Here is a 60,948-nt window from a genome sequence, read left to right as displayed (position 1 = left end):
AATCTATGCTTTGGAAGCAGTTGTAGCCACGAAGGACTTTGACATGGAGGTCAGTTTGCTGACAAACATTAAGCAAAAATTTAGGGAGAGCCTCAAAGCTTATATCCAGCGGATTATGGAAGCAACAACAAGGATGAAAGTCAATGATGACATGAAGCTAGTGGTCCTGCAGTCAGGAATTTTAGCAGGATCCCTATTTTGGAATGAAATGCAAAGAGTAAGTTCTGACACTTTGTCAGACTTTTTGACAAGGGCCCAAGGTTTTATTAATCTTGAAGAGGCTTACACTCAACAATTTGGAGTGGCTCTAGCACTTTTAATGAACGTCAGTAGTTCTACACTGTAGCTCTCGATTCCGTCTATTCTACCTAGCAGAACCTAGTACACAACACCAACCGTCTATAAACCTGCTACCTCTGGGTATGCACCCCAATAGAAAAGTTTCTATGGTTTTAGAGTAACACAGACGGAATGCAGTGTCGCTCCCGAGCAGCTTCAGATGAACCAACAAGTGGAAGTTCCAGAATTAGGTGTAAGCCAGTCCCAAAACAAGAGAAGCGGAAAAACTCAAAGTCGAAGTGAAGCTCTAAAAAAAATGATATGAGGCCCAGTATTGAGTATACTAATTTGATCGACACTCGAGAGAATGTCTACAGGGCAACATGCAACATAGTTCATTAAAAAAAAGCCCCCTCTGATGTAAAAGGGAGGTAGGCATAAAAGAGATCCTAGTAAGAGGTGCGAGTACCATGGTGATTTCGGGCACATTACGAATGAGTGGAATTACTTGAAGAATGAGATCAAGAATCTCATAAAGAATGGCCATCTCCACGAGTGGGTTAGAATCCCAATCATATATTCATGACAAAGGGTAGCCTAAGGAAAATTGGTCATTCCTAGACAGCATAAAGCCATAAACCCTCCTCAGGGAGAGCTTTACCAACAAGCTCTAGGAATCCAGGCCCCTCAGGGGGTCATAAATGTCAAGGCACTAGGAAATGTCCAAGCTCCTGGACCAGGGAACCACTACCCTCCAAGTGCTGCTCCACCCCCGGTGGACGGTCATGTCGCAATGATTTTCGGAGGCCCATCCATCAAAAGAAGTATCAAAATTTCTTGTAAGATGTATCTTAATGAACTCAAATAGGACAGGCAAGTGTGTGCTCTAGTGCAAACACTAGCACAGAGGCCGCGAATATTGAGTATGCTAATCACAGAAGAAGATGTCATGCATGTTCATTTCTCCCTCAATGACCCATTGGTGATCGAGGCTCCGATCACCAAAAAAAAGTGTGTCCAAGATCCTGGTGGATAATGGAAATTTGATTAACATCCTATCTAAAGTCACTTTCCAAGTCATTGTGTTGACTAAAGAAAACCTCGTGCCTTCCCCGATCTAACTTCAAGGTTTCAATGGAGACTCTCTATTGCCTGTAGGGAAGACTTAGCTCCCAATTATGATAAATGAGATTATAGTCTAAAGAAATACTTTCTCTACTTTTAAGTACTACACGTTTGTTGTGGAGGACTGTCCAACTGCCTATAATACCATTCTGGGACAACCTGTCCTGGTGGATTTTGGTGCTGTAACCTCCATCTGACACATATGGATGAAGTTCCCCTGTGACAACGAAAGTATGGGAACGATGAAAGGTTACCAAAACAGCACATGAAAGTGCCATAATGTCTCACCCAAATCAGTCTTCGTGGTCCATGAAGAGACCAAGGAACAAATTCCTAGAGCACATACCCAGCTAGCATAGGGGGTACCCTGAGAAGAAGATGAGCGAGGGTAGAAATAATGGTTGAACCGCTAGAGGATGTAGAAAAAGTCTGCATAAGCAAAACAGATCCCACAAAAGCCATTAAAGTGGGACAGACCCTGCCTCCAACAATAAAAGAACAAATTGTGTCTAAAGTAAATCAAAACTAAGACATTCTTGCATGTAGCCACAAAGATATGATGGGGATTAGTCCCTATGCAATTTTCCACACCTTGAACATAAACCAAGATGTCGACCCATTTAGGTAGAAGCGGAGATCGCTTGATCTGCTACCCTTAGAGGTTGTGAAGGTGGAAGTCAAAAAGTTAACCTCAATAGAGTTCCTCAGGGAAGCTTTATATCCAGTTTGTCTTGTCAATTTGGTTCTAGTCCATAACCCAAATGGGACCTTGAGAATGTGCATCAAATTTACAAACCTAAACAAGTCATGTATGAAGGATTGCTTCCCGTTTCTTCGAATAGTCTAGATAGTACATTCGAGTACGAACTTTTGAGCTTTTTGGATGCGTACTTTGGCTACAATTAGATCAAAATGCATGTCGCATATCAAGAATACACTAGCTTCTAAACTAATAAGGTACTACTACTACTACCTCGTAATGCCTTTTGGGCTTAAGAATGTCGGAACTGCCTATCAGCGCTTGGTGAACAGAATGTTCAAAGATATCCTAGGAAAATATACGGAAATTTATGTGGATGACATTCTATTGAAGTCCAAGACTATTGGGGAGCACAATAATAATTTGGAAGAAGCCTTCTTGATAATTCGAAAATACAGTGTGAAGTTGAATCCTAAAAAATGTACCTTTAGAGTCCCCTCAAGGAAATTCCTAGATTTTATTGTTAGCTTCTGAGGAATTGAAGCAAACCCAAAGAAGCACAATAATAGTTATTTTTCTTCGTAAACAAGGGTAAGCTGAAAGTTGGACAGTGAAGGTTAGAATCTCAGCGTGAAGTTGTGCATATAGACCAACCTTTGGGAAATTTTTTGGGAAAGGGCTCTTATTAAAGTTGTTTAAATTATGTTATGTAATAAAGTATTTCAAGACAATTAAAATTTAATGTCGTGTGGACTATATTTTTTTTAATTAATGTGCAGACAGAAGTTTTTTTTTTTCGTTGTTTGTATTTTGTATTAAGAATTTTTTCGCATGACTAGTTGTAGGGATGCATACTGAGCATGGAATTAGCGGGGAGTGCTCCCCCCATTCCTATCTCCGTTAAGGATTCTAATTTTCATCCCTGCTTATTCCCCATCAGAGATAGGGTGGGGAATCCCTTATAAAAAAAATAAAGTTTATAATAAAAAATTTAAAAATATAAAAATATCAAACTACATAAAAATTAAAATATTACACATTAATTATTATTTAATAAACTAACTATTATTCAAAACACAACTTAAAATTCATAAAAAAGATACTAATATATTAATAAAATACAAACATAAATTATAAATTATAAAATATTACTAAAAATATAATATAAAATACTAAACGGGTCTCCATTGGGATGGGGAGTCCCCGTCCCTATCCCGTTTAATATTTGAGGATAAAAAAGTAATCTTTGTCCCCGTCCCGTTTCCCATTTAGATAGGGAATCCCCACCCCATCAAGGGCGTTTAATATCTTAGAAAATATAGTAATATTTAATTGGGCATATTTTATTAAATATGTGATTATGATGATATTGGAGTAAGATTATAATCTTACTTAAGCTAATTATGACTTAATTAGTGCAAATCTAGTAAAGGAATAATTAAACGTAACTTATTAATTACGGAGATTATATCAGGTTATGTGGGTATTGTAAATACCATTTTTGAAATAAAATATTTTCGGGTTCGGCGATTGTGGAAACTCAACGTAGTGGTCAAAATGTTGAGAACTCAGTTTAGTCGGGGTAGTTAGAAAATGACCAAAATAACCCTAGGCTTTAATTTACTTAAGTGTTTGGTGGAGAGGCAAAATGGTCATTTCAAAGGGTAGATTGCTATTTTGTTTTTAGTGACCACTTAGGCTGAAATCAATATTAGATTTTAATATTTATTTTTATTATTAGTTAGTAACTTAGAAAAACATGAAGATTATCTTAAAATTAAGAAAATAAAATAACCTCTTCCTCTCTTTTCTTCAACCCCTTCGAGCCCTAAGAAACCATCGGCAACCAAGAGCCTATTTTATCATTTTTATCTTCTCCTAGCTGAATTAAGAAGGATTAAAAGTTGTTCAAGCTTTGAGATAAGGTTCTTCCCCTTTATCACTTTAAATTTTGAGTTTTAGGTTAAGTTGATTGGAGGATTATATGTTTTTAGAGTTGTAGGGTTTATTTGTGTGTGTTTAATCATCTCCTTGACTGCTAGGGTTTGAGTTGGAGGAAATAAGGTTTAATGAGCTTAGTTTTACTCAACTATGGTGTTTTGTTTATTTTGATGAATTGTTTGTTTGAATGCATTGTTTTTATGGTATAAAACTTTTTTGGAGAGTTTGAATAGGTTTGGAGGCGATTTGGTTGGGTTTTGGTGCGAAAACCAGAGTTTCCCTTTTCTGTAGCAGGGAAACCGGTTTCACAGGCATAGTGAAACCGGTCAATCGGTTTTGCCAGTAGGGGAAACCCTAGTTTTTGGCTTTGAAACTGGTTTTGATCGGGGTGTTTTTCAAAGCTTAGATTAGGATATTTTAGTGATGTCTAAGCTAATTTTGAACTAGTAAGGAGTTAGAATTTATCTAGTTATGGAATTAAGGTTTTTTTCGTAGTATGGATAAGTGGTTGATTAAGTTTTGTTTTCATGACATAAGACCCGGGATCGTCGAGCTTTATTCCACTCAGGTCGTTGCGTACACCTAATTACTTGACTGAGGTAAGAAAGCTGTTAAGCATGTTAAGTGAGGAACGATTATTATCGTTTGTGACTTGATTATGATCGAGGTAACGATTACTATCGTGTGAGGCTCAATTATGATCGAGATAAAGATACAATCATTACCATTATTGAAAATGGATAAAGATGCGGTCATTGCCGTTTATTGTGAATGAACTTGAAATCGCAGATAGGTTTCTTACTTATCAATTGCTGTGTTGGGTAACGATAGTGACATATGAAGCTTGTGGGTGACAAGTGGTAAGGATGCTTTATGAGGCATGAAGAATAGTTTGTCTTATTAGACAAATAGTTGTAATGTAATGCTTGAATATGTGTTGTTAAGCGTTTATTGTGAATAATGAAATTGTATGTTATGCATTGTTTGATATCTCGTGTTATATAATGTTTGTGTTTTACTTGCTTTCTTGTTGAGTTTTTGTGACTCACGGGTGTTTCGTGGTCCAGGTAAAGGAAAGGGAAAGTGTATCAGCCATGATTCAAAGGTCTCCCAACGATATACATATCAACCGTGATGTTTTGGCTTCCAGTGGATATGATCCACCTGTTAATTATGTATTAAATTGTAACCCCATTTTTTTAATATCAATTTTGAGACAAATTGTAAAAGTTTACAAACAGGGGATCCCCAAATCTAAGAGTATTTTGAATGAAAAGTAATGTTTTAGTTTAATCCAAAAGTTGCAATTGAACTACACTTTTCTTAACCTGATAGATTAATTATAAGTTAATTAATAAAAGCATACACGTAATATCTCTGTGAGTCAGGACGGTCCCGTAGGGCCATCCCTATAGACGACATGTGCATCTCTAGTTGTTTAAAAAAAAAAAAAAAAAAAGAAATTAGCGTCTTTTAAGATTTTGATTTGGTGAAAAAGCTGGGTTGTGTAGGTTTGGTTCCGAAGTACCAACTTTCCTAATCCCATGTTAACACTGACAAGACAAGAAAGACCAAAGACATAACAGCCGGGAACACTGACACCATCTAACGAAGCTTTTAAGCTACTCAGTCCTTTCTATCAGAACTCTAATGGCTAGTCGAGCATTTTCAAGATCAAAAATTTCAATCTTGGTTTCAGGATTATTCCGAGTTATGCACAATACACCGATTAAGGAGACCCTATTGCCCATAAAATCGAAAGTTTCAGCATTTCAAATCGATTCGCGGGAACCCATTTCCTGGTTTAGACTATACCATGACGGAAGGCCCAGGGGACCCCTTTGGAGAGGCAAGAAGCTTATTGGAAAAGAAGCGCTTTTTGTGATATTGGGATTGAAAAGGTTCAAGGATGACGAAGAGAAGCTTGACAAGTTTATCAAGACCCATGTTTTTAGGCTTTTGAAGCTTGATTTGATTGCTGTTCTCACTGAACTTGAGCGCCAGGAGGAGGTTACTTTGGCCACCAAGGTTCTTATCTCTACTTCTTCATACATGTTCCCAATGTGTTTGATTAAATGCTTATTAGACATGTTGGACTTGGACACGTTTTGGTAATGCTTATCAGCGTAGTTCAACTCATTACGCCTACAATCTGTTTGACTAAATGCTTACAAGACATCTGTGCACTTGAAAAGAATTACATATTTGGATGCTGTTTGTAGCTCACTATCAACTCAATGAATCTTTTCAGGTATTTAATGTGGTTCGAAAACAAGATTGGTACAAGGCTGATGTTTTTATGTACAAAGACTTGATTATTGCACTAGCAAGGAGTAAGAAAATGGATGAAGTTATGCAGCTATGGGAGAGCATGAAAAATGAAGAACTATTTCCCGATTCTCAAACGTATTCAGAAGTTATTAGAGGTTTTCTGAGCATTGGTTCTCCTGGAGATGCAATGAACATATACGAGGACATGAAGAAATCTCCAGACCCTCCAGAAGAGTTGCCCTTTAGGATTTTATTGAAGGGTCTCTTGCCACACCCTCTTTTGAGAAACAGAGTTAAGCAAGACTTTGAGGAGCTTTTTCCTGAAAAACATATGTATGATCCACCAGAAGAGATATTTGGCGCACACTGAGGTTTGCATTTCACTCTAAACTTATTCCCTCTCACATACGAGTGGTATTTCTGGTAGGTTTTATTTCCTTTTGACTAATGCTGTTGCATCATCATGCAATCAAACCTGGAAGAATCCATATGAAACCAGAAGTTTGGATCATAGAATGTAGATTACATAATCATCTGTTAATCTTTGTGTTATTATCATCTAAAAATTAGAATTTTTTCAGGTTTTTGCTGTAACTGAAAATCTAAAAGACAAAATCTTTGTTTTACATGTAGAAGAAAAAAGACACGAAAACAGGAAGTTGGTCAAGACAGAAAACCATCTACATTTTTTCCTCCTCAGCTAAACAATATTAGGATATTTTTTCTTTGCTTATCATTTTAGAGAGGTAGAATAAGGTATTAGAAGTTTCATATGATTTTTGTTCTCCTCAGTCCTCATATGGTCCATAGCTAATTGTATATTGAAGCTTATGAACATAATATAAACATGGAATCAACCGTTCTTCCTTTTTAGAAACTATTGAAGTGAAGATCTTCTAGAGAGTGAAATTTTGAGCTGCCTAACTTTTGGTGTGAAGAAAGAGGCTGGTATCATCACCATTTTTTTCTTTAACTTGATGTCAACTAACAGTTCAGTTCACACTACCAACGGCAAAATGTCATCAGTAGAGTCAAGGTTGTTATTGTTATAGCTTCTAAGACGAGAAGATAGCTAAAAAGAAATGAAGATTGTTTTGATGGGTTTTTAATAAAACATAGTTGGAGAAAAATGTTAATTTGAATTGGAAGAATTTGAAAAGAAAGTTAAAAGGACTCAGAATGGAATGATTATTCAAGAATAAACGTGTAATGGAATTGTAATTCCAAAAGAATTTTCATCCATTTGTTTTGAAATGAAAATCATCAAAGGAATGGTTGTTCCCATTAAAACCCAACTTCCCCACATATATGTTAAAAAAGAGCAACCCATAGAATAGAACAAAAATGGCACTTGATAAATAATAATTACAAAGTGCAATTTATCACTTCTTTTAGATTAGTTTTTTGGTGTCTCATACGTCATACCTGTCCAACAACAAACATGTAGCAGCAAGAGAAAAACAGAGTGAGATTCCTCTCCATCCTCACACACCAGACAGTCCCTAGAAGTCGAGATGCCAAATTGGTGCAGCCTGTCATGGAGGAAGCCTGTTTTTCAAGGCTAGCCAACTGATAAAATGATGTTTAGCTGTGCAAAATCTGTCCCAAATCACAGCAAACTGTCATCTTTCCATGAACCAATGCTGCATTTTGTATAACAACTCTCTTCCAATACCAACTAGCATCATTAATAGGGACCTTATACCACCACCTATCATTTCGCTTATACACATCACATTCACCAATTTTACCCACAATTATCCATCTTAGTTGAGATGACCCAAACATGCTTTCCAATGGCACAAAGATTCCAAAGAGCCATATCTTGAACCCCAAACCCCCTTCTTTTTTAGGCTACACAAATCATCCCAAGAAACATTCCCCGATCCATTGAACAAATTATTTCCTTTTCAAAGATAAGCCCAACAAATTTGAGTTTTTTTATTTTTTTTATTTTATTCCGAATCACTGTTTTAAGTAAAATTACCATTCGAGACCAGTAAAAATTGATATAAAATAATACCGAATTGATTAGAACCATTCTCTGCACGTAAGAAAGATTTCTAGAACTCCAAGTGCGGATTTGACTTGTCATATTTTCTACCAGTCAACCGCAATTAAACTTTGAAATCCTATTCGAGCATATTTTCATATCGAGATACTTAAGGGCAAGATTTTTACGTTAGAAACCAGAGATATCTACTATTCAAATCCATGCCACAGAATCCATAATTGCTCCATGAATTGTTAATTTTGCAATATTAGATTTGAGCCCTAAAGTATTGGAAAACAACTAGAAGCCTCGAAGTAACAAGGTGGCAGATTTGTGTTATTTCCTTTGCTAAAGAATAACAAATCATGGTCAGGATGAAAATTAAAATCAACATCCTTTGCAACTCTTCTATTAATCCTGACTAAGTACTTATTTTCTTTGACAAAAGGCGGTCTAAGGCCTCTTTTAGAATAAAGGTACAAGTGCAAGGCCCCATAATCATAAAAGAAAACCAAAACCATAATGTGATCTACAAACTTCTAAGAAAAATTTAATGTTTCAAGTATCTCTTTAAGAAAATCCCAATCAAAAGTTTCATACACCTTTTGTAGATCACACAAGCTAATTTGGCTCCTTTTATTATGTCTTGACAAATTATAATATTGTACACAATGTTTTTACCTTTAACAAAACCACTTTAATTATTTGAAATAATATCCAGAAGAAAACTTTTTACCCTCTATTTGTTCTTATTATTGTTTCATAATTGTCAGTTTTGACAATGAAAAAGAAAACTAATTCAATGGTTGAAGAGTAAAATAATTTTCCTTTTTCAAAAAATAAAATAAAATAGAAATAATTTGTAGAAGCTATAATATCAATTGAGGAGCGAAATAAGAATAATATAAATTTTATTCATGACAAACTAACCTCAAGTGGGCGTGCCGGAGTGGTTATCGGGCATGACTAGAAATCATGTGGGCTTTGCCCGCGCAGGTTCGAATCCTGCCGCTCACGGCATTTTCAATTTTATAAAAAAATAAGATTAGATTGTCATTGACTTATTGTGAGAATTGATTCTCTGGATTATCTTTTTTATCCTTGATTGGATAGAATGACCGAAGAACTCTTATCACTTTGCTATGCTTTGCTTCAAGTTCAGATTTGATCGTTCAACTTCCACTTCTGTCCAAAAACAAAAGACAGAAACACCAATAAATGTATTGATCAGGATTTTATACATGGAAAAATCAAGGCAACTCATCAATAAATCCAGTTTTCATATGTATTCAAGTAGTGGCTAGCTAGCTACAACTTATTGTGTCCTCACATTATTTTCACTAAATAGAAGCATTATATATAATGATGATGGGACTTTAGATATTGTTAAATAGTTATGTAGGGTTATTTTAATCTTTTATGTTAGTTACCTATATAAGATTTTCTTATTAGTTGTATTTTTTATTCTTAATTTTGTAATTAAATAAAATCCTAATTTTTCTGCATCTCTTTCTTAATTATCGTTCTCTTCACAAATAATTATTACGATATTAGAGCAAGTTTTCACAGGCGTCTGTACAATTGTCATCTGTATAGTTTGACATTCCAATTTTTGGTATTAATTTCTTTCAGTTTTTTCTTGATTCAGATAGAAAATTTGGGTATTGATTTTCGCAGCACAATTTTGAATTTTCATCAGTTTTGTATTTGGATTTTTTTTGCAATTTGTTCTTTTTTCTACAATGGCTACCAATAAAGATGATTCTCTTCAAGCGATCAGTGTGAGATTGGATGGAAAGAATTATTTGTATTGAAATTGTGTTATGAAAAAAATTTCAAAAGAAAAAAAGATGTGGGGTTATATTTCTTGGACAAAGAAAAAACTAGCAAATGGTAATACAAATCTGTTAGAAAATTGAGAAATAGACAATTCGAAAATTCTCACCTGGATAAATAACTCTGTCGAGCAATTTATTGGTACCCCGTTAGTAAAGTACGAGACAACAAAAGAACTTTTGGGACCATCTTGCGAGACTATATACACAGTCTAATTTTACAAAGCAGTTTCAGTTGAAAAATGATATTAGAGCTATTGAACAGAAAGATATGAGCATTTCAAGAGTTCTATTCTGTAATGATAGATCTCTGGGATTAATTAGCACTCACCGAATTAGTAGAGCTACGTGCTTTTACACCGTATATTGCTCGTAGAGAGGAACAAAGATTGGTTCAATTTTTAATGGTTCTTCGTAGTAATTTTGAGGGACTTTATGGTTCTCCACTTCTTTTGATTGATTCAGTAGTCAGTGTATTATTAGCAGATGAAATTCGTCTCAAGTTTCAGTTAGAGAAAGGAATTCTCTTAACCCCTAGTTCTTCTGTTTTAGCAGTTCCTCCTACTACACCATTTCCTCAAGAAGAGAACAAACCTCGCACAAAGATTGGTATTGATGAGTGTAGCTTTTGCAAATAGAAAGGTCATTGGAAAGCTCAATGTCCTAAGCTTGTGAGTCGTGCTCTGGAACAACAGATATATCAGTCCAATCCTCCTCATATGGGTAACCAACCACAGTTTAACAACTAAATTCGACCTCAACAATTTAGTACTACTGCAACTATTCCTTCACCTGGCTCTTACAGCTGCATTGTCAGAACATTTCAAAAGTTCCTTGCTACTCAACCTAATGCCATGTATGTCTCTACTTTGGTAGGCCAACCACCCACTAGCACATCAAGTATGTCACCTTCTACATGTGTTTTACACTGATGCTTCACACCATATGTCTTCACATTCTGCATCTTTTTTTCTTTGAGTCCTACATCATTTGTGCCTATCATGACTGTTGATGGTACTCCCATGCCATTAGCTGGTATTGGTCTTGATGTCAGTTCAAATTTGTCGCTTCCTAATGTTTATCATATTCCTAATCTTTCATTAAATCTTGTATCTGTTGGTCAATTGTGTGATTCTAGTTACTCAGTATCTTTTTCTTCTACTTCATGTCATGTGCAGATCCATAGTCTCAGAAGCTGATTGGGACCGGTCGTAGGCGAGGGATTATATGTTTTGGATGAACTGAGATTACCAGTATATGTAACTCCTAGTGTTGATTTATCTTCTTTTCGGTTGTCTCCTTCATCTTCTAATTTTTATTTGTGGCAATCTCGCCTTGGTCATGTTTCAGAGTCTCGTTTAAAATTTTTAGCTTCTAAAGGAACCTTAAGAAATTTGCAACCTTATGATAATTCTGATTGTAGTCGATGTAAACTTGCAAAACTTTATGCTTTACCTTTCAATAAAAGTACAACTTGTTTTGTTGCACCCTTTGATTTAATACACTCTGATGTGTGGGTACCCTCTCCTATTGTTACAAAAGGGGGTTCTCAATACTATGTTTTTTTTATTAATGATCACGTTCATTTTTGTTGGATTTTTCTTATGAAACATTGTTACCACTTTTATAGTATTTATGATCATTTTCAAGCTTATATGTAAGAACTCAACATGGTGTTGACATTAAATGTTTTAGATGTGATTAAGGTGATGAGTATACTTCAAATAAATTTGTTAATTCACTTGCCTTAGATGACATTGTGTATCAAACTTCTTGTACAGATACACCCAAACAAAATAGTGTGGTTGAAAGAAAGCCTAGGCACATTGTTGAAACTGCTCATTCTCTTTTGTTGTCATCTTTTGTTCTTAGCCAGTTTTGGGGGGAGGCAGTTCTAACTGCAGTTCACCTAATTAATATGATTCTGTCTTCTATCATTTCAGGTTTGTCTCCTTTTGAGAAACTATATGATTGTATTCCTGACTATTTTTCTTTAAGAGTCTTTGGTTCTACTTGTTTTGTGTTTCATAGAGCGTACAAAGTTGTCGTCATGCTCTGCTCTTTGTGTGTTTCTTGGTTATGGGGAAGGAGAAAAGGGCTACAGTTGTTTTGATCCAGTTTCCTCAAAAATTGTATGTATCTCGTCATGTTGTTTTTCTTGAGCATATACCTTTCTTTCCAATTCTTGGAACTCCTCATACTTTGGTAAAATCAGATCTTACATTGACTCATTCTCTTGAGTCTGAGTCTGAATCATCCACTACTCCTACAGTTCTTTTTTCTCTTCATTACTCTCGCATGCATCGTGTTGAAAGGTCTCAAGAACTAGATACTGGTACTTCGCAACATGAAATCGCTCCTCCCCTACTCCTTCAGCTATTCCAGATCCTCTTGAGATTGTGGACCATTCAGCTTGCTATCCTCAGGGCATTTGTAAGTCTACTTGCCAACTAAATTTTACATACTCTTCTTATTCTGCTTCTTTTACTTTGTTTTTAACATCTATTCATTGTCTTTTTGAGCCTCTATCCTATAAAGAGGCGGTTATTGACCCCCTTTGGCAGCGTGCTATGAATGAGGAATTCTTTACTTTGCAAAAAATGCATACTTGGGTTATGGTACTTTTGCCACCTGGTAAACATGCTATTGGTTCTCGTTGGGTATATAAAATCAAGACCAAGTCTGATGGGTCTATTGAATGGTACAAGGCTTAATTAGTGGCTAAGAGTTTTTCACAATAGTATGGTATGGACTTTGAAGAGACTTTTGCTCTTGTTGCAAAAATGACTATTGTTCGTACTCTTATAGTAATGTCATCAATTCGTCAATGGATTATATCTCGAATAGATATTAAGAATGCCTTTCTAAATGGCGACTTACATGAGGAAATCTACATGGTTCCTCCAACTAAAGTTCTTCATAAGCAAGGCGAGGTTTGCAAGCTATAAAAATTATTGTATGGTCTTAAACAAGTTTCCCGAGCATGGTTTCAGAAGTTCTATATTGTTGTTTTGTCTCTCGGTTTTGTTTCAAGTGATCATGACTCAACTTTATTTGTCAAGTGCACATCTGTAGGTCGTATTTTGCTTTCCTTGCATGTTGATGATATGATTATTGTTGACTCAAAAATTTGGACTAGACTTCTAAGCCACACCCGTTCGCTAGATTGACAATAATGAAATAGTTATTAAGTAATTATATGAGAGACACAACAAATTTATAGTAGTTTACTCCCTGTATCGTGACAGTAATGGAGCTACGTCTACTTTGAGTTCTTATTTCTCACGAGATGGTATCATAGAAAAATGTTAAGTGTCAGAAGCTCAAATTTCTTGAGAAAGAAATTAGAGAGAGAAGCTATAACCTTGTGGGTAGTTTTTTAAATATGAAAAATGAGCTAAGGGAGCTCTCCTTTTATAGGTGAGGAGGCCCACAAAAATAGGGGGAAAATACAAGTTAGATATTTTTGAACGTAGATGATGATCCAATGGTGAAAATTAGATTCTGATGGTGATAGTCATTTTTTGAAGCCCGGCGGGACCTATTGCGGGAAACCCGAAGTTTATTTTCACAACTCCCTTGGGGATATAATTTTGTGCCAATAGCTTCAGAATTGTGATTGAAGTATGAGACATAAGTTAATAGAGAATTGAATTATCTTCAAAATGCAAGTTAAATCGCATTAATTTGATCAATATTGAGTAAGTTATAGCCGTTTTACTGAAGGCAATTCATGACCCAGGGCCCAAGTTAACATCTCACTCAAGTTGACATCCCAGCGCCCAGGTTGACATATGACATCAACCTGGACACTGTGTAAGTGTAAAAACATCCAAGGGATGTACTTTAAGATGCCTAAGTGATATTTTAACACCACTTAGTCTGTTTTTGTGTTTTGGCAAAGTTGGTCACTACTTCTCAAAGATGTTGCTATTATGCGGAAATGAGAGACTCAAAACTCTTCATTTCTGAGTGAATTTCCCATGTTTGAAATGAGAAATGGAAAGTTGTGATTTTGACTAACTTCATGGATCTTAGTGATTGTGAAAAATTAGACAGACAGTCGAAATAAAATTAGAATCAGATAAGCAGAGCACATCACACCAAGCCATTTGTCAACCTGGGCACTAGGTACTCATTCTCGAGCTTTTGGGATCTTATTTTGATACTTTCAAGGTTCTTAAACTTGACGACAATGTCTTTTACCCTGTTTTGACCATTCTAGATTCGTTAGTCGAATCAAATTTGGCATTTGGGAAATTGAAAGGAGTGCACCAAGTTGATTGTCAACCTGGGCGCTGGGCCCAACACCAAGTCAATCTGAGCGCTGGGCCCTCCTTCCAGGGGCTCGGGTTTGTGGTTTTCTTCCCAAGTTTGCTTGAATCTTCAATATTTTTTATGGCAGAAAAAATACATAGAACACTTTTTTGAGAACTTGATTGGAAACAGCCTAGGTTAACAATATGTCAACTTGGGTGTTGGGTCCCAATTATGACCCTTCTGAAATTCTGTTTAGTCCTCAAAAATAGTTGAATCTTAATCTCTTCTAAAACGAAGAAGATACTCGAAAGAGTTCTCGAAAAACATCATCAAAATCGATTGCCTTTGGCACCTTGATGTGTTGTTTCTTCCCCAAAATTACTAATTTCCCCATTTTTGATGAAGACGAAGAAGGTACAAAAGTCATATCGTCGATTTGATACTTGGAAGGTGCCTAGATTGACAAATTGTCAACTTGGACACTAGGTGCTCCGAGTGCTCAAAAATGAACTTGCTCTAAATTTGATTTCGATGCCTTAAATATGTCCTTGGTATGTCTAGTAGATGTCCCAATGCAAATTTTGACCCATTTTCTCTAAGACGGTCTCAAAAATTGAAACCCTAGTTAGGAATATCAATTTGGGTGCTAGGTGAAACCCTAGGTGCACAGGTTGGCTTCCAGGTTGTAGGTTCATGTGATTTCAGTTTTTGGGGCTTGGGTTTGATTGGTCCATGTCTTCACGGTATAGAATATTGAAAGATTGTGAGTTAGGTTCAAGTTATTCAAGTCTGAACTTCCAATCAGAGCTCCCGAAGTCAACTTGGGCGAAGGGCTAAGGTCCCCTCCTAGGCCAGCTACTATGACTCAGGTCTACTCAACTTCGTGACATCATCCTTCTTTTCACGTGTCAAACATTGATATCCATGTCACCAAGGAAAATTTCTAAGTTAATAGTAACACCCTACTAGATTAGGTGTGTTATTGTAATTTCTTAATACTATGCACTCCTTTGCTAATCAAATGGTTTATGGAAAACATGATTAAATTAAAACTTCTTAATTAAACATTAAGCTTGAATATATAAATACTTTACATAATATAGGATGGCATTTTAATTTGAGATCCTATTTTTTAAAAGTTACAACTACTTTAGAAAATATTTAGTTACAAAAGATGTAGCCTATTGGCTATCCAAATAAAGCTTGTTGTCCCAAAGATCGAACACTCCAGGTCTAACTGCCTAATATGTACAATCTTCATCCGCTCTTCCTCACTGCTGTTTAGCTTTAGCATTGCCCTTACCTATACATATAAACAATATATGTGAGTCGACAGAGTCAGTAAGAAAAGAATAATTATAACATAAATATAAATCGGAGTATAACTAGGCACCCATACACCCAATTACAATCTTATCTCGCATCCCACGTGTACTTAGTCTAGAATGTTCATATGATAATACTATTGACCATAATATCATCTTATACTCGGTACTCTAGTCATACCGATGTGATAGCATCAATCTGTACTATGTCAAACATATATATGTCGATATTCAGTGCAACTATATATACACTAATACCACTATCACTGATATGTTATCTAATAGACATTCATAAACATGCATGCTAAACATATCATCACGTATGATATTATTATACTTATCTTACCTTGATTCCGAATTCAGGTGTGCCGGTCAACCTGAGTGGAAACTATTGCTCGATGATTTACATGCCCTTATGTCACAACATATATAAAATTGATAAGTGATACACTAAATCACTTTTGAGCACTTAAACTTAAAACTAGAAGTTTCTCTATCGATAGATAGCGTGGTAATACCTTAAATATCGATAAAACATAAAAACTAGGGTCCCAAAACTGCTAAAATTGGTAAGCCAAATTTCCAAACAGTAAACCATTTTTTGGGGCTTGCCTGGGAAACTGGTTAACTGTTTCTTCAAAAACGGTTAATCGTTTCTCTGTAGAAAACCCCACAAAAACTCAAAAACTAGCTCAAAACTTTCCCAAATTGTAGCAAACTCTCCAGAACACCTAATTCAACATCCATAAACATATTCCAAGCAATAACAATAGTTATAAACCCCTAAATTCAAATCCGCCATCAAAGACTCAAGTTTGAGCTTAAAAGCTCAAACCTTGGTCATTCTCAACCACAACAACTAAAACCAACACAAAATAACCCAATTAACTCAATTTTAACACTAGAAAACAAATCCAAACAACTACAGAACATACAACAACTAAATTCACAATCATGCATGAAAACCAAGCGATTGAAGAAGAAGAAGAAGAAGAAGAAGAAGAAGAAGAAGAAGAAGAAGAAGAGTGTTACCTTGATTGGACTAAGAAATCTTGCCCAAAGAATCCCTTAATTGCTCACTTTACTAAGAAAATCTTGAATCCCTTTGGTTCTTGGTGTAGCCGACCCTGAGAGAGAAAGATGGGGATTTTTAATTTTGTTTTTGTGATAAAATGATTTAAGTGTCATACAAGAAATAAGATCTAATCTCTCTAATTAATTCAGCTTTTTACTCAAAAAAAAAAAAAAACTTCAGATTTTTTAAAAATATCACTTAAAATAATGATAAATAACCTAGGATAAAATGACATTTTTACCCATACTTAACCATGAAGTAATCAACACACTTATGAGTAAAATGGGCCTAATCCATAATCTCGAATACTCCTGACATTCCAAATGTCTAATTATATTTCCCTACTATTTCTAAGGTATCAAACCATATCTAAGTGACTATACAGGCCATACATCTCACTCCACTGTTACTAGACATAAAATATAAAAATCATAAAATTTTACATATATCATAACTAATACACCTAAAATTCAAATAAATCTCCATAATTGCAAAAATAATAATTAAAAGCCTACTTTTAAAAATAAGCCCTAATTATCTGTTAATTTTCAAAATAAGGTTAACCGATCATTACATTAACAATTATTACAGCGGATGATTTACAAGAAATTACATGTTAAAGGAAAACTTAGCTTGTCAGTTTGAGATGAAGGATTTGGATTCTCTATGCTATTTTCTGGGTATTGAAGCTGCCTTTTTTCCAAAAGGTTATCTTCTTTCTGAATCAAAGTACACTACTGACATTATTAAGCATGCTCACCTCACTGATAGTAGAGTTGTTGACACTCCCTCTGAGTTGAATGTTCTGTATTCTCCTTCTGATGACTCTCCTTTGGAAGATCCTACTTTGTATCGTACTATTGTTGGCAGTTTAGTTTATCTCATTATTACTCGTCCAGACATTGCATATGTTGTTCATATTGTTAGTTAGTTTGTTGCTTCTCCTACTACAATTCATTGGTCTACTATTCTTCGCATTCTACGGTATTTTTGGGGTACCATCTTTTAGAGCCTAATACTGCCTTCCACATCCTTTCTGGAGTTGCAAGCTTACTGTAATGCAGATCATGGTCGTGATCCCACAACCAAAAATCTGTCACTGGTTTTTGTATCTTTTTGGGAGATTCTCTTATTTCTTGGAAGAGCAAGAAGCAGTCTGTTGTTTCTCAATCTTCTACGGAAGTTGAGTATCGTGCAATGGCGTCTACTACTAAAGAGATTGTTTGGTTGAGATGGTTACTTATAGATATGTATGTCACTCACTCTTGTCCTATTCTTATGTATTGTGACAATGAAACTGCCATATTTAGATTGCTTACAGCTCGGTTTTTCATTAACGCACCAAACATATTCAGATTGATTGCCATTTTACTCGTCATCATCTAAAGTTGGACACCATTATTTTGTCTTTTGTTCCTTCTTTATTGTAGTTTGCTGACTTTTTTACTAAGTCGCATATGATTTCTCGTTTTCGTTTTCGTATTTTTTAGGCAAACTCTTAATGTTTCTTGCAGTAACGTCGTGAGTTTGAGGGAATGTGCCAAATAGTTATTTAGGATTATTTTAGTTTTTTCTTTTATTTTAATCTTTTATGTTAATTGTCTATATAAAATTTTCTTCTTATACTCTTTTACTTTTAATTTTATAATTAAATGTAATTCTAATTTTCCTGCATTTTTTATTTATCGGTTATTTTTCTCTTTATAAATAATTATCAGTTTGAACCTTAGATTTTAACAAGAAATGAGTTATACATTTTAGTTTTAAATTTTCTAGAAAAGAAATTCTTAATTTTTTATGTTACAATCCATGAGAAAACAGAATCTTTTACAATTTTTCATTTCTCAAAATGCACGACACAACAAATAATTGTATTTTGTCTCATATCCAAAAGTCAAATTATATCTACCGAAGTGCTGCAAATAGTCTGAAAGGATCGAGCTCTGTAGTCTCTAAGGCTCAGAAAGTTTTAAATTTCATGGATCAATTCAATTCAAACCAGTAATTATTTTCACCAAAATGATTTTTTTTTTGCTCTAGAGCTTTCTTCACTACAATCCAAAGAAAAATCCTATCAAAAACTATATCAGCAAAAAGACATTGACACAGAAATTGTTCTTTTCTGTCGACAATTTTTACTAGTTTTAAATTCTCATGTCCTGTCTCTATGTTCTATACGTATACAACCAACTTTTCATACATATGAGCTATGAAGATATGGTTTGGTAGCTTTATATATACACATATATCTATCTGTATACATATATATATATATATTTATATTTATATTTATAGAGAGCTGAGAGAGACGTAGTATTAGTATATGGTCCTCTTTTGAATTTTAAAGGAAGACAACCAATGAAATTGAAGTCCACCACTATATTGGAAGAAAAAGATGCAACCTTATCTAATTTAGAACTGGTGGGATCAGAAGAAAAGATTAATTTTTGGTTTTTTGTGATTAATTAATAAATGACCTTTCAACTTGTTTAGTAAAGACAATCACTTGACTATGAATTAAATAATTTTGAAAAACAAAGATGAAAGAATCAGAAAGGAGCAATGAACATGGCATAGCAGAGATATATGCGCTAGCTATGAAAGAGTGGAAATTATCCATTTGGGTACACGTGGCACTAGAGTGTTCGTCCCTTGGGACGACATGTGGATCCCACGTGGCACTTATCCGTTTAACGTGTCGTGGAAAACGATGATGATGGTTGGTTAACATGATATTATATTGCTAAAAATGCAGAGAATAGAATGTAAAGGACAGTGTGAAGGAAATTTCCCAGCTCCTTTTTGGTAATCAAAAAGAGAAGGAGAGAAGGAATATTAACGAAAAAAAATAATAATTATTTCTATAATATTTGGCTGATGGTGGCACATGGGCGGCACTCTCTCACTAGTGCCGTTCTTCTATAAAAGAGATTTTCTTACTATAAGTTTTGCATGAGTTTGTGATATTTTTCCTCACTCTTTCTTAATCTTTCTTTTCTTTTTTCTCCATTGTGTGTTTATTTCAGTTGGGTTAAAGCTCCGGTTTTTCAGTTAAAAGAAAAAATCTTTATCAGATTATTTCAATTGGGTTTTTCTCTGCAGATAGTTTTGCTTAGTAAAGTCAATGGAGGGTAAGAAGCAAGCTAACTCGTCTTCATCATTTACTGCTGAGCTTTTTGGTGGCAAAGAGTCTCCATCTAAGCACCAGTCAACTGGGATTTTCGCCTCCATTTTTCCTCCTCCATCGAAGGCATGTTCAATATCTACTGCATAAGAAGTTTACAATAATTATAAAAAGTAGAGTTCTTTATTCGTTTATTTTATTATTAACGAAGGAAAAGTTAATTATCCCCTTTACTGAAGAGGAAATTGTTGTGGTTTGGTTTGGTCGCACAAGTGTAAATAAGGAAAACTAAATAAATAGAGCAAAAATGTTCCATTTATGTAGTCTGTTAATGTTAGTTTATTGGTTTATTTTGGTCTGGTTTTAGGTGGTAGGTAGAAACACCCAAAGTTCTGATGTTATAGGATCTTGGCAGAGACATGCCCCTGGAAACCAAACATGGCCCACCAACAAATATGGAAGTTCAGGTATTGTTATCACTCAGATACAGATTGTTACTAAATCTTTTCATTTCTTCATCTAGATTTGACACTACTAAATCTTATTCAAAACTAACCAATGTTTTTGGATTTACTACTTTTCATATGCTCCTATTTTTGCAAAGCCAAATTTTTAGAAGTTAGTAGAACTGTCATATATTCTAGGAAATGAAAAACTATATTCGATGACAATATTTTTCGTACTTTGTTTTAAATATAGAATATTTTGAAGCTTTTTTTCTTTGGGAAAACTATACATTAAAGAATAACGCTGGAGACAAACATAAATAAAATGTATTTGGATAATTAATTTTAGTAAGTAGGACCACTTCACTTTGATTTCTTTAGTTTAAATTAATCAAGTCTTCCCTTTCACAAAAAAATAAAATAAAATAAATAATCAAGCCTTTTTATGCATCTTTGAGAGGAAATTCGAATTAATAGCCTACTACCACTATGCATAATGCCTATGATCACCACACTCAACCATCTTAAAACCATAGTATCTGTTTGATTATATGATCAACACCATACCAGATAATGCAAAATGATATTTTTTTTTAAACAAAAAACAGAAGTGATGCTAAGAGAATGTCTAATTCTCTTAATTTTTATGATGATATTCATTCCACTATGGAAGTTCCCATCTTCACTAATGGATAATCCATGCCTCAAACTTGTATTTTTGTCTTACACAGCTAAGAATGGCGAAGTTGAGCGATGTAGCATAGCCTACAAGGACAGGAGTTTGATTCATCAAGAAGAAAGATTAGAACCATGCCATCTAAGCTCTTCGATTTACTATGGAGGGCAAGATGTGTATTCTCAGTCCCATAGTTCCCAAATCTCTGAATCTTCTTACCCTGTGGTGAGTCTTGATTATAAAGTGTGAGCATCATTAATTAATGATAAGAAAAAAAAGATGTAATAGAAAATAATTTTGTGAGCATGTACTCTTGTGAATGAATTAGTTCAAAAAAGATGGCCGGGAAGATGATCCAAATGGAAGCAATTCGAATGATGCTTCTCGAGGAAATTGGTGGCAAGGTTGTAATAATAATAGTAATAATAATAAATAAATAAATAAATTAGTACTCTCTTTGAGATTATTTTCTTTCACCATTTTGGTCTCTGACCAATTACACTTGGGTTTTTGCAGGTTCCCTTTATTATTAGGACCTTTGTCCACGCTGCATGAATTATCCAACTATTTTTTGAGGTATAATACTCTTATCCAAATCCATTGCTTATGACCAAATGAAATTCAGATTCTATTGCTCACTCACTCATACTTCATTTACTCTACCTGTAATGTGAGCTTATACTCAGCATAGCTGGAACAAACTAAGAACAACTTTATACTTTGTTACCCATGCACAATATCTTCATAATTTTTAGAAAACATTCCTACAGAAACTCTCTAGTATAATTTTTTATTAAAGTTTATTGAATTGCAAATCTCACTTCTGACTCTAATTATGCAAATTGTTTTATTCATGAATCAACAGTGATACATATATGATATATCAGCAAATATTTTTCGTTTATGATTGTAGTTTAAGTCTTCTTACCCATCTCTCTCTCTCTGGAAACCATATTTTAAAGGGATGCACATGAAGTCAGGATGGAAAGCACAGGAAGAAATATGCAATATAAATAAGTAGCTCAACTTGGGACATGGTTAACATAAATAAGCCAGCCCATTCCTGAAGAGCTTACAGGGGACTTTTCCAAGTCAGAAAATGCTAAACATTTTATGACAATCTAATTGTTCTATACGAGTTAAGACCAGGCTGAGAGACCAAAGATTCACTAAACTATTCTACTGGCTTAAGTTTATTTTTTTTCATAAATATGGATGTTCGCAAGTGCTTAAATTTGTCATATTCATAGTCCTAATTCCTATGAGGCTTTCTCCAAGAATGTTGAAGAAAATTTAGAACATATAATTCTAGATTTTATCTATAAGAAGAAATTTACACATAAGTAGTTTACTTATCGAAAGTATTGTCATAAAACTCTCAATGACAACCTTTTATATATGTATAAGACTTCTAGTCTTATTTCTTTCTCTTTCTCAATAAATATTCAAAGGTTATACTATCTCATGTAGTACACACATTAATTATTAACAATCAAACATCATTTATATCTTCTACATTACATATACTTAAATTATACATGTTTAATTTTTGTACACACTTAAATTATATTAGATTTAGCTTTAGTTTAGGAGCTAATATTGAATTTTAATATTCTTCATGACAATATTAGCTCCCATTTTTAGAACTTTCAAACTATTCCAAGCTCAGCTCACGGCAAGCCAACTTGCTTATCTGAATTTGATTTATCTCACTTAAATTTTGTCTTGTAAAATTTTCTCTCGAAGAAATGATAGTGCATTTTCACATATTTAGTTTTTGCAAGAAAGATTGGATTCTCTGGACTCGCATCATCTATTAGTTGGTGCAAATCATTCATTTTTTGTATTAGCCATGTATTTTCTTAAATTATTATTGTTGTTGCTCAATATTCTACTACCGTTGTTGAGAAAGATATTATCAGTTGTCTCTTGCAACACCAAGAAATTGTTCAGATCCAAGTATAAATTTAAACTATGTAGTTAATCAGCATCATAATAACGAACTAGCTTATAATTTTCACTTTCTTATACGCAAGGCCATAGTCTATTATTTGCTTTTATATATCTTAGTAGACGTCGAACTACTTCCAAATGCATTTATTTTATGTACGACCTATCACACCAACTGTATAAAAAATATTAAGTAGATTAAACTATCTACCGATTGTCAGTAGGTTGTTTGATTTTAGAATTGTTTTCCTTCATGTGCACATATTTTGCAGTTTGGTTTCATTGGTGTTGAAATCAGCTGCATTTATGCATTACAAACTCTTTCAATAGATATTTGGAATATTTTTGTTGATAAAGAAATATTCCTTCTCGAGAATGATCAATATTGAGCCAAGAAAGTGTTTCAATTGACTAAATTCTTTCATTTGGAAACATACTATGAATTCTCTTTTGTTCAAGATATTTCCATGTTGAGTTAGCATAAAATTTCCTAACAAATGAATTTATCAGTATGTTTCCAAATAAAAGAACTTGGCCAACTCAAACAATTTCTTGGCCTAGAGATTGATCTGGCGCACTAAGAAATATTTCTTTATCAATAAAAATATTCTAAAAATTTGTTGAAATAGTTTGGAATGCTTGAATGCTAGCCAATTTAAACACCAGTTGAATAAAACTCTAAAATATGTGTACATGAATGAATTTTTTTGGAAAATCCAACAATATACCAATAATTAGTAGGTAGTTTAATTTATTTAACCTTGATTCGACTTGATATTTCTTATGCAGTTGGTGTAATTAGTCAATACATACAAAATTCAAAGAAGTCACATTTGAAAGTGACGAATAGTAAGATAATAAAAGATAAATAAACAATGGAGTTGTGTACAAAATGTTAAAAATTGTAAGCTAGTTGGCTATTTGTGATGTGAAATATGTAAGGAATCACAATACTCGTAGATCAACTACAAAGTATATGTTTATGCTTGGATCTAAAATGATTAATTAGTAACAACCGATAGTGTCTTTATTAATAATGGCAACTTAAAAAAGTATATAGCTAATACAACTAATGAAAAATTTGCAACAATCAATAGATTATGCAATCTGTTATGCTGTGACAACCAATCAACAATACATTTAGCAGAGGATCCAATCTTTCATGGAAGAACTAAATCACTATCATTTTCTTTAAGAGAATTTTGCAAGAAAGATTTCAATGAGACAAAGATTGAGTATCCAAAAGTTTGAAATCTTTTGCTTAATAATCAATATAGCTCTTAATTAAAACTAAATCTAAAATAAGTGTGTATACTAATTAAGCATATATAACTTAAATTTAAATAATATATATATATAATATGTAGATATAAATGATACACATTATCAATAATTAATGGTGTGTGTATTACAGAAATAAATATATAAAAGGTTGTAGTCTTGTCATTGACTATTTTAGCGTAGTATTATCAATTAAATAAAGTTATGTTACGTCTCCAATTTTATAGTTTTTCTTAGAGATATAAAATTATTAACAATCTACATCATTTATATCCACACACACACTACATACATATAATTTTTGGTTAATTTATATACATACATAATTTGAATTTAGTTTTAATTTAGGAGCTAATATTGATTTTTAAAAGATAGCATTTCAATTGCTCAAGATTTGTCTTTTATTAAGACTATCTTCAATCAAGATCAACAAAATCAGTAATCCAAGGGAACTAGAAAAGCAGGCACAGTAGTGGATTACGTAAAAAGAGAAGACAAATACAGTAGACACCCTTTCATAATAGTTACAAAGAAAGCGATTGCTAAATGTATGAAGATGTTTTTTTCCGTTCTAACTTGAACCCAAGAACACTTTGTTGTGCCTCTTTGTCATATCCTACACCTAATGATTAAAGGAATCCAAGTTAAAGTTTTTATTCACTTCTGGGAAATCTTCCTAAACTGAAAAGGTTTAAGCATAATTTGCTATTCTTTAATTTGATGAATCTTGGTAGCGACAATTGTTGTCATTTCCTCCACCGTCTGCTATGCAAAGGAAAAGCCTTTCGTATGCGGCTGTCATCTTCGTGGCTGTGAATACCTGCAAACCCTTTTGCCTAGCTGCCTGACCTTTCTGCTTTAAAGCTTCTTTTCCATCGTCCAGAACTTTAGACAAGGTATTCTTTAACGAAGCTACAGTTGGGGAGAAAGTATAACCCATTTCAGTGCCCACTATTACAGAACCTGTAATGCTAGCAACCCTGGTTGCCATTACTGGTTTACCAGACAGAATTGCTTCTAGTAAAGTATGATCCAATCCCTGAGCTCGAAGAGTTGGGTTCACAAAAATGTCTATTGCACTATAGAAACCCGACAACTGAGCTTGATCTAAAGGCCCCAAAACAAGTATATTGGCTCCAAGATCTCTGTATCTAGAAGCCCAAGGACCATCCCCTGCAACCAGAACAACAATTCTTTCCCTGAATTTATCACTTTCAGTTATTAACTGTTTCAAAGCCTCGAACATTATTGGATGTCCTTTATCCCTCACCAGCCTTCCGGCCATCCCCAAAACTATTTTCCTCGATTCAGGGATACCGAGCTGTAATTTAAACTCCTCCCCTTTGCCAATATCTGGTTTAAAAATTTCCTCATCCACTCCATTAAGAATAATATGAACTCGATCTTCCGGGATCATGTAAATCCTCTTTAGGATATCTCCAGCATGGTCACTGGTGGCAACGTGGTGAGCATAAAATGGAAAGAATTTCACCTCATTAACAACCCTTAAAATTTTCTCAGTCAAAACAGTTGCCTGGGGTTCCTCAGGGTTTCGCAGAAGCTCCTGAATGATGTCCGAATGAATTGTTTCATAGGCAATCCCGTGCCAAGAAACAGCCAGGTTGGTTAGAAGACGAGATCGAGTATGAAAGAGGCCAACACTTTCAGTATGCACCACATCGAAAGGCTTTCCAGTAGAGTTTTCAATTAGGAACTGCTTCCAGATTGTAGCTTGGTCCAAATAGCCTCCGGCTGTTGGTTCTGACAAGTGAAAATATAAATTGCTTATTGTGTAGCTAGGAAAGGAAGAATTTACATGGGAAGTAGTGAAGACATGGAGCTCATGACCACGTTTTGCAAGCTCAAGGTGAAGAGTCAGCGCATGACGTTCAAGCCCTCCTGCATGCGATTTATGAGGCCATTTCTTGACAAACAGACCAATTTTTAACAGTTTTCTAGGCGGATATAAGGAGAAAGAAAGATAATTCCACGCTGAAGGATATGTAAGAAGGTTAATTGGCTGGACTTGCTTCAGCTCCAGTTTTTGGTGTAAAATAAAACATGGGCCACAACAATCGCACCAAAACACAAATGATATGAATGAGAATGAACAAAACAAGAAGATAATGCAATAGAGCCGACGGAAACTAACCATAGAAGCTTGCTCCTTTGCCATGGAAGTGTGGGCAAAGAAGCATAAAAATGATATTCGAAAGACAAACTAAATTTTGATGGTGAAATCTTGGGAACAAAACCGAGCAACCTTATTCTATTCTCAGTATGAAATAAGAGAATGACTTCAGAGAAAGCTTAAAGGAGATTAGATGAAATGACATGAATTGTTTTGACAGAGAACGGTGTCAAATCTCACAATCCTTTTTTTCTTGATCTCAAGACTCTATATATTGATAATCTCAATGATTAATTGTTTATAAAGAACAATGTAACTTGCTTGAGCAGCAAAGTTTATGCATTTTGACTTAGAAGCTCTATTTGACCTACTTAAACCTCTACTATGTTTAGTATATAATATACTATATACCGCGTTAAACACATTTCCAGCCGCTGTTTCAGGCTCACACCCATGGATGAAACAATTCCGATGAAAATAAGTATATTATACTAGAGAAGTTAAATGTAATGTACCATCACCCAACAGTGAACAATAAAATAATGCAGCTCTACTAGATTCTAAATCTAAACCACTAAGTTAATATTATATCAAATTCCAATGGTTAGTTTAATCCGAATTAAATTCTTGCAAGTTCTGATCAGTGTCAGATAAGCTTTACTCCAAAGCAAGCCAACTGTATCACGTATGGCACTAGTCATCAATAAGCAATAGCAATTAACAAATTTCAGCCAGGTCTTAGGTGTAACTTCTTACTTTCTAAACCAAGAAGATGATCATAAATCAAATGAAGAACAATCAATTCCAATTATCATTTACAATTTTTTTTTTTTTTATTATTATTATTCTAAACTTTCACTTTGTTATTCGTTGACTTCAAATCACTGGAACTTAAACATGTATATACAATATCAAAATAACTTGCATTAAAAAAGATATTGAAAGAAAGCTTCTAATTTTACAGAACTCACCGCAACAATCATTATGACATCCTTTAGCGAGTGAAGGCATGAAGCACAAGACCAACATAGACGATTAGCGCCACAGGGACCAAAATAACCAAAGGAACAACCGCAGCAAACGTATAGACACTCCCACAAGCCAAAATCCCCAATTTGATCTGAACCAAATCCACCAAAGCCAGCATCAAAAACCCACATCCGAAAACCGACCCAATAGCCGAAACCATCATCCCCAATCTCAAAGCCACCCGGTTCACGTGCCCTAGGTGGAAACCCTCAAGATCACCAGGTCCACTGCCTTCGCTGATCGTAATCGCCTGTTTCAGGGTCAGAGCGATGAGGCTCGAGAAAAGGAATGAGCTGAAGGAGTACACGTGGTAGGTGATGAGGCCCTCAGTGACATCGGAGCCGGCAGAGCAAGCCAAATCGGCAACGTCAATGAGTGTGGTTTGGGGATCGAACGTTGGGTACCAATTAAGTCCGAGGAAGAGAGCTAAGGTGAAAAGGGAATTTACATTAACGACACCGTCCAATGCAAGTATATGAATGCTAGTCCTGCTTAACGCACGTCGTCGAAAAGACGCGACGGAAACGTTTTCCGGCTTGACTTCGCCGGGGCCGGCGGAGGAGAATTTAGTAGGGAAAGCATTTTCTTTGTTATCAGAAAATAGAACCTTTCCCTTCATTTTCTTGTGCGGTCCGAAATCTGTGGTCGTACATTGAAGTTTTGAAGATTAGAATTAGAATGGAGTTTGGCGTGGGTTCTCTGGCTACCGTCTTCTTCCATATTACGCAACAACGAAAGTGTTTTGCAGAAGGAACAAAGTTACGTAGTGCACATTTTTTAAATAAAATTTTCTCTAAAAAGGAGGATAAGCGCCGTTGCCGGGGATCGAACCCGGGTCACCCGCGTGACAGGCGGGAATACTTACCACTATACTACAACGACTCTTTTGATAACTGTTTAATTATACTTTTATTTATATATAATCTACAAGCAAGCATACATAACATATCTAACGAATAAATTAAAATAAGGGCACAAATAATTTTAGCAGGACTCAATCAAAGAAGTTACGTACAATAAAAACTTAAAAGAAGATATTAATAATCGAAATTGATACGTACAAGATTATATTAAAAAGTATTTAATATGATAATAATAAGAAAGATTAACTATTAAGTTTGTACCAATAATTTTAATATGATTATACGAATAAATATTTAGAAAATTATATAATGGAATTTGATATATGGTAGGCAGTATCACCTTGGATCCTACCCCAAACCTGCTTCAGGTAAATAAATTTGTCCCCTAATCCCGTCCCATAACGCACCAAAGTAGGTACTTCCCGCCTCATTCGCGGTGGGTACTCACGGTTTGGGATGGGCACATCCAATCTAATTGAACCGAACTGAACCGAACCGATTTAATCCAATTTAATTACAAAAAATTAGATATCCAACTACAATTGAATTGAATTGGATGTTAAAATTTAGATTATAATTAGACTTGGGAATGGTACCGCGCTTTGCGCGGTTTTTATTATAATTGAAAATTACATATATTAAAATAATTTTATATTTTATAGTGAAGTTTATATATTTTATGATTTAAATTTATAGTTAATTTTACAGCTTGTACAATCTAAATTATTATTTAAATTAATGTATATAAAATGATAATATAGATAGTAAAATAAAAATATGGATTAATATTTATATATATATTGGTTGGCGACTCTAATTGTCAAGAATTATTATTGTATGTTTCTCTTTAAAACGTATAACAATGTTCATATATATTGGACAATCTCATATACGTGTATTTATATTATGTCAAATACAAGAAAAATATTTACATGTTTTAAGAAATTCATATTAAAATTAAATTAATAATAATGTGATTTGTTTTCCACAACATTTCACTTTAATTATTATAATATATAAAATTATAATACATAACATTATTTTATGAATCTAGAGTAACAAAAAAATAAATTTAAGACAAGAATTATTTTTTCTCTTTATTTTATGATATCGGTAATATTTATTTTTTCAAAATTTCATATTTATATCTTTATATATTAAAAGTGCCTATCTAACGGCATTTCTTGGTTTAACAGAATATACCTTGAATATTCTGTTAAATTTAACGATGTTAATAGGTTTGATCTCCCGTTAACAAATAAATCCAATAATTAAACCCAAAAAATTAAACAATTTTTTTTTTAAAAATAAAAAAAAATCAAAAGATTAAACAATCTTTTTTTTTTTTAAAATTAAACCACATATCTCTCTAACAAACCGTAGAAAATAATACTTTTTTTTTTTAGAAACATAAAGCTACATACTAATTTCATTAACAATCATCAATATAAAATTTATAAACCCAATAATTAAACCAAAAAATTAAACAAATATTCTGTTAAATTTAACGATGTTAATAGGTTTGATCTCCCGTTAACAAATAAACCCAAAAAATTAAACAATCTTTTTTTAAATTAAAAAAAATCAAAAAATTAAACAATCTTTTTTTTTAAAATTAAACCACATATATCTCTAACAAACCGTATAAAATAATATTTTTTTTCTAGAAATATAAAGCTACATACTAATTTCATTAACAATCATCAATATAAAATTTATAAACCCAATAATTAAACTCAAAAAAATTAAACAATCTTTTTTTAAATTAAAAAAAAAATCATCTTAGCCACATATCTCTCTAACAAACCGTATAAAATAATATTTTTTTTTCTAGAAACATAAAGCTACAGACTAATTTCATTTACAATCATCAATATAAAATTTAAACTCTATATTAAAAAATACTTTTTTTTTTCTAGAAACATAAAGCTACAGACTAATTTCATTAACAATCATCAATATATATATTTAAGGATGAATACATCAGAATAATTCAAAATCAGAACCAATAAATATTCAAGTAATCCAATAAATTCATAAACAAATAAATCAGAACAATTCAAAATCTCAAATCAAGAAAATTAAAAGTTTAGATTTATAATCTTTACAAATATGAAAAACTTAAATAGATCTATCTACCATTGTTGTTGTCGTTGCTTAGTTACTGAATTCTTAAACAAAAACTACTAGAACTTATATAAAACTAATATTTACGTGGCTCGCCACGTAACTCTCATCTAGTATAAATATAGATATAGATACTGTTAGTTTCTTATATTGCTCTAAAACAATAAATGTGGTAGATAAAAGACTTTAACAAAATATATTATTGTTAGTAGTCTAATTCTCTCATTTATATTAGAAATCTTTAAATATATAACTGCTATTAAGATTATTATTAATATGACTAAAATTTTAGTAATAATACATAATAAAATTAAATTAATCCCACTACAAATAATGAAGAGTCTCATTTATAAATTAGATTTATCTCTTCAACTAACAAATTAATAATTATTATTAGTTTATAGTAAATAAAAAAAATTATAAAAAAACCCACAAAATTAAAACATTACAATACTATAAAAATAGAATCACCTCTTTTTATTTGAAGATTATATAGATTTAGATAGATAAATAAATAGATATAAATTATATATGGACACTTTTATAAAATTTATTTCTTTTATGAATAATTGAAAAAAATATAGTATATATAATTAATAATAATTTTAAGTTGAAATGGTTGTTTTAATGGTGAGAACTAAATAGTCATGACTATATATCATATACAAAAACTATATAACTTCCCATACATAAAATACATAATTTCATAAATGCATCATCATTATTTTCAATAACTAATATATAGAAATATATTACTAATTATTAATAAAAAATAGAATAAATATTTGTGTAATAAACTATTATTTACACTAATTGTTAGAAAAAATAGAGAGATTACAATGGAAGAATAAAAATAAGATGAATAAAAGACTAAGACAATTACAACTCTAAACAAAATATTACAAGGACAATATATTAAATAAAGAGTTACAATCCCAAAGCACAAAATACAAATAAAAGAAAAGAGTTACAACTCAAAACTCAAAGATACAAGTAAATGTAAACTATATAAAAGCATATATAAATAATAGTGTATATATATATGATATAGAATATATATATATATGATATATGATATATATAATAGAGTATATATATATGATATAGAATATATATATATATAATAGATGATATATAGTAGATATATAAAGAGTGTATATACAGTATGTATATAAAATATATATAATACTATATAATCAATACATAAATATATGATATATAGGAGAGTTTAGAGGAGGACAAGAAAACAATATAAAACTTGAGAATAGAACAAAATAAGAAAGAAGAACAAACACCCAAAGTGGAGATGGGGATCACCAAAAGCTTGAACAAAGTTTCTACACCTTTGTCCAAGAAGATTATTTCCCCCTCTATGAAACACTTAGGGCTTTGTGGAAATACTTCTAAGAATTATTAAGCCTTAGAACTCTCTAGCTTTGTGTTTGAAAGATAGAAGAGAAGAGTGTGTCTCAAAGGATGAACCAAGACCTCTATTTATAGTGTTTAGGATCACAAACTTTGAAATTCAAACATCACACACCCAATGGCTGTTACCATTTCTTACTGGGGTGTAAATGGGATTAAATGGGTGATTTGGAGGTTATGGGAGTTGTTCAAAGCCATCCCAATAGCAAAAAACGTTCTACTATTAATGCTGAAAAAAATAGTAACTAGTTACTAGTTACTAAATTTTTCAGTTTTTGCAAATAATACTCCAACATATTCCAAACAATTCCCATTTTATTTTATATCACTTATACACATTATAAATGATAAAATTCAATCCCCAACAACTATATTTGAATTATAGTTTTTGAATTTCAAAAATTAAGTTGTGTAACCACTCTTTACACACTTAATTAGTGATCATGTGGAAGTTACAAAATATTAACTCCACCTCTTATATGTTACAACTATATGTAACTCCCAATCACATAATATTGTGATTATTACATGCATATAATTCCCAATTATATTATATGTAATAATATATATAACATATCACAATTTTAATCTTAAACATTATATTATATAATAAATAATATAACATTCCCCCACTAGATTAAAATTTGTGATACCTCATTGTAACACTTTATTTAATCAATCAAATATCTCATATATCCCCCACTTTGATTGAATAAATCAACACTCTCTATAGAGTCCTTGCTTAAGTGCATAAAGTTAAGTGTTTTTCAACTTGAACTTAACCATAGTGTAATCATCACAAATTTTATTGAAAATTTGGTTGACAAAGCATTGAACCAACTTTTCTTTATAATAAAACGGTAATGACACACACACCTTTGCTAGGTTCACCCAAGACCTCATGTCTCGCTTTGCACTGTTAATGGCCTTGTGCACATTCCATTCATTGACCTTGTTGAGAAAATATACTCCCTATTTCTCATTTAGGGCGGCACCACCCTCAGGTCAATATAGGTAGAATTCTTACAGTATTTGTTACCAAAATACTTGTTTTCCAAACTGAATTCTATTAAAGACTTTTAAAAGTCTAACCCTCAAATTGGTAACTCACTAAGTACTTCACAACTTTATAGGATGGGACATATAGCACTTATCACATTTGTTCACACATTGATTTGTTCTTACCTATTGAACCTAACACTAGTAAAGTTACTAGTATTAAGATAGGTTACCCTCAATTGTGAACCGGTTTAGGGAGTTTTAGTCCCATCCCTTTAGAAGTCTTTTCCACTAAATCTCTAGTTAGTGGCTTCGTAACGGATCCGCCAAGTTTTCACTTGATCTCACATAGGATATTGAGATGACTCTTTTGAATCAACTCACTTACATATCCATGTCTTAGACTAATATGTCTAGACTTCCCATTATATACTCCACTATATGCTCTAGCCAATGTTGCTTGGCTACCACAATGTATCGATATTGTAGATACATCCTCTTTAATAATTGGAATCTCAATTAAGAGATCTCTTAACCATTCGGCCTCTTTCCCAGTGGCAGCTAGAGCTATAAACTCCGCTTCCATTGTGGAATGAGAAATGCAAGTTTGTTTCTTGGACCCCCAAGAAACCGCCCCTCCACCTAGGGTAAATACCCAACCAGTTGTGGACAAATTATCCCCAAGGTTGGCTATCCAACTTGCATCAGTATATCCTTCTAAAATTGAAGGAAATTTGGAGTAGTGAAGGCATAGGTTTTTGGTTTTCTTTAGATAACCCAAAACTCTCCTTATTGCCTTCCAATGATCCACACTTAGATTGCTAGTAAACCTACTAAGTTTACTCACCGCAAATGATATATCGGGCCTTGTACACTGGGAAGCGTACATAAAGCTCCCTATAACACTTGCATACTCTAATTGAGCCACTGCTCTACCACTATTTTTAACTAGTGGTTTACTATGATCGAATGGTGTGTTGGCCTCTTTAACTTTTATATGGCTAAACTTATTCAACACTTTCTCAATATAGTGTGCTTGCCCTAAAGCAAAACCCCCACTATGCCTTGTAACTTTGATACCAAAAATAGTATCCACTTCTCCAAGGTCTTTCATTTTAAAGGTTGAAGAAAGAAACCTCTTAGTTTCTTCTATTCCTTTCATGTTATCACTAAGGATTAACATGTCATCCACATATAGGCAAACAATTATCACATAATTTTTACAAGTTTTTGAATACAAACACTTGTCTCCATTATTATGCCTAAAGCCATTTGAAAGAATAGCATTGTCAAACTTGACATGCCATTGTTTCGGAGCTTGCTTTAATCCATATAAGGATTTCTTCAACTTACACACTTTATGTTCATTGTTTGGTAGGACAAACCCCTCGGGTTGTTCCATATAGACCTCCTCATCAAGGTCACCATTTAGGAATGCCGTTTTTACATCCATTTGATGAACATACAAGTTGTGTAATGAAGCCAATGCAAACAATACCCTTATGGTAGTTGTTCTAGAAACAGGAGCATAAGTATCAAAATAATCAATACCCTCCTTTTGCCTAAAACCTTTAGCTACTAACCTAGCTTTAAAGGTTTGTATAGAGCCATCAGTGTGATATTTCTTTCTAAATATCCACTTACACCCAATTGCTTTGCATCCTTGCGGAAGATCCACAACTTCATAGGTGTCATTGGAGAGAATTGAGTCCATCTCATCATCAACTGCTTCTCTCCAAAATGCACTATCTCTAGATTGCATGGTTTCTAGAAAAGTCTTAAGATCATCCTCAATAAGAAGTATTACAGGAATTTTCCTTATTACTTCTTCTCTAGTTCCTTCTACCACATAGAAAGAAATTAATTGAGAATCTATTTCATCCTTATTTAGACTTTTCTCTTTTCTCACCCTTTGACCTCTCCTAGGTTCAATGGGTTGTTCTACAACTTTAGTAGAATTCTCCTCTTGAGATCCTCTTTTAGAAGTAGAAGCTTGAGAATTATTTTTATATAAAATATTCTCACCTAGAGGTGTAGAATTTTGAGAGTTGTCCTCATACAACTTATTCTCAAAAAATTCTACTTCTCTAGATTCAATTACAACATTGGATTCCACATCCAATAGCCTATATGCCTTACTATTGTTGGCATAACCAACAAATGCACATTTTATGGCCCTTGAACCCAACTTGGTTCTATTTGGTTCGGTCTTCTTACAATAAGCAAGACACCCCCACACCTTGAAGTAACCAATATTTGGTTTTCTTCCTCTCCATAACTCATATGGAGACATGTCATTTTTCTTCATAGGTATTCTATTAAGAATATGACACGCGGTTAAAAGTGCCTCCCCCCATAAGTTGTTGTTCAACTTGGAGTACACTATCATAGAATTGACCATTTCAAGAAATGTTCTATTCTTCCTTTCAGCTACACCATTTTGTTGTGGTGTATGTGGTGCCGAACTCTCATGAATTATACCATTTTCCTCACAAAAATGAGTAAATTCATTAGAGAAGTATTCACCTCCTCTATCACTTCTCAACACTTTTATTTTCATGTTAAGTTGATTTTCAACCTCCGCTTTGAAAATCTTAAAAGCACCAAAGGCCTCATCTTTTTGCTTTAACAAATATACATAAGTATATCTACTATAATCATCAATAAAAGTAATAAAATACCTTTTACCACCTCTAGTTAGAATACCATTTAATTCACATAAATCACTATGAATTAAATCTAACAATTTTGAATTTCTCACAACATTTGGAAAAGGTTTTTTAATCATCTTTGCTTTTACACAAGTTTCACATTTACCATAATTCCTTATATCACAATCAATCATGCCACATTTTTTAACTCTTTTCATAGTAGAAAAACCAATATGAGCTAATCTAAGATGCCACAAAAATAAAGAATCATGCTCAATCATATAAGTGGAACTAGAAGCTTTATTATTGCTAACATTAAAAGTTACATCATTGGTGCACAATTTCACCATTCCCTCACAAGAGTAACCCTTGCCCAAAAATACATTAGACTTGGTAAGTATGAGCTTACCGGATTCATAAACGGCCTTAATGCCGGGCTTTCCAAGTAAGTCACCACTAATCAAGTTTCTATTCATGTCGGGCACATAAAGCACATTCACCAATGTGACTTTCTTACCAGAGGTGAAAAACACATCAATGGTACCTTTGCCTAGTACCTTTGATTTGACCTCATTGCCCATTTGGATCTCATGGTTACCCTTTGACTCTTCAAAGGTCTTGAACAATGATTTGTCATATGTGACATGAACGGTGGCACATGTATCATACCACCATCCCTTCACTTTCCCTTGCACGGAATTCACCTCACTAAGAGTAGCAATGATATCCTCCTCGATAGCATTTACTTTGGGTCCCTTAAAGTCTTTTCTATGCTTACAATCTTTAGCATAGTGTCCAAGTTTGCCACACACAAAACATAGATCTTTTCCACCTTTGAATTGGTTTGGTTTAGACTTTGGACCCAAGTTATTACCCTTTTTGGTCTTTCCCTTGTTCTTATTAGGAACTTTGGAAGTTGCATTTGCTTTGGAAGTCTCTTCATTAGACCCCTCCACAAGCTTATCCCTACATATCGATTCCTCCTCGATTCGAATATGTTTTTGGATTTCTTCTAAAGAGTAATCCTCATTTTTATGAAGGATTCTCTTCCTATAATTCTTCCAAGATGGTGGCAATTTTGCCACTATTGCACCAACTTGGAATGCCTCGGGAAGTTCAATTTTGAGCACTTTTAATTTATTAACAATAACTTGCAACTCATGAATTTGAGGTAAAAGAGGTTTACCATCAAGAAATTTTAAATCAAAATATTGAGAAATTAAAAATTTCTTGGTACCTTCCTCCTCGGCCTTGAATTTCTTTTCAAGGTGATCCCAAATTTCTTTGGCATCCTTAGTGTCGGTGTATAGGTCATAAAGCCTATCCGAGAGTGAGTTGAGGATGTGTCCTCTACATAGAAGATTGTCATCTTCTCTCTTCTTCCTTTGTGCCTTGACCTCATCGATATCCTTGTCGGTAGGTGCGGGTAAGGGCTCCAAGGTAGACTCAAGAATATAGGCAATCTTGAGTGTGGTTAGGACGAACCTCGCCTTGTCTTGCCACCTAGTGTGTAATGACTGCTCTAGTATATGGATTAGTAAAGGCAATTAGCACTAATTTTTATTATTTTACTATTATTTGTGAATTAATTTATTTGTGGACCCTAATATTTAGAAATAAATATTAGAGTTATAATTTCTCAATTCCGGAGATTTTATTAAACTCTAGGGGTATTATCTAGCTTATATGTGTAATATGTTATTTTTGTAATTTTTGCTCGGCGACAACGGAAAATGCGATGGATGGCTAGATTGATCACATGGGTAAGTTTAGAACCTTATTTCATAGGGGGAAATATTTTAGAGAAAATAAATTATCGGGATTGAGCGGGGTTATGGTGATTGACCATTTTACCCCTAGTTTTAGAAATACCCTAAGTTTGAGTCAAAGGGCAATTTGGACATTTTATTTAAGCTATGGATAGGTGGCTTTGTGGTTAGTTGACACCTAACAAACTTTATTCAGCAAGGAAAAAGGATTTTCCTAACCTTAATTCATTTTGAGAAAATAGGAAAAAACTTAGAAATTCATCTCACCATTTCCTCTCTCTCTCTCTTGCTTTCGGCTGGGGTTAATCAAAGGCAAAATCAGATTTTTGCTTTCATTTCTTTGGATTTCCAGCAAGGTTTCAAGGGGGAAACTCAATCTAAGGTAAGCCCTAATGGTTCCTTCTCTTTTTTTTTCAAGTTTTGAAGTAGTTAAAATAGTGAAATGGTGTTATAGGAGCTGTTAGAGTTTGATGATGGTTTGGTTCGAATTCTACGGTTAGGTTGAGTAGAATTTAGCCCATAGCAGCTGGTTTCGATTGGTGTTAATGATTTTATGCAATTTTAAGTTTTGAATGCAAAGCTTTGTTCATTAATGGCAAATTAATTTTGGATGGTTTGTTCTGCGAAATACTGGCTGGGTTTTATTGTTTTTGCATTGAATAGGAGCTCTGGAAGGTTTCATGGCAATTGGTGGAAGATTGAGCAACAAATGAAAAGTTTGGGGAATACTGGTGCAAACCGGCTAGCCGGTTTGCAGTGCCACAAAAACCGGCTAGCCGGTTTTGGCAGGGTTCCCCGAGCCTTTCATTTTCTCAATTTTTGCCATTTCGATGCCTCGGTTGGGTGTTTCCCCATTTCCAGAGTTAGAATAACCCATTAAGAGTATAACAGAACCTAGGGTTTTTGTTTTGGGTTTCCCGGGATTAGGGTTTAAATCATGTGACTTACCCGGTTTCAAAATGTGATTAGGGCATCCATCTAGCACGAGAATTCCGTTCAGCCTGGCCAAAGACACTTGAATTCGGAAAACAGGTAAGAACTGTGTATAATGTATGATGTGATTATCTGAATGTATGTATGTGTTAATATGTATACATGCTCATTTGTTGTGATTCTTACACTACCAACACTTGTATGGTTGCGGTGCAAAGTGCATTGGTAAGGTGTAGGATGTTTGAAAGTACGTCATGGTGTTACCAGCACTTGTACGGGAAGGTACAAGGTGTCTGTGGTACCACTAGATAGTACTCAAGGTGCGGTCATACCCTACCTACACTAGTACGAAGGTATACTGAGTGCATGTGGTACATGGTACATGGTCGTTTCCTAGTTAGAACGTTCATACTCATCTGTTAAGCTCTGTAAATAGGTGTATGGGCGCCTATTTACAGGTCGGAAATTATATGATATGTTATATGCATTTCTTGCGAGTACGTTGACTCACGGTTCGCTTCCATGTGTAGGTAAAGGAAAGGCGAAGGCTGAACAGGAGTGAACCTGAGCTCGGGTGAGATTGTACATGTCAAGCGGCGCGACCTGGAGTGTTCGGTCTCGGGACATCTGGGAGTTGTATTTTGAAAGTCGTTGTGCGACCTGTAACTCTGTGTATTTTGGAATGTATGCTTGAAAAGTAAATTTTATAAAGTTTAAAAAAATCGGGATCCCGGCACTTGTAAATATTTTATTAAATTACAAAGTTTAATATTTAATGCAAAAGTTTTAATTTGACACGTTTTTCGAGGAATTTCTTTGATTAGCAAAGATTGCACAATAATTGAAAAAGCACTGTAGCGTGCCTTAGCATTAGGGCGTTACATAGTGAAATTGGTGCCATCAAAGCGGTCCAATCTCACCAAGTCTTGGTTCATCATCTTGATAGTTTCTCCTTCCATTGAAAACAAAAAATTAATCTTCTTGATTGTTAGAAAAAATAGAGAGATTACAATGGAAGAATAAAAATAAGATGAATAAAAGACTAAGACAATTACAACTCTAAACAAAATATTACAAGGACAATATATTAAATAAAGAGTTACCATCCCAAAGCACAAAATACAAATAAAAGAAAAGAGTTACAACTCAAAACTCAAAGATACAAGTAAATATAAACTATATAAAAGCATATATAAATAATAGTGTATATATATATGATATAGAATATATATATAATAGAGTATATATATATGATATAGGATATATATAATAGAGTATATATATATGATATAGAATATATATATAATAGATGATATATAGTAGAGATATAAAGAGTGTATATATAGTATGTATATAAAATATATATAATACTATATAATCAATATATAAATATATGATATATAGGAGAGTTTAGAGGAGGACAAGAAAACAATATAAAACTTGAGAATAGAACAAAATAAGAAAGAAGAACAAACACCCAAAGTGGAGATGGGGATCACCAAAAGCTTGAACAAAGTTTCTACACCTTTGTCCAAGAAGATTATTTCCCCCTCTATGAAACACTTAGGGCTTTGTGGAAATACTTCTAAGAATTATCAAGCCTTAGAACTCTCTAGCTTTGTGTTTGAAAGATAGAAGAGAAGAGTGTGTTGTTAGAATTTATTGGGGTCACAATTGTATATATAAAATGTGTGTTGGGTCATCAAATAAATAAGTCAAATTTATGTGGTCTATTTTGGAGTAAAGTTTATGACTTAAGGGCATGATTGTTATGATTTTAATATGTGGATACCAATTAGACAATTTCCAATTTGATGAGGGGCCAAATTGGAAATAGTCAAAAAGGATTAATTTAAACAGGTATTGGTCCCCATTTTTGCATCGCTTCATATCGTATTCTTGAATCCCCATCATCAAGAAAACTAAAGTTCCAGAGAGAAGGTTTTGATGCGAAAAATTGGAAGATCATACCAATATAAGGTTATTACAAAATCGATTCTATGGACTCCGGTACGCTTCCGCTATTCCTTAATTTTATTGTTTGATTCTCTTGAATTAATTAGGGCTATATACAGATTTACAGTATTTCTAACATGTGGTATCAAGAGCATCCCTAAATTAGTTCTTGAGAATATATGGTAGTACTGATCTTTTATTAAATTTTGTTTGCATTTGGAATATTCTGTTTGTTAAGTATTCATGCCAAATATATATATATATGTATTTGCTTTAGTTTAGTTGTAATCGTTTGATTACTCTGTATATGTATGTGTGTACCGTTAAGAATTTTTTGTTTTTTTTTCAATCGTTAGTTGCAGGATATATATATATATAAAAACTTTACGATTGAAATATTGGATTATGCGAGAATGCACATACTTAAATATGTGCATATATGTTATGCGATTAAGTTTTGATTATATATGTTTTTCAGTTTTCTGCGATTCAACATATATATATGAACCTGTTGTTTATAAAAAAAAAAAAAAACTATAAACCTTGTTATGCGAGATGGGAGAATGTGCATTCTGTTATGTTATTATTATTATTTTAAAATATATAATAATTTTAAAATAATAATAATAATTCAGGAACAATTAATTCAAATTTTGGTTTAAAATTTATTAAATATATCTAATATTTAATTAAATTAATTGAAACAAAATATCACCAAAGTGATCTCTTTTGTGTAGATTAATTTAATAAAAATATTATGATGATTGCGTGTATGTAATTCATAAATTTATTAACTAACCCAAAGGTGAGTTAATATTTGGATGAATTTCATGCATGTTTGTGGTGATAAATGTGTGACAATTATAAGTTATTTTGTGTGAATAATATGTTAGTCCAAAGATTGCATATTATTTGACATAATTTATTGTCAATGTTTGATCACTACAACAAGAGTACCGCTTACAATTAATATTACTGTCCAAAGACTTAATATTAATGTTGTGTTTGGTATCTTGAGATGGGATTAACCATTATTTGAATTTATTGTTTTATTTGGATTCTTATATGAGCATGTTATTTATGTAATTGTATTGTTCTTTTCAGCTGTTGCTAGTGTATCTGCTAACCTTAATTCGGTACCGGTCCTTAATGGTAATAACTTTAAGGACTGGAAGGAGAACATTTTTATTGTTCTTGGCTGCATGGATCTTGACCTTGCATTAAGGATGGATCGTCCTGCTTCTCTTACGGATACCAGTACCTCCGAGCAAAGGAGGATTTATGAGAAGTGGGACCGTTCAAACCGCATGAGTCTTATGATCATTAAGCGCGGCATACCTGAGGCTTTTAGGGGTGCGGTGTCCGAGGAGGTCACCGATGCCACAACTTTTCTTGCTGAAATTGAGAAGCGCTTTGCGAAAAGCGATAAGGCGGAAACAAGTACTCTTTTAAAGAAACTTATTTCCATGAAGTTTAAAGGCAAGGAAAACATAAGGGAGTACATTATGGAAATGTCTCACCTTGCTTCAAAGTTGAAGGCACTAAAGCTTGAGCTTTCAGATGACTTGCTTGTGCATTTAGTGCTTATCTCTCTTCCTCCACAATTCAGTCAATTTAAGGTCAGTTACAACTGCCAAAGGGAGAAGTGGACTCTTAATGAGCTCATTTCATTTTGTGTTCAAGAGGAAGAAAGATTGAAGCAAGAAAAGACTGAAAGTGCTCATTTGGCAAGCACCGCTAAGGATAAAGGCAAGAAAAGAAAGAATGAGGCTGCTAAGGATAAAGGTCCTGCACATAAGAAACAAACTCAAACCAACAGTGACGATGGTTGTTTCTTTTGCAACATGAAAGGACACATGAAGAAGGAATGTGCTAAGTATATTGCATGGCGAGCAAAGAAAGGTATATTTCTTACTTTAGTCTGTTCTGAGGTAAATTTAGCTTCAGTACCAAGAAACACTTGGTGGTTAGATTCCGATGCTACTACTAACATCAGTGTTTCTATGCAGGGTTGCCTGAGTTACCGAAAGCCAAATGATGCTGAAAGATGCATTTATGTGGGAGATGGCAAGTCGGTAAATGTGGAAGCAATAGGGCATTTTAGGTTGTTGTTAAGTACTGGTTACTATTTGGACTTAATAGATACTTTTGTTGTACCGTCTTTTAGACGGAATTTGGTTTCTGTTTCTTGTTTGGACAAATTGGGTTATTGTTGTTCATTTGGAAACAATTGCTTTAGTTTATCTATTAGTTCAAATACTGTTGGAACTGGTTCACTTATGGTTTATGACAACTTATATTTGCTTGACACTGTTGCTTCTTATAATGAAACCATGAATGTGGAATCACGTGGTACTAAGCGTAAAATGGATTATGAAAAATCAAGTTCCTTATGGCACAAACGGTTAGGTCACATCTCTAGAAATAGAGTTGAGCGACTTGTATCTAATGGAATTTTAGATTCAATTGATTTTTCAGACTTTGATGTTTGTATTGAATGCATCAAAGGCAAACAGACAAAAACAAAGAAATTGGGTGCGAAAAGAGCTACCGATGTCTTAGAGTTGATACATACAGATATTTGTGGGCCATTTCCTACACCTTCTTGGAATGGTCAACGATACTTTGTATCATTCATAGATGATTACTCAAGATATGCGTACCTATTTCTACTTCATGAAAAGTCTCAAGTGTTGGACGTGTTCAAATCTTTTAAGGCTGAAGTTGAGAATCAACTTAGCAAAAGAATAAAGCAAGTCAGGTCTGACCGAGGTGGTGAGTACTATGGCAGATATGACGGATCAGGTGAACAACGTCCAGGACCTTTGGACAGATATCTAGAGGAGTGTGGAATTGTCCCACAGTACACTATGCCAGGATCTCCTAGCATGAATGGTGTTGCTGAAAGACGAAACCGTACTCTTAAAGATATGGTAAGGAGTATGATCAGTCATTCAACCTTACCAAAATCACTCTGGGGAGAGGCACTTAAGACAGCAGCCTACATTTTGAATAGGGTACCAACTAAAGCAGCTGCAAAAACACCTTATGAGCTTTGGACAGGGCGAAAGCCTAGTCTTAAGCACTTTCATGTTTGGGGATGTCCAGCTGAGGCTAGGCCTTATCGGCCAAATGAAAAGAAACTGGAACCCAAAACTGTGAGCAGCTACTTTATTGGATATTCTGAACGATCTAGGGGTTTCAAGTTTTATGATCCCAAAGTAAAGAATATATTTGAAACGGGAACTGCAAAGTTCTTTGAGGATATTGAGTTTGGGGGGAGAAATACGGTTAAAGACTTTGTTTTCGAGGAGGATCTAGAATCAACCACTCCTCTTAAGGATGAGTTGATTCCTATTCCAATAGTTGCGTTTGACTATATTCAGGATTCCATTCCTAATATTGATCAAGTTTTAGATCAAGAGCAACCAAACATAGTCAATCAAACCCCAGAGGTACAAACTCAACAACCTCAAGAACAAGTGCCTTTGCGGCGATCCACTAGAGAAAGAAGAAATGCTATTAATCCAGATGAATACATAGTGTATCTTCAAGAACATGAGGATGGCATTGGAATGATGGAAGATGATCCAATCAACTTTCATGGAAGATGATCCAATCAACTTTCATCAGGCCATGAAAAGTTCTAACTCTCAAAAGTGGAATGATGCCATGAATGAAGAGAATAAGTCTATGCAAGACAATAAAGTTTGGGAAGTTGTCCCATTACCAGAAGGTGTAAAACCAATTGGTTGTAAATGGATATTTAAAACCAAGAGGGATGAAAATGGTAATGTGGTGAGGTTTAAGGCACGTCTTGTAGCAAAAGGCTATACTCAGAAAGAAGGCATTGATTATAAAGAGACTTTCTCTCCAGTTTCATCGAAAGACTCTTTCAGGATAATAATGGCACTTGTTGCTCACTTTTATCTTGAGTTACATCAGATGGATGTTAAAACAGCGTTTCTCAATGGCGACATTGATGAGGCAATTTATATGGAGCAACCAGAAAACTTTGTGGTTGGTGACCCAAAGAAAATGGTTTGCAAATTAAAAAAATCCATCTATGGACTCAAGCAAGCTTCCCGTCAATGGTACCACAAATTTCATCAAGTGGTTCTCTTATTTGGTTTTGAGATGAATGCTGTTGATGATTGTGTGTATCATAAGTTTAGTGGGAGTAAGTGTATATTTCTGGTTCTATATGTCGATGACATATTGCTTGCCACTAATGATATAGGCTTATTGCACGAAACCAAGAGATTTCTATCGAAGCATTTTGAGATGAAAGATCTTGGTGACGCCTCTTTTGTTTTAGGAATTCAAATACATCGAGACCGTTCTCGGGGTATTCTTGGATTATCACAAAAGAGCTATATCGATAAAGTACTCAAACGGTTTGGCAAGCAAGATTGTAGACCAGGTGATACCCCTGTCGTTAAAGGAGACAAATTTTGTCTTAAACAATGCCCTAAAGGAAGCCTTGAAATTCAAGAAATGCAAAAGATTCCTTATGCTTCAGCTGTTGGGAGTCTTATGTATGCTCAAGTTTGTACGCGTCCGGATATAGCGTACATTGTTGGAGTGTTAGGCAGATACTTAAGCAATCCAGGAATTGATCACTGGAAAGCAGCCAAAAAGGTTATGAGATATTTGAAGAGAACAAGAGAGTACATGCTCACATATAGGAAGTCAGATCACTTTGAGATCATTGGATACTCTGACTCTGACTTTGCGGAATGCCAAGATAGTAGGAGATCTATTTCGGGCTACATATATCTGTTAGGTGGTGGAGCTATATCATGGAGGAGTGCAAAACAAACACTCATAGCTTCATCCACCATGGCAGCAGAATTTGTTGCATGTTATGAGGCATCCAACCATGGTATATGGCTGAGGAACTTTGTCACTGGGCTGCGCATTGTGGATGGAATTGAAAGACCACTTAAGTTGTATTGTGACAATAAATCAGCTGTATTGTATTCCAACAACAACAGGAGCTCGACTAAGTCAAAACACATTGACATCAAGTTCCTTGTTGTAAAAGAAAGGGTACAAAGTGGACAGATTTGTATAGAACACTTAGGTACAAACTCCATGATTGCAGACCCCCTTACTAAGGGTTTGCCACCCAAGGTCTTTCATGAGCACACTGCTCGTATGAGTGTTTTAGATTATGAGGATATCTAGATTCACTGGGAGTTTGTCTTTAGTGTGTTTTATTTGTTTCATGAAACATCTGTATTTGGATATTTTTCTGATCAGAAATTATGTTATTCAGTTTATTTCACTTTGTACATTTAAGCTAAAGTTTTGATCTCCATAAAGTAAAGTAGGACCAATTGAAAATTGACATGAATAGATCACCATGCATGTAATTTTCATACCACATTATCATGATTGATCTATGTCATTTGGCTATATTGATGTATGTGACCATTGATGGGTTTAGTTGTGATTGATACAACGAAAATCGCTTTCATCCTATGTTGATATAGTTAATGGACGATATTGCACATGCCTATGGTTATGATGACAAAGTTATGAGCTCAATAAGGTTAACACATTTATATGTATACATATGTGACCCAGTGGGAGATTGTTAGAATTTATTGGGGTCACAATTGTATATATAAAATGTGTGTTGGGTCATCAAATAAATAAGTCAAATTTATGTGGTCTATTTTGGAGTAAAGTTTATGACTTAAGGGCATGATTGTTATGATTTTAATATGTGGATACCAATTAGACAATTTCCAATTTGATGAGGGGCCAAATTGGAAATAGTCAAAAAGGATTAATTTAAACAGGTATTGGTCCCCATTTTTGCATCGCTTCATATCGTATTCTTGAATCCCCATCATCAAGAAAGCTAAAGTTCCAGAGAGAAGGTTTTGATGTAAAAAATTGGAAGATCATACCAATCTAATGTTATTACAAAATCGATTCTATGGACTCCGGTACGCTTCCGCTATTCCTTAATTTTATTGTTTGATTCTCTTGAATTAATTAGGGCTATATACAGATTTACACAGTATTTCTAACATGTGTCTCAAAGGATGAACCAAGACCTCTATTTATAGTGTTTATGATCACAAACTTTGAAATTCAAACATCACACACCCAATGGCTGTTACCATTTCTTAATAGGGTGTAAATTGGATTAAATGGGTGATTTGGAGGTTATGGGAGTTGTTCAAAGCCATCCCAATAGCAAAAAACGTTCTACTATTAATGCTGAAAAAAATAGTAACTAGTTACTAGTTACTAAATTTTTCAGCTTTTGCAAATAACACTCCAACATATTCCAAACCATTCCCACTTTATTTTATATCACTTATACACATTATAAATGATAAAATTCAATCCCCAACAACTATATTTGAATTATAGTTTTTGAATTTCAAAAATTAAGTTGTGTAACCACTCTTTACACACTTAATTAGTGATCATGTGGAAGTTACAAAATATTAACTCCACCTCTTATATGTTACAACTATATGTAACTCCCAATGACATAATATTGTGATTATTACATGCATATAATTCCCAATTATATTATATGTAATAATATATATAACATATCACAATTTTAATCTTAAACATTATATTATATAATAAATAATATAACACTAATTTCAACCTAATTTATAATATATAGTAGATAATAACTATTTGCATTGTCATCTAAAAAAAGGTAAAAAAAGAATACACTATTATTTAACATACAAAATCTCATGATTGATATCTAATTATAATAAATTTCAAAAAAATTCACAGAATAAATAATGTGTTCTCCCACATAGGCACATATATTTATGTCAAGGGTTCTAATAACATTATGATTAATCGAATTGTGAGGCCAATATTAATCAAGTGCTTATACACTATATTAAAAGACTAAAACATTTCTCACTTGTATTGAAAGGCATGTTGGCCACTTGTATGCATATTTTGAAATTTTTTTATAGTGTTGTAAAAGTCCTACAATCCCTAAACTTCATAAAAGCTTCACAAAAGATATTAATAAAAAAAAGTTTATAAACGCATTAATATGAAATTTAGAATTGTGGCAAGCAAAGCTTAATTATTACTTTTTCATTCCAATCTTAATTCTCTAAAAAAATATTTTACATAAAGTTCATGATAAAATTGAAAAATATTCATAACAATAAAAATTAAAATAAAATAATAATATTAATTCTTATTTATAATGCACTATATAATTTTATTTTTCTTATAGACACACTATAAATACTATTTAGAATTTTATAATGTTTAAAATTATAAATCAAAAATGAGATATCTCATTTATTAGAATAGAAAGAGATGAAACTATGAATAGAAATAAAATTATCATTTTTTTTTATTATTACTACTTAGGAAAAGAAAATGATACATACCTCAAATATTTAAAAACAAATGAGAAAAGATGATGATATTTTTCTCTATAGAGAGAGTTATATATACATGATATTATTACATGATATTAGCCTTAATAGGAATATAAAAAGTTCTCTATAATAATAATAATAATAATAATTATAACAATAGTAATAATATTAATGAATGATTAAGAGTTATAAAATATGTGAAGTCACTATATACATGTTTTAATAATAATGGTATTAATAATATGTAACTTATGTTGTTTTTCCTTTAATAAAATGTGAAAGTCTTAGAAAATAGTAAAAATAATTAGAAAAAAAGATAAGATGCCACCTAAGATCTTTTGTGCTTTCCTTTATTTATATATATTGATTGATTGGATCGGTTATTGGATATCAATTTTAAAATCTAATTAAAAACTGATCCAATTCAATTATGTTTATAAATATTAAAAAATTAAAAAAAAAATACATATTTTAATTATATTTTCAGTGGTTGATTTTATTATATGTTAAATTTGTAACTCTTGGTTGTTTTTGTATTTATTTTCATTATGTTTTGTACTATTTTATTACATGACAGTGTTGTAATTTTAATTATTACAAATTTTTAATTGTATTAAACTTGTAAGGATGATATCTTTATAGAGTATTAAATTTAAATAAATGGTAACATTTAGTTTTTTATATTTTTTTTTTCATATTTTAAGTTAATATTAAAAATTAAGTGTGTAATTGGGTATCCAATTAAAAAATTGATCCAATACAATTAGTAATTGGATTAGATTGGATTTTGAGCTCTAATTAGATTAGATTAGATGATGATTTTTCAAATCCAATTATTAATTGGATTGGATTGTAATAGAAAAAAAAAAGTTAGATTGAATCAGATGTCCAGTCCTACCCACAGGTTCCCATTCATCCCCGCGTGTCAAATTTCTACCTCTACCCATAAAATTGTCTTCGCACATTTTTTATACTTTTGTGTCTTTATTTTAAGGTATATGGGACTTAAGATAAAATTAACTTTAATTGTAAATTATTATTATAAAATATTTATTTATTGATAATTTTTTTTTCACAATTTTGGGGCACTGAGCGTGCAGGGGCCCGAGGCGCACACATGGCTCGCCTCACTTTAGGGCCGACACTTTAATTACTAAGCATGCCTAGGATTGTACTAGCAATTTTTAAGTTTTTTTAAATCTTGTTTGTTAGGAATTTTGTTTTTATTTTTAAAATAGATAAACCATGGATGAAAGAGAAGAGAGAAACCCCACAATTTTAAGAAGAATTTATAAAAAAATAGAGTTTTTCCTAAGAATTGTAGGGATCCTAAAAAATTTTGGTACCATTGTATCGATTGTGGTAATATATCAAAAGAAAATATTACATCATGTATTTTGTCGTGGAATCGATAAAAGTTATACTAAATGGTACTGACATGGTGAATCAAAGGGTGACCCATATCCATTAGGTAGGCGAGGGGTTGATGATTAATTTGAAAGTAATGATTGTGATGATCATCCAAAGAATTGCTTGATGATGCTCAAGAAGAGTATATTTATGATCCTGAAAAATTTGATACCATGGTTAAAGATGCAAATAGATCGTTATTTAGTGGCTATGAAAAATAATGACTATCAATAATGGTGAAATTTTATAACATAAAGGCACAGAATAGAGTAAGCGATAAGTGTTTTAGTCAATTTCTATCTTCTTTTAATGAGATTTTACCAATGGAAAACTATTTTTTGGAGTCAGCGTATGAGGTGAAAAAAACTTTAAGTTCGATAGGGTTGAAGTGTGAGAAGATTCATGCATGTCGAAACGATTGCATTTTGTATCATAAAGAGTATGCCCACATGCACACTTCTCTAGACTGTGGTTTGCCACAGTATAAGCCCAACAATAGTAAGGAGATCCAGAAATTTATACTAGAGAAAGTCTTGTGGTACTTGCCTTTGATTTCGCGGCTCAAGCGCTTTCATCGAAGTGCAGAAACTTCTAAAAACTTATTTTGGCACGAGAATAGGCAAGTGAAAGATGGTAAACTCCGACATCCTACTGATTCACAAGCTTGGAAAAAAGTATATTATTTGAATCCAGAACTCATAGCTGAACCAAGACATCTACGCCTTGGTTTATCTGCCGATGGAGTAAATCTACATAGTTCTCTTAGCATCTCACATAGTTCATGGCATGTGCTCCTGATTATGTACAACCTTCCACCTTGGTTGGTGATGAAAAGAAACTTTATGATGCTATTACTAATGATTTTAGGGCCTAAATAATCAGAACACGATGTTGATGTTTATTTGGCACCGTTAGTTGATGACTTGAAAGAGTTGTAGAAAATGGTTTTGATGCATAGGATGGTTTTAAGAAAGAAGTTTTCAATTTAAAGGTTTTGCTGTTGTGGATTGTTAATAATTTTCCTGCGTATAGTAATTTATCAGGGCTGAGCACAAAAGGCTACCCAAGTTGTCCTATTTATTGTACCAATACACGAGCTCGTTAGTTGTCAAATGGATGCAAAATGTGTTATATGGACCATAGACGATATTTTCCCCTAAGTCACACTGATAGAATTAAAAAAAAACAAGCATTTGACGGTACTGTAGAATGAGAAGTTTCTCCTTTCCCACTTTCAGGGCGATAAATTCTTGAAAAAGTTGAGAAAATAGAGTTCAAGTATGGTAAAATGGATGTACAAGAGAATTGTTTATTCATATGGAGAATGTATAATCTTGTAAGGATGTACAAGAGGATTAATATTGTACAATATAAATAAAATTAGTTGGTAGTGTACTAAAGTAAATGAATCTTTAATATAGAACTACTAAGAGTAGTTTACTATACAATATACTCTAGTGTGTGTGATTTTGATTTAGATTACATATGTGGATAGAAATGTAGTAAATGTGTTGTTTATAATTTGATTATACATGACTGACCCGATATGTAATAACATATCACATTAACGTGTCATTTATCATGAAAGAGTTATTTATATCATAATGATGATTATTAGTAGATCAGTTTGAATCCTGAGTATACACGAATTCCTATTTGTCTTCATTGAGTTTTTTGATTCACTCGTTAAAGTTTCTCAGAGAAGATGATTCTTATTTTGAGAGCTTAATAATATGAGTAGCTGGGAACATGTTGTACAATAATGGAATTCAAGCTTTCGAAAGGATCAAATATTAGTTTCCTTATAGTGTTAATTTTGGGAGTGTTAACAATTGGATCTAAATCTATAATAAGTTATAGATTAACTATTCACATTGAATTAATGATACAAAAGGAATCAAGAGATAATAAGAAGGGTAAAATAGTAATTGGACCAACTCTAATTATGAACTAATAATTGGAGGGCAAACTACTTATAATAAGTATTTTAATGGATTACCAGTAAGAATTCTATAAATATAATTTTATATTGTGAAAGAGTGTATTTCTATATTTATAGAGCAATAATAATAAATTAATAAATTAAATTATTCTATTGACGAGATCGATAATAACCAAGTATTTATTGAAGCTTCGAAATATAATTTTATGGTTCTAAGTCACATCTGTGCACATTTTATAGGGGAAGGTTTAATTTGATGAGGAAATATGAGTAAGAATTAATTTCTATGAGAAATAATTCTTAAGGGAAAAAGTAATAAATTTGTGAAAATCATTATTTTGAACATTATAACAATTATGAATTGTGTATTTAAATAGTATTTAATTATTTAATTTTATTCGATAAAACTATATTAATTAGTTAAATATAATATTATTCTTAAATAATATTAAAGAGAGAAATATATTATTTTAGTGAAAATAATATTTATTTTAATCCTTGTGAAATAAGAGATTAATGAGAATTAATTAATTATTATTTATTGGAAAAATAAATAATAAATCTTATTTGTGGTGAAGTTAAGAAAATTAATTTTAGACCTTAATATTTAGCCCACACATGTAGGGTGACGTATAAAGGACCATGGTAATTTTGTTTGATTATTTTATTATTAAATTAAAATAAATTAATTAATTATCTTTTAATTATTCAATTAAATATATTATTGGATAATCTATTTAATTAAAAGATAATACTAAAATTAAAGGATAAACTAATTTCTGTTAATCAGTTATATAATTTTTATATTTGAATTCGAATTAAATTAAATAAGTAGGTTTAACCTTATATATATATATATATGATATATATTAGAATAACAAATAACCTATAATCTGAAACAAGTGAATTAAGCAATATATTTCATAGAAGAATTATTGTTGAAAAATTACATGGTTTTTTACACTCTCTCTCTCCCTCACCAATCGCATGCCTCTCTCTCTCTCTTTCTCCCTCTCTCTCTCTCTCTCTCTCTCTCTCTCTCTCTCTCTCACTCTCTCTCTCACGCCACACACTGTAGTGTAGTGTGTGAGTTTTGAATACTTTCCTATCTCATCATAGTATCTCATGGGTTGAGAATATACTGCGATTACAAATTTATACTCATCCAAATTAAATCTAATACCCACTTTATTCTTGAGTATTGAGGCTGACTTGGAAGATTGTGGTGTGAACTCTTCAACAAGTTCTTGGATTGGATGTTCGATGAATTAATATGAAAAGATAGAGAGGAAATCCTGATAGGCTACACGAGGTATTTTTCTCTTTTTATGTAGTTTAGATTTAATCTGTATATGTATATATTACGTTGCGATTATTGGAATTATGGTTCATATTTGTTAAATTTTTATTAGCACTATTTTTAGGTTGATTTTAGTGTATTTTTAAATAAATTTTACACTTTTTTTGTGTAATTCTACGCTTTTGGTAGCTGTTATTTTACAGGTTTAAAATAGAAAAAAAAAGAGAGAAATATTGAAAAAAGTATGAGAAAATGGCCAAACAAATTAACTCTCGGGGAAAGAGCACTTAGAAATTAATTCGAGAAAAAAATTCAGAAGTTTCGATGCAATTGGAACTCTTGAGGCAAAGAAAATAAAATATTTAGAGGAGCGCCTCAACACTAAAAACCCATGCCAGGGCATTGAAGTGTTGAAGCTTGTTTTACCATAATTTAGATTTAATAACATGTATGTTGATTATAAGACTATTATCTTACAACCTAAATATGAATTTTCTAAAACAATAAAACAAACACATATAAGTTATGGAAAATCTTACATTAGTGGCAGTAGAATATAATGTCTCCTTCCGTTTAGATCTCTAACCCTTGATCCTTTCTGTCGCAGAGTATGATCAAGATTTGAACTTGGATCTTCTTCAGTTGATGGAATTCTACACAATCTTCCACAAATACCTGAGTATTGACTTAAATTGTGTGGGCAACTCCTCAATTCACTATAAGGTTTCAAAAATTTTAGAGGAAGAAGAAGAGGAAGGATTCGAAAATTGAATAGAGGCTCTCTTTTTATTTTCTAAGTTGTTTGACAAAGTAGTCTGAAAATATATGTTAAGAAAATAAGAGCATCTTATTCTATTTATAGGATTTCATCAAGGGTTAGGTTTAGAATTATATGGAATTAAAAAAGATAAAACATTGGCTTTTAATTGAACCCTATGGCCAAACCCTAAGTGGGCCCTGGAGGGTTTCAATTTTACCATTTTATTTAAGAACTTATCTTTTCTTTCACAAATGTCATATTTTAATTCTAACTCTATAAATGTCAAATCTATCTATTTAATAATTATAATTAATTATCAAATAAAATTACCATTTAACTTATTTATTAATTAGACCTTTCAAAGTCTCTTAACTAATAAACAAACCCTAAATCCTCTCTTTCTTCTCAATTAATCCCTTGCTTAGTGAAAATTCACAAACAAGACATAGTCTTATTTAGAATTTTAATTGATTAATTAAAACCAATTAATTGAGCCTACAAGATAATATTATTCCAGACAATGTGAGGACGTGGGCCTATGTAATCAGCTCCCAATAAGTAAATCTGAAATTTACCAAGTAAATTTCCTAACTTATTAATTCCTCCTGACTCTACTATAGATTTAGAATTGCACTCCTCATTATATAGAACGCTTTATATATTCTAAATATAGATACACTATGAATTTGTTTTAATCTAAATAATTAAAGATCCTCTATAGACGATTTACATCGAGTAGGGATAAATTTACTATTTTACCCCTCAATGTATTATATCCTTAAAATACTTAGCTTCCTATAAATGATATTTTAGTAAACTAATATAATTATTGAAATAAGAGCTCTTCCATTTATGTCTGTTACTCCAAGCTCAATGAAAATCATCATTTTACTTCTATATAATTATAGAAGCTATAGATTTCATATATATGATTAGCGCTCCTACTCAATTATACTACCATGTTCCCAAGATGTAAGTATTAGTCAAATCCAATTGGTCAACTTTAACGAACAAGTCAAATAACACAAAATGTACAGTTAAGCTAGAACCTAACCATCTCAAGATTAAGATCTATTGATCTAAGATCAACTAAGTGATATTGACTTAGAAAGATATAACGGTAAGTTTATGATATCTTTTCCACTGTCAAGATTGGTCTAGTCTGATGTATACTCCATATATCCGATACTAGTATACTTTACTAATGCCATGGAAAAGACATTCCACTTATACAAGTGTAAGTAAATTTTATTGCTGATTATCATGTCAGTGTAAATCCAGTGCACTGATAAATAATGGGACTAAAGACTTTGAAGCATATAATCACAATTACTTTTCACTGTGACGACATCACTATAACTTTGAATAACTATATGTTCTGGATTTAACAGAATTTGTATATGAAAACCATAATCATGAAACTTACATGTAAACATAAATGACTTCTAATCTTTTATTGATAGCAAATAAGATTATATTAAAATAGGTGTTATTTAGGGCATAAAATCCCAACAAACTCCCACTTCCACTAACATAAAACTAGAAGTGATTTTCAATTAATCCATTATATTTATATTCATGTCAAGTATAGTGTGTTTGACTGTACCCAAATAACAGGAACTGTAAGGTTCTAGCCAGAAATAGCTTTCTCCACCATTACTTCCTTTTGTGTTCATAATAAATTATGGAACATCGTTTTTCTATATGTATATTACTCCTGTAGGGAAATTAAATTCTTTATTGCTTGATAAGTGCATTTGAATATATAGAGGACACAATTCTCATTCTATCCAAAATGGAATAGAGATAAAACAGTCAAAAACTTTCTTCAATTTGAATAACTCTCTAGTACCTTTTAGAAGCAACTAAGTCATTTAGCTAGTGGTACTAAATTATTATAGACAGGGTTTTCCACCATTCCAAAATAATTCCTCCACCCCAGAGTAATCACCATATTAGATATTAAATTTTGAATTGGTATAGATGTAAGGATTCTAAATACACCCCTATCATCTAACATATAGGTTACTTTTAGATATTCCTTCTTGATTGTCTCCCTATGTTCCCTTGTTGGATTATATCTTCGATGGCTGTCACTCAACAGTAGGACTCTGGTTTAATGCATACACAAGTGTGCATTTAACCTCTTCCTATTGGTACTTAGGGACATCTAGTTGTGACATTTATCTTTATCTGGAAACAAAAATTCCATCTAGATTAAGTCATAAATATAGCATTCTTGTATCAACATTAATATAAAATACTTGCTTAAGATTAAGTAATCACTAAAGATACTATAAAATAATTCATAAGGACCAGGAATTGTGCTTAAGTCTTTCGAATAAACATTGCAAGGTTTCCTATTTTATCCTCATAATTCTGATATGTGACAACTATCCATATGAATGGTTAGATTAACTTTCCTTAGCTTTATTTAAAGTTCCTTTCTTGAACATATCATCACTAGTGTCATCCAAATAATAACAGGCTGGATTTGTTAAAATCCTCCCACCAAGATAAGGTTATGTCCAGGGACTTTAGTGATATCTATTACTATTGGAACATATACAGGATCAAGAATAAGTTCTACTAATTTTCTAGTTTGTTAAACATATTATATCTATGTCTAATCATAATATGTGTTATAAAGAGATTCTGTGATGTTTTGAATATAATCTAGAGTTCATTGTAAAAGATCTTTAAACTGCATAACCAATAACTTCTTTCCACCCTTATTTGACCACAAGATTTTTTATTAAACAAAATCGTAATAATTTCTTAAAAAATGACAATTATTCATAAATATAGATTTTGTATCAATAATAAATATAAAACACATAAAAGCTTGATAAACACACAAATATAATTTTGTATTAGCATACAAGCTACAAAATATAAAGCTCAATTTTATAAAAGCAACTCATAATGAAATCCTTTTAAAGAGATTTTTTTTAAGTAATACTCTTAAAATTGTCACAATAAATTGTCTGCAATAATATGAAATAGAATTTCCAAACTAAATTGAAACTAAATTGTTCAAAAAATAATAAAATTCGAGCTTCATTGCAACACCCTACTAGTTTAGGCATGTTAACGTGATTTTTTAACTTAATTGTGCACATCGTTGCTAATCAACGAGTTTATTGAAAATCGTAAATAATTAAAACTTTATTTTAACTATTTATAAATACCAAATTAACTTACTTACATTAAACGAGGATCCTGTTTACAAAATATTTACAAAAGTTTCACAGTGCATAGTACAAAAGTTGTCGCCTAGCGACTATACAAAATATGTCCAGCTGTCCCAAAAACCATACACTCCAGGCCTAACTACCCCGACATGTACAATCTTCATCTGCTCGCTCTCACAGCTACTAAACCTTAGCCTTGCCCTTACCTACACATGTAAACAATATCTGTGAGTCGACAGACACAGTTAGAAAAGCATAATCAACAATATAGCCATAACTTGGATTATAATTAGGCGCCCACACACCCAACCATAACCCTATCCCTGTGTCCAACACGGTGCTGAGTCAAGAACGTTCGTACAACAATACTACTGACTATAATATTAGCTTATACTCATAACGCTAGTCGTACCGATGTGATGCTGTCAAGTAGTAAACCAACATACATTTATCGATATCTAGTGTAATACTAAACATACTGATACCACTATTATAATGTAATCTAATAGGCTTAACTAACATGTAAGCTAAACATGTAAGCATATATACATATCATCATACTAATCTTACCTCATTTTCGAGTTTAGGTGTGCTGACCAACTTGAGTGGAACAACTGCTCAACGAATTACAAGCCCCTTAATCACATTATTCGTAAAACTGATAAGTGACACACTAAATCACTTTTCGGGGACTTAAAATTGAAACTAAAAGTTTCCCTATCGATGGATAACATGGCAATACCCTAAATATTGCAAAACTGGGAAAAACTAGGGTTCCTAAAAATGCCCCAACCGGTAGATCAGTTCCCCAGTTCTGTGGGGTTTTTCGGGGACCAACCAGTCGACCAGATCCTACAAGTCCCCCTGAACCGAAATTCCAGTTTAGTGCAGGAAACACACAAAATCACCCCACAACCTCAAATCGACCCCAAATCACACCAAACCTTCCAGACCTACTAATTACACCATAATGAACATAATATATGCAATAAAACACCCCAATACAACAAAAATCACAAACCACCATTAGTGAGCATTTTACATGAGTTGACTACTCTATTCAATGGATGAGATCTTTGACTCTCCCTAAACGGGACACTGTATCAGTTTGTTGAAAACCTTGGAAAATAATTAAATATGTTTTATTTTGGTATTTTTACAAACATGTTTACTTACTTGGTATTTTCTGAACTTGTGTATGAATTCATAGAACCAAATAATTTATTTCTATTCATTGATATTTGTAGTGTCAAAATGGCTTACCCATATCCCGAACCTCTTTCCTCTCACTTTTTACATGCCTTTGCAAATGAACTACATCATGTGAAGATGTCTCCTAAGAAGAGCATCAGGTCACATATACTAGTGTTTAATATGAAAATCATGAAAGCAAAAATGCTGGGAATTTCTTTGTCAAAAGAACAGCATGTTCAATTCTTACTCAATAGTCTTCCACCTGAGTATAATGCATTTGTTGTATCTTATATGATCAACAATTTTAACTCATCCGACATAAATAAGCTAGATGCAAAATTGTATGCTTACGAGCAGACTTTGCCTACAAGGAGGCCTCCTTCCAGATTTGTAGACAAGGAAAGGAAGATAGTAATTAAGTATGATGCTTCTGACATTGCTGCAAAATATTGAAACAATAGATAGTCGTACCCTCAATGTTGGAAATTATTTTACCAGGATCTTAGATCTACTCACAAGTATGTTTATTAACATCCTAAATATGAACTTTCTAAAACGATGAAATAAACACATATAAAGTTTAGGAAACCTTACATTGGGTGCAGCGGAATAATATGACTCCTTCCGTTCAGATATCTAGCCCTTGATTCCTTTCTGTAGCAGAGCATTATCAATATCTGAACCTGGATCTCTTTCTCTGAATCTTTGATGCTGAATCTCCTTTGCTGATGATCTTTCTTCACGATCTTCCTCACTATGATTGAGGTATCACTTGATGTGTGTGGGCACTACTCTAATCACTAAGAGAGGTTCGAAATATTGAGGAAGAAAAGAGAGAGAGAGTGGCGGCTAGAGAAGAGAGTGGAGGCTCAGGTTTTTCTGATTCAGAAAGTGTAATTTTCCTGAAGCCTTCACTATCTATTTATAGCATTCCTCTAGGGCTTGATTTGAATTATATGGCATTAAAATAATGAAAAAATCATTTAAAAAAGATGACATAAGTGGCCGGCCCTAGGCTAGGTGGACTGGGCCTTATTTTTGCAATTTTGCAATTTTACCACTTTTTGTATCTGATTTTCTCAAAAATGCCAATTTCCTAATTCAATCATTTAAATGCCAATTCTAACTATTTAATAACTATAAATAATTATTAAATAATATTGTCATTTATCATATTTATTAATTGAACCATACAAAGTATCATAATTAACAAATATGCCCCTATAAACTCTTTCTTTACAATTTCGCCCTTACTTAGTGAAAATTTCACAAATAGACATAGTCTAATTCGTGAATTATAATTGATTAATCAAAACCAATTACATGAGTCTTACAAGCAATATTATCTCAACTAGTGGGGGGACCATGGGTCTATATAACCGAGCTTCCAATAAGTAGATCAAGAATTTAACACTAAAATTCACTAACTTATTAATTCTTCGTTGAATCCACGCATAGAACTTAGAATTGCACTCTCAGTATATAGAATGCTCTATATGTTCCACCATATAGACACATCATTAGTTATCCATTGTTATAATCCTAATTTGATCAATGATCCTCTATATGAATGATCTACACTGTAAAGGGATTAAATTACCGTTACACCCTACAATGTATTTATTCCTTAAAACACTTGACCCCGTATAAATGATATTTCAGCTTATGTGAAATGAGTACTCCACCATTTATGTTCGTTTGGTCAAGCTCGAAGGAGATCATCCTTTGCTTACTATTCGCCAGATAGAAGCTATAGATTCCATGTTTATGCTAGCGCTCCCACTCAATTGCACTACCGTGTTCCCAAAATGTACGTATCACCCTGACCTAAAAGTAGGCTTAACTAACAAATCAAAGAACACGAATAGCCTTTCAAGATTGAGCCTAATCATATCAGGATTAAGATCATTTGATCTAGGATCAACTTAGGCGATATTGACTTGAATAGATATTACGGTAAGTTTAATAAATCTAAGTCAAAGTTCAATATCGGTCCCTTCCGATGCATACTCCATGCATCCAACCTGAGCTTTACTTTAACCAATGTTCTGGAAAGAACATAGTATTTCTCCAAATACAAGTAAACTCTGTTGTAGATTATCATATCAGTAAAACCCTGTGTCTGATAAATCTAGGAAACTTTATTCACATAGTCATGTTTACTTTCCAATGTGTTGACGGCACAATAAACAGGATCAAGTATGTGAAAAGGGTTTCAGATGAATTTATACATTATGTACATATAATCATGAAATAAATCATGTGAACCATGCAACATTAAATGTTATTTCTGATCTATATTAATAAGTAAATCTGATTATATTGAAATGAGTTTTATTTAGGGCATAAAACCCAACAAACTCCCACTTGCACTAATATAAAACAAAAAGTGCGTTTCAAATAATCTCAACACCTTGATATACAAATCAAGTGTAGTAGTAGTAAACTCCTCGTAATAGGATCTGAAAGGTTGAATTAACCACAACCTTTTCTCCACCATTACTCTTCCTTTAATCACAAAATCATTGATAATGTGAAATTCCTCTCTATATGTTTACTCTCTTGGGATACTGGATTCTATACCTTTGGCAACTACTTTTGGTTAATCAGGAAATTAACACTAGTAGTTTAAGGCAATTTGGAATGGTGCCAAAGATGTATAGAACTTTCCTTAGACTGAATAAGTACCTTTCCTGCAGCTTTAACATTCAGTCTCTCTCTGGTAGACCTAGAGACTTCAGATAGGTTTTTAAACTTCTCCAAAATCACTATTCCACCCCCGCAGTAACCACCATCTTATCGAAAGATTTTCTAGCACTAAGGCAAATTTCGAAATCGATATGGTGTAGTCTAAGAGTTTTTAAACACACTCTTATAGACTAACATATAGTTCCTCTTCTTTATCTTAAGATTTACTTGATTGTCTTCCAATGTTCTTCTCCTGGATTAATCTGATACCTACTCATTACTCCCACTCAACAGCAGGTGTCTGGTCTAAGGCATACAAAAGCATATCTAAGACCTCTCACTGTTGATGTAAGAAATTCTTTCATGGCTTTATCTTTTCTGGAATAGTCAAGACTTTTCCTTAGATAAATAAAATCTATACCTAAGAAGTTGTGAAGCTTCTATAGATTGCCATTAGAAAGAAAATGCTTCAGCATCTTACTAAAGTAAGTTGCTTGCATTAGAGTAAGTAATTACCAGTTATACCACAAGCCATAGGTTTAGATAAACTCAAACCTATAATACTAGGAACAAGAAGTTTTGTTAAGTCCATTGAATGGACTTATAAACAAAATTTCCTTTTATGTCCTTGTAATAGAAAACTTTAGGTTACTCCATGTGAATGGATTAAACCATAGTTCTATTGGCTTTCTTCTTAGTTTCTTATCTTGACAATCCATTACTTGTTTAAACTCACAATGGATTTTAATCACTAGTGTCTCCCAAATCATAAGAAGGTGAGTTCCTAGAAACTCTCCCACTACGACAAGGTACCGTGAATTATGTCTAAGAAAACTAAATGGTATTGATCTCTTCGGTTGTGACAAGACAACAGAGGCAGTGGGATCATCATATGTCATATA

General features: G+C 32.9%; 6 protein-coding genes and 2 non-coding genes across 17 annotated transcripts; 5 read left to right on the top strand and 3 right to left on the bottom strand.

The window, feature by feature from the left end:
* Positions 1–5,494: 5,494 nt before the first annotated feature.
* LOC115718394 (protein THYLAKOID ASSEMBLY 8-like, chloroplastic) lies at positions 5,495–7,225 on the top strand. Of its 3 annotated transcripts, none has more exons than XM_030647159.2 (3): positions 5,495–6,073; positions 6,297–6,687; positions 6,953–7,225. In XM_030647159.2, exons 1-2 carry the CDS (start codon positions 5,696–5,698, stop codon positions 6,684–6,686), a joined length of 768 nt encoding a protein of 255 aa, XP_030503019.2. In that variant the 5' UTR covers positions 5,495–5,695; the 3' UTR covers position 6,687; positions 6,953–7,225. The 3 variants fall into 3 exon arrangements, with proteins under 3 accessions (XP_030503019.2, XP_060966690.1, XP_030503018.2); XM_061110707.1 differs by having other exon boundaries at positions 6,898–7,225; XM_030647158.2 differs by having other exon boundaries at positions 5,496–6,073; positions 6,950–7,225.
* Positions 7,226–9,244: 2,019 nt separating this feature from the next.
* On the top strand, positions 9,245–9,326 carry TRNAS-AGA (transfer RNA serine (anticodon AGA)). The gene has a single exon. It is a non-coding gene; the product is annotated as a tRNA-Ser (tRNA).
* Positions 9,327–15,445: 6,119 nt separating this feature from the next.
* On the bottom strand, positions 15,446–28,333 carry LOC115719018 (uncharacterized). 4 transcript variants are annotated; one of them, XR_009686337.1, is made up of 4 exons: positions 27,384–28,333; positions 16,762–16,856; positions 16,076–16,141; positions 15,446–15,707 (listed from the first exon to the last, which is right to left on the bottom strand). XR_009686337.1 is itself a non-coding variant. In XM_030647875.2 (2 exons), the coding sequence occupies exon 1, from the start codon at positions 28,058–28,060 to the stop codon at positions 27,407–27,409; it is 654 nt and encodes a 217-aa protein (XP_030503735.2). In that variant the 5' UTR covers positions 28,061–28,333; the 3' UTR covers positions 25,908–26,042; positions 27,384–27,406. The 4 variants fall into 4 exon arrangements, 2 of the variants coding, with proteins under 2 accessions (XP_030503735.2, XP_030503734.2); XR_009686336.1 differs by lacking the exon at positions 16,076–16,141; XM_030647875.2 differs by lacking the exons at positions 15,446–15,707; positions 16,076–16,141; positions 16,762–16,856 and adding an exon at positions 25,908–26,042.
* On the top strand, positions 17,418–18,190 carry LOC133034421 (uncharacterized mitochondrial protein AtMg00810-like). The gene is made up of 3 exons (XM_061109505.1): positions 17,418–17,726; positions 17,814–17,906; positions 17,948–18,190. Exons 1-3 carry the CDS (start codon positions 17,418–17,420, stop codon positions 18,188–18,190), a joined length of 645 nt encoding a protein of 214 aa, XP_060965488.1.
* Positions 19,455–22,291, top strand: LOC115719019 (uncharacterized). 5 transcript variants are annotated; one of them, XM_030647880.2, is made up of 7 exons: positions 19,457–19,609; positions 19,907–20,054; positions 20,296–20,395; positions 21,106–21,275; positions 21,379–21,454; positions 21,567–21,626; positions 22,013–22,291. In XM_030647880.2, exons 2-6 carry the CDS (start codon positions 19,929–19,931, stop codon positions 21,581–21,583), a joined length of 489 nt encoding a protein of 162 aa, XP_030503740.2. In that variant the 5' UTR covers positions 19,457–19,609; positions 19,907–19,928; the 3' UTR covers positions 21,584–21,626; positions 22,013–22,291. The 5 variants fall into 5 exon arrangements, 4 of the variants coding, with proteins under 4 accessions (XP_060966692.1, XP_030503740.2, XP_060966693.1 ...); XM_030647879.2 differs by having other exon boundaries at positions 19,558–19,760; XM_061110709.1 differs by lacking the exon at positions 21,379–21,454 and having other exon boundaries at positions 19,455–19,609.
* LOC115719016 (uncharacterized) lies at positions 24,665–27,291 on the bottom strand. Its single transcript, XM_030647873.2, has one exon. The coding sequence runs from the start codon at positions 26,455–26,457 to the stop codon at positions 24,994–24,996; it is 1,464 nt and encodes a 487-aa protein (XP_030503733.2). The 5' UTR covers positions 26,458–27,291; the 3' UTR covers positions 24,665–24,993.
* Positions 28,252–28,323, bottom strand: TRNAD-GUC (transfer RNA aspartic acid (anticodon GUC)). Its single transcript has one exon. It is a non-coding gene; the product is annotated as a tRNA-Asp (tRNA).
* Positions 28,334–41,047: 12,714 nt separating the features above from the next.
* Positions 41,048–42,407, top strand: LOC133034012 (uncharacterized). The gene is made up of 2 exons (XM_061109044.1): positions 41,048–42,066; positions 42,174–42,407. Exons 1-2 carry the CDS (start codon positions 41,367–41,369, stop codon positions 42,200–42,202), a joined length of 729 nt encoding a protein of 242 aa, XP_060965027.1. The 5' UTR covers positions 41,048–41,366; the 3' UTR covers positions 42,203–42,407.
* The last annotated feature ends 18,541 nt before the right edge of the window (positions 42,408–60,948 follow it).

The sequence above is a fragment of the Cannabis sativa genome, chromosome 2 (genome assembly GCF_029168945.1).
Source record: "Cannabis sativa cultivar Pink pepper isolate KNU-18-1 chromosome 2, ASM2916894v1, whole genome shotgun sequence".
NCBI classification, from domain to species: domain Eukaryota; kingdom Viridiplantae; phylum Streptophyta; class Magnoliopsida; order Rosales; family Cannabaceae; genus Cannabis; species Cannabis sativa.
The sequence above is the reverse complement of the archived record's forward strand: the minus strand, read 5'-3'. Positions and strand labels throughout refer to the sequence as shown.

Coding starts and splice junctions, on each gene's coding strand:
- LOC115719019 (XM_030647880.2), top strand. CDS start 19,929: ATGGAGGGTAAGAAGCAAGCTAACTCGTCTTCATCATTTACTGCTGAG. Junction 20,396..21,105: donor CAACAAATATGGAAGTTCAG/GTATTGTTATCA, acceptor TGTCTTACACAG/CTAAGAATGGCGAAGTTGAG. Junction 21,276..21,378: donor CTGAATCTTCTTACCCTGTG/GTGAGTCTTGAT, acceptor TGAATGAATTAG/TTCAAAAAAGATGGCCGGGA.
- LOC133034012 (XM_061109044.1), top strand. CDS start 41,367: ATGGATCTTGACCTTGCATTAAGGATGGATCGTCCTGCTTCTCTTACG. Junction 42,067..42,173: donor TGCATGGCGAGCAAAGAAAG/GTATATTTCTTA, acceptor GTTTCTATGCAG/GGTTGCCTGAGTTACCGAAA.
- LOC115719016 (XM_030647873.2), bottom strand. CDS start 26,457: ATGGCAAAGGAGCAAGCTTCTATGGTTAGTTTCCGTCGGCTCTATTGC.
- LOC133034421 (XM_061109505.1), top strand. CDS start 17,418: ATGTTAAAGGAAAACTTAGCTTGTCAGTTTGAGATGAAGGATTTGGAT. Junction 17,727..17,813: donor TTGCATATGTTGTTCATATT/GTTAGTTAGTTT, acceptor ACCATCTTTTAG/AGCCTAATACTGCCTTCCAC. Junction 17,907..17,947: donor CAACCAAAAATCTGTCACTG/GTTTTTGTATCT, acceptor ATTTCTTGGAAG/AGCAAGAAGCAGTCTGTTGT.
- LOC115719018 (XM_030647875.2), bottom strand. CDS start 28,060: ATGAAGGGAAAGGTTCTATTTTCTGATAACAAAGAAAATGCTTTCCCT.
- LOC115718394 (XM_030647159.2), top strand. CDS start 5,696: ATGGCTAGTCGAGCATTTTCAAGATCAAAAATTTCAATCTTGGTTTCA. Junction 6,074..6,296: donor AGGTTACTTTGGCCACCAAG/GTTCTTATCTCT, acceptor GAATCTTTTCAG/GTATTTAATGTGGTTCGAAA.